At 34.5% G+C, this 72,089-nt stretch overlaps 5 protein-coding genes across 7 annotated transcripts; 2 read left to right on the top strand and 3 right to left on the bottom strand.

Annotated features, from left to right (window-relative positions):
* Positions 1-44,490: 44,490 nt before the first annotated feature.
* On the bottom strand, positions 44,491-48,778 carry aft (cap methyltransferase 2). Of its 2 annotated transcripts, none has more exons than XM_018505880.1 (4): positions 48,566-48,778; positions 46,388-47,988; positions 45,515-46,058; positions 44,491-44,706 (listed from the first exon to the last, which is right to left on the bottom strand). In XM_018505880.1, exons 2-4 carry the CDS (start codon positions 47,852-47,854, stop codon positions 44,609-44,611), a joined length of 2,109 nt encoding a protein of 702 aa, XP_018361382.1. In that variant the 5' UTR covers positions 47,855-47,988; positions 48,566-48,778; the 3' UTR covers positions 44,491-44,608. The 2 variants fall into 2 exon arrangements, with proteins under 2 accessions (XP_018361382.1, XP_018361381.1); XM_018505879.1 differs by having other exon boundaries at positions 48,570-48,778.
* Positions 48,779-49,497: 719 nt separating this feature from the next.
* Positions 49,498-53,696, top strand: AIF (Apoptosis inducing factor). Of its 2 annotated transcripts, XR_001940070.1 has the most exons (13): positions 49,498-49,916; positions 50,576-50,880; positions 50,959-51,016; positions 51,099-51,259; positions 51,323-51,453; positions 51,543-51,718; positions 51,796-51,987; positions 52,056-52,246; positions 52,365-52,617; positions 52,694-52,845; positions 52,919-53,173; positions 53,301-53,442; positions 53,520-53,696. XR_001940070.1 is itself a non-coding variant. In XM_018505887.1 (12 exons), the coding sequence occupies exons 1-12, from the start codon at positions 49,832-49,834 to the stop codon at positions 53,370-53,372; spliced, it is 2,031 nt and encodes a 676-aa protein (XP_018361389.1). In that variant the 5' UTR covers positions 49,498-49,831; the 3' UTR covers positions 53,373-53,696. The 2 variants fall into 2 exon arrangements, 1 of the variants encoding a protein (XP_018361389.1); XM_018505887.1 differs by having other exon boundaries at positions 53,301-53,696.
* Positions 53,697-53,836: 140 nt separating this feature from the next.
* Positions 53,837-58,163, bottom strand: LOC108760092 (protein broad-minded). Its single transcript, XM_018505888.1, has 8 exons — positions 56,497-58,163; positions 56,081-56,418; positions 55,805-56,001; positions 55,333-55,743; positions 54,942-55,261; positions 54,353-54,530; positions 54,064-54,279; positions 53,837-53,988 (listed from the first exon to the last, which is right to left on the bottom strand). Exons 1-8 carry the CDS (start codon positions 58,161-58,163, stop codon positions 53,869-53,871), a joined length of 3,447 nt encoding a protein of 1,148 aa, XP_018361390.1. The 3' UTR covers positions 53,837-53,868.
* Positions 58,164-58,449: 286 nt separating this feature from the next.
* Positions 58,450-62,562, bottom strand: LOC108760090 (TBC domain-containing protein kinase-like protein). The gene is made up of 12 exons (XM_018505886.1): positions 62,028-62,562; positions 61,708-61,957; positions 61,395-61,623; positions 61,038-61,312; positions 60,800-60,946; positions 60,444-60,726; positions 60,179-60,356; positions 59,599-59,805; positions 59,255-59,514; positions 59,070-59,197; positions 58,829-58,991; positions 58,450-58,761 (listed from the first exon to the last, which is right to left on the bottom strand). Exons 1-12 carry the CDS (start codon positions 62,230-62,232, stop codon positions 58,654-58,656), a joined length of 2,433 nt encoding a protein of 810 aa, XP_018361388.1. The 5' UTR covers positions 62,233-62,562; the 3' UTR covers positions 58,450-58,653.
* Positions 62,563-62,645: 83 nt separating this feature from the next.
* Positions 62,646-70,860, top strand: Zir (dedicator of cytokinesis). The gene is made up of 20 exons (XM_018505885.1): positions 62,646-62,869; positions 63,286-63,460; positions 63,565-63,743; positions 63,865-64,006; positions 64,079-64,282; positions 64,343-64,534; positions 64,621-64,845; positions 64,923-65,197; positions 65,267-65,582; positions 65,662-65,967; positions 66,047-66,252; positions 66,326-68,089; positions 68,182-68,309; positions 68,389-68,651; positions 68,724-68,983; positions 69,080-69,514; positions 69,605-69,957; positions 70,037-70,239; positions 70,318-70,637; positions 70,713-70,860. The coding sequence occupies exons 2-20, from the start codon at positions 63,320-63,322 to the stop codon at positions 70,765-70,767; spliced, it is 5,967 nt and encodes a 1,988-aa protein (XP_018361387.1). The 5' UTR covers positions 62,646-62,869; positions 63,286-63,319; the 3' UTR covers positions 70,768-70,860.
* Positions 70,861-72,089: the final 1,229 nt, after the last annotated feature.

Below are 72,089 nucleotides of genomic sequence, written 5' to 3'. Positions count from 1 at the left end.
TTCGCCGAATGAAACTTTGACCGAAATTTCCTTATAATCCGATAAGCTCACATAGTGCAATATCGACGAGTGCAATCGTGATAGTTGAAAATGAAGATAAAAGATCTTCCACAAATTTTAAAAGCCAAAGTGTATTGGTGCTCCACTCTTCTCTCTCTCTCTCTCTCTCGCTCTCTTTCTTAAAATTTATATCTTTTATTTGCTTTTTCTTATCATTTATATACCAAAATAACAGTTTTGCTAACGTATCTACTTAAAAATTTAGTTAAATGCAGATCTAGAAATAATTTAATTGTCTAAATTGGACTATCAAAATAATTATGTAACTATAGCTCAAGCTGGTTGCTCGAATACCAAAATCTTTTGCAGCATTGTTCATTAAATTTTTTAATATTTTAACAAAATCGTTTTTTTGTATATTTTTCTTTAATAAATAGCAACTTATTTATTTTCTCTCCTTTCTCCTTTTTATATCTCTTTCTCAATTACAGATTATCTCTGACATTTCAAAAAGACCATGTCTTAAGATACTAATACGACTTGGCCTATGACATCTTAAGACTATATTTAAGACGATCTTAAATATAAGACTATGAATATCGACTGAATAAGAAAGATTCAAAAGTTGCGAAAGATAATTCTATATAAAAAGCTGATAACAGTTATATGCCTGTTCCGTGTATAAGAATAACTCAACTTACGTAAGAGCACACAAGAGCATGTTTTGTACTCATTGCATGTGACGTACGGCAATAACAACACAGTGACGCAAGTGAAACCAGGAACATTTTTGGATATCACTAATTATCGTTTCCGGATTACATATTCGGCTAAATATTTATCGCATGTAATTATGCAACTAATTAAAATTTCAAACGATACAACCACTGACTAATTAAAGAGTCAGTAACAAGTCAGCAAAGTTCTTGTTTTTTTTTTCTCTCGTCGCCATTCTCGTTTCTTTTTTTATCGTCGAAGATTATAGAGTAAGAGCTACATATAGCACACAAAATGTATAAGCAAGATCTGGATTAATAAACATTTAATATAAAGTTGTCATATCGATTTACATAACACGTTCAGTGATCCGGACGGTCTTATGTTAGCTGTGCTATGCTTATGAATTTTGTGTACTATAACTCTTACTCTAAAATTTTCAACTAATTGTGTAAGTCGTGGACGGGGAAAAAGAAAACGCGAGATGTCTCGATCGAGGTCTCGATAATAATAGTAAATTGGAACTTTGCATAGCATGATGTCATCGCGAAGCACTCGAGAGTATTTAATGAATTTCATTAGAGACGACGATGATTAAACTGGTGAGATTTTACTTGTCTTCGGTGACTTGTCTTCGGTGACTTGTCGTCGTCGTCGTTGTCGCGATAGTGGCTTGTGAATCATTGCACACGTCTATCAAGAAATCGATTCCGCTTCGATGACTCTAAGCACTTTAAGGACGTCCCTCGCGAGAGAAGTTGAAGCCGCTCTTATCCGCAACTTAACTTACTCCTAACATGCATCTTTACGCTCGCAAGCTTCGCTCGAACGATCCCGGACGATGTTCGAATTCCTTCCGAGTTCTTGTTATGTTCGTGTCTTCGTCGACACGCTATTTTTGCACTTTGTTTCTCTTAGCATCGACAACGGATTAATATATTTTCGGAATTGTTATTTCAATTAGTTATTTTATTCAACTAATAACGTTTGACTTATATTATATGTCAGCAGTATTTTTAACCTGTTTATTATTTTATCTGTTTACTATATTACAGGTCATGAAATGTGAAATGGGAATGGAAAGAACGGTTTTGCTAAAGTATTTAAAAATTTGCTAGACAAATTTTTACAAATCTGAACATAACTTTATTAAACCATCAAAATAATGATGTAGGACGCTCAAGCTGGTTACTAAAATATTAAAACTTTTTGCAACATTTCCTATTATTCTCAAGCGTTCTATATAATTATTTTGATAATCCAACAAAATTATTTTTATATCTAGTTAAATGTTTAAATATTTCAGCAAAAATATAAATTAATCGAGCTCTCAATATCAAAAACAAAATTACAAAATCAATATGCAACTACGAGCTGGTACACTTATGTTGGGCAGACTAAAAGGAAATTGAGCACAAGAATAAATGAAAATAAAAGCCAATTACGGAAGAACAGTGGCATTAAATCTGTCATAGCTGAACATGGGTTGCAGTATAATTATGCGATAGATTGGGAGAATATCGCTAGAAAATCGTGCACCTCTATATGTTACTGTATAAAAACAAAAATTATATAAGAAAATAACGTTTTCAAAGAAAATTTTTGTTTATTTTAATTTCAAGGAAAGTTACTTTTTAAAAGTACAAGTTACAGTTATTCGTTTCCGAGTAGAAAAAGTAACAAATTACCGTTACAGTAGTTACCGATTTTTAAAAGTAACTCGTTATAGTTACTTGAGAAACTAACTTTTCGTTACTTGAGAAAGTAACTTTTCATTACTTGAGAAAGTAACTTTTCGTTACTTTTCCATTGCAATTAAAAAATTAACGACTACCAATTACAACGGACGGATGCCTAGGGATTTTCTAATCTCAAGCGCTATGAGTGGCTTGTGTCCAATCGAACCGTGTTCAATCGTGTGCAAAATAACGATAAAATTAACTTTAAAATTTGTTACCGTTACGGTTATAAAAAAAAAGTAACGTAGTTACCAGTAAAGTTACCAAAAAAGTAACTTGTAACTGTAACTTCGTTACAAGTATAACAAATTACTTCTATTCCCTGTTAAATTTATGTATTAAGCTTATAACCCTGTTGATGTTATTAAATTGATTAATTATTAATGATTACATGCGGAAAGAACGATTTTGCTGAAACATGTAAAAATTTAACTAGGTACAGAAATAAAAATAAAATTGTTGGTCCGTCAAAATAATTATGTAGGTAACTCAAGCATGATGAACTATGCAGCAAAAAATTTGGATTCTGGTAACCAGTTTGAATGTCGTGCATATTTAATTATTTTGATTACAAAATTCTTTTCAATGTTGTACGTAGCTAAATTTTTAGACATTTTGACAAACCCGTTTCTTCCGTGTATATCAACAGTAAATTTTATGTAATAGTAATAAAATTTTAATTAAATGGAATATCAGGAATTTTTTATTAAATATCGAACTTTATGTTCTGTAATAATATTAGTCGACAATTTTATTAAATAAGTTATTTTGGTTAATTCGTACGTATCTTTTTATGCTGATTCTAAAAATTAAATTAGGATTTATCCTACGAGAGAGAGAGAGAGAGAGAGAGAGAGTGTTCCAATTTTTTGTAACATCTTTTCCTAAAAATCTATATATTTTGCTAATAACAGCTCGTTATGTGGAGTCTATTTTAAATTAAAACAATTTATTTTTGTTTTAAATCTTTTTAATAAACAAAAATGATGTTAAACTCTATAATTCTTTTTTATGAATTACTTATTAATGTTTAAGTCAAAGAGATAAATAGAGGAATTTTTTAATGCACATATTATTACTCAAAAATTCTATTTTCTTCATAAAACAAATTTAAAAACAGCACAAAAAATAATAAAAGAAAATCCTATCAGATCAGTTTAACATAAAAAAAATGACATTTTGTTGATCAGGGTAATAGTTGTGAGGTAGCCGGGAGAAGAGTAAATCTCGAAGTGTTATCGAGAATTTCAATTTTGTGTGCCTTCAAGCTCATATTTCGATTAACGATTAAGATGAAATTACACTTATCCATACACGGGAGCAAAATTTTGCAGACGCGAAGATACGTTATGAAGTAGCCACTTCTTCGCAAAGATTTTTCTCCTTTGAAATAGTGACGCGTCTTCGCACGCTATCGTCGCGTACTCGGCCCTTCGAAAAAACTCGAACGATGGGCTCGAGGGCCTCCTTTCGCTCCGTCGACTTTGACGATTCGACGCCTCCGACGAAGGGCCTCTCGTGCCAAACGAGGTGTAAGCGTCGAGGGTATTCGCACGAATTATCGAGCGACAGACGACCATCCAGGTGCTACAGGAATTGATTTTCCACCTCTTTCCGTTTTATCCATCTTTTCTACTTCCCATCGGCGATCCCGCACCATCTTCTTCTCCTTCTGCCTCTCATCTCTTTTTCTAGATAGTTAGATTCTATAATTGCGATCTCTATCTCTCTTTTCTATAATTACTTATATCGTCACGTCGATCTCGTACATTTCCACATATTCTCACACGAACAAACATTCCTTGAATTCTCCACGGCAAAATTTGATCGCAATCAACTATAAGTACTTGCGACGTAATGTTTATCAACGTTACCGACACAACATATGTGACGTTGGTCTTTGAGAAAAACTTGGAGAAAAACCGCCGCAGGTAATGAACATTGATGAACGCTTAATGGACGACGTATTAAATAAACCTAAACGAATATCCGGAGCTGCTGTTTTATCAGATATGAAGCTTGTTTTATCAAACGTGTCAACGTCCCCCTTGTTAAGTATCCATCATCTCGCATGGTAGAGGCGCGTTTCACGTGCATTATGACGCGTTATAACTGATGCGGCGCACGGATCGATAATCTCGCACATACAATCACGATTGGTAAACGCGCCGATTGATTGGAGAAGGACGCGTGTAATGCTCGATCCATCGGTGGATCGAAACATCGCCATCGGTCTTGCACCGGTGCAACGGTGGACAGCTGCCAATCGTGGATGTAGCAACTAGCATCCAAGCCCCGGTGGTCGACACGATGACGTCGACACGGCCACGCCGTCATCGAATTCCACTCGAGGAATCACGTGAGAATTCTGTCGCGCGGGAATTCAAGCGCTTCTCCTTTTTTCCTTCTCTCTTTCCCTTCCCGGTTTCGGTTTCCCGACGCTGAATTTCTACCGAGCTTTTCCACCGGCATTCCCGGCATGCTTGGATCGATAGCGCGATCTTGGACTTCTTTGCCCGTGCGATCGTTTATCGGTGTTTGAAAATTCGATCTGCCTGTTTTTTTTTGCTGCTCGTTCCCGTCTTGTACGAATTCCTGATCCAAAGCCACAGCTTCTTCGCAATCCTGAATTATTGGAAGTGAACGCTTTAGCACTTTAACACTTAAGTAAATTGCCTGATGATCGCATTTATCACGTATAATTACAACATATTATATAAACTTAAAACAAGATTTTAATGAACTACACGAAGTTTAACTCATAATGTTAAATTCATAATATCAAATTATATTCAATTTGAATTATTTGTAATAATTTCTATAGACCTGTTCCTACTCAATATGTCATTAATTTAACTAAACAAAGCTCAAGAAATGTATTAAATTTAATATACTAACAATAAGAACCTTATTGAACCGCACATGTGAAAATAATTAATAGGAAATAAAGACTCATAACAATAATATACAAATTCATATGGAATTATTTAAAGCTTTAAAGATCCAGCTTTGACCGTTATGGGCTTTTATTTCCTATTGGTCGTATTAAATTTAATTTATTATTTACTAATTGTAAATGTATACGTTTATATGGACATTGTTTATTTTGAAGTTAAAGCAATTGAATCACAGAAATGGGTTATTGATGTATATTTTTGAAGTTAAAAATAACAAAATATTATTTAATTTATATATAAAGGATTGGATTACCACTGTTCCCTTCATATTTACACTGAAAAAAAAATTGGTTGCTGCAACAATTTAGATAGTAAAATATGGCATAGCATTTTTATATGGCTGCAGCAACCAGTTTTTGATTGTAGTAGGTTTTTAGTTGCGTTAGCCCATCAAAATCATATACTGATATTGCAGATAGGCTAACACAACTAAAAATTTGTTGCTATGCCATATTTTATTATCTAAATTGTTGCAGTAACCAATCTTTTTTTCAATGTAACAATGGAACAAATCTTAAGAAAAATAATTTCAAAGTTTCGATATAACTTTTATCTTCGTGATATATTTAGAAACATTAATTTTGATATATGTATAATATATATAAGGTATATCATGCGTTTTTTTTATTGTAACCATTAAGGACAATTAAATAACTTAACAAAAGTATAGAAAATAGAAAATAGTAGCCATAATGGTCAAAGCTAAATTTTTTAATGTTTAAATAATTCAGTATAAATGACTATATACTATACATACAATACATGTATACATTCATTACTTAATTCTATTTCTTAATTCTATTTCTTTGTTTTCTAATGTACGATCCAATAAGATTCTTATTGTCAATTAAATAAAGTTCAATTTTTAATTAAAATTAATTACTTTTTAATAGCTTTATATATTGTAGTATGAAATATCTTGAAGTATTATTCAACATAAAAATATGTATATTAAAAATTTTTAGTATCTGTTATGCGATGATTCAAATACGAAAGTGATGAATGCATAATCGTGATTGAAATATTAAACGTACATATCATAGACGTATTTTCTTCCAGTTTTCACCATGTCGAACGTCACTACGAATTCGATTCTCCTGTGCGAAATTTATCACTATCGATCGATCTTTTCATGCTGGGAAGAAACGCTATATCATCTGCCTTGTCGGTCACGCAGCTCCGGGCGATTCCTCGCTCTCGGCTAGGTTGGAGAATAGATTCGTGTTTACTTTCTGGAGATCAATTTGCCTCACGGAATATTTTCCACGACTTTCTAAGCATTCCGTAGCCGTCTATATTTGCTGATTACACTGTAGAACAAAATTTTATCTTTTTTTTTTTTGCCACGTTAGTGTGAACAGTCACATCCAATATGTTTTTGCTTGCTGAACATAAATTCGTTGACAAAAGTTGGCTGTGACGGCAAAGAGAGTTACTTTTTTTAATGCCATTTTTCTCAAAATTGTGAAATGATAGCCAACTTTTGTCAAAATATGGCAAAAGTTTTATATAAAAACGGATTTGTGTTTAGCAGGTAAGAATGCATTGGAAATTACTATTTACATTCGTAATGAAAGAAAACGTTAAATGTCGGATACTGTTACATGAAAAAAGAAGCTATTTTTAAATTGCTATATCTCGGAAATAAAAAAATCGAAATAAACGAAAATGCATTTTAAAGATAAAGATTAATACTTTGATGTGGCATTAATAAAATAAAGTAAGAAAAACTTACTGCCGATGCTACAATGTTTTGAAAACTCCCAAAATCATCGTTTTTAGCTTCTTTGATGCCATTTTTTTTCAAAATTGTGTGACGTGTTAGTGAACTTTTGTTACGGATTCATATTCAGAACGTAAAAATACATCGGAAGTGGCTATTCACACACGTGTTGCAAAATGGTGTTCCTTAGTGTTATTTGCCGTTGCTCGCGCAACTGAAAAATGCGAACAATGTAATCGAACTCGTGTGGCTTCAAAACTGTTTCGACCCGCTAAAAATCAACATTTTCCATATCCATCATATTTCTATTTACCTATAGACTACAATACGCCGATACAAATCGGTATGATCGAATCGTGAAGCAATGACATAAATCGGTAAAAATAAAATTTCTATATACATCAATTTTTATATATATAAAATGTATTATTCTTTTGATGTGGTATTATATCTTTTTATCTTTTGACAATTTTCTGCTTTTTTTATTTTGTGAAAATTGATGACGTAGTTATTAGGGTTAAAAGGAGATAATTTGATGCGATAAATGAAAGTTTAACTGCACAATTGCATATAACGGTCCACCAACTCTGATAACTGCGTGTCGTCGATTCAATGGCTTTTATTTCTGGGACATAGAGTAATTCACTGTTTTATACGGTGGCTAAATAATAATATAAAATTAGCAGTGACGTGTTTGCGTTATTTGTTTTTATGAAAGCCGCTATTGAAAATAGAGCATAAATTGTGATTTTCACAGTAAATTACATCGTTTCAAAGCATAACGTGTTACTGAAAGAAAAAGGATTTAATTATGTTTATTGATATCAACTGTAATCCATTAACACAAACTGTGCGCTAATTTACGTCCGCAATGGTTTTGCAGTTTTATATACGTATATATTTTGTATTTTTTTATACTTTTCATTAACCGTTTTCATTTATCTTCCATTCCAATGCATCATCGTCATTAATTTTTCAGATGGATTTATTCATCGTAAAGTTCTTTCATTGTTTAGATTTCAAAATTCACACGCATAAGATTGGGACTCCAAATGGGAATCAGTATGAAAAAAGAAAAAATAAAATTTATAACTTACCAAGATCGACACTGTGGTAATTTTTTTTTGTCTTTTTACAGAATATATCAGTGATAAAAATTGAACACAATCTAAAAAAAGGCAGTCGTCCTCGACACGTAATATTACAAAGTGCGAAACCTTCCCTCATACGAATTCGTAACCGACATCGTTTGCAGGTGAAATCAACGTAATTTGTCACGTCTGCGATATTCGGTTTTATCTAGAAATCCTATAAAGCTTACGCACACGATGTTTTTTTTTTCCTGTAGGATTACCAGCCAAATTTACGTGCTTGTTGCCGTACGAAAACGGTACTGGCAGTGCTGTTGGCTATGTTGCTAGTTTGGCTCGAGACGGTGCGAGTTTTCGTGCAGGCTGAACAACTGAAATTTATTTGACAGAAGATACTTGACGGAAGTATCTGAATAAGCAAACATGGAGTGGATCGTTGTTACCGTAGTACGTACATCGTTGTAAAAATATAATTGCATTGTTTTTAACTATTGCAAAAAGAATATTTTAACGATATGACCTAAATTGCGTCTTACTTGGCTCTCACAATAATGAGCTAGCACAAAATCATAAAGAAAAAATAGCACCTGACATATCACAAAAATTCTGCAGACAACAGCGTAACAATCAGGTCACACAATTTTCAGCAGAGCAGCCAGCAAAATCGTCAACACAGCAGCACGCAAACTATGCTGCAGGAAAAAAGCATTGTGTGCTGTAAGCTTAACGCAATCTCAAATGACTTTGTCAAAATCCTATGAGAGAGAAAGATACATATGTATATTTATATATTTATATATGTGTATACACTCTTCTTGTATATGTATTATTCCGCTTTAACTTGTACTGTCGCGGAAACCTTAATTAGGGGAAACCTAATTATAGAGTGAGACAACATATACTATTCTTTCTCACAGAATTTTGACAAAATTATTTAGGACTCTGTTATAGAGTCTCTAGTCTTACGGGGCAATGATGTATTCGTACATTACTAAAAAATATTTTTAATTATTAAAGTATCATTTTAAAGATCGCGATGTGAATAACACAAATAATTAAGAAATAAAGGCTAAGCGATCAACCTGAATCTTAATGCTAAAAAAAACAATTCCGTATAAATTTATATACCATAATTCCAATCTTGTGAATTGCGCGTGCCGAAATTATTTTCAGTCTTGAAACGTAATCAGAACCAGGGTCATAATATTACGAATTAAATTGACGAGCAATTAATATTGATATATGCTTATAAACTGTAAGTAATTTTATTGCAAAAAATCTTTTTAATTATCTACCACCGAAAATATTATATTTGTTTTAAAAACAAATTCATGTCCTTGTGAAGATGATTTATATTTGATGTTCGTCGAGCGCGCTGTACTGATTTATCCGGGAAATGAAATATTAGTTGCATACGCGGAATGCAAGTATCGATCGTGCGGCATCGTCGCCCGTTTTACGTCTACACTCCTCTAATTAATTCTATCTCGGCGAGACGAAGTGGTTTCTCGTGTTCCCACTGGTTCCCACGCCTGTGTTCCTCGCAACGCGCAAGGGATGTCATCGCGAGGGTGCCATGTGGAAAGCGACGCGGCCAAGTGCGTGCGTTCCGCTCGCGGCATGACGGTCTCATCCGCTTTAACTGCTAATTACCGACGGTCGCAAATGCTCGTTGATTCGAATTCGCGAGTCAATTGCAAGCAAATCTATTGTACGCTAAACCGCAAATTGTCCGGTCCGGCTCACCGATCGACCCAAACGGAGCAGTCGTTCTTGCTTCCTTCGACTTCCATTCTTAACATTTCCAGCAGGCCGCACTACTGCCGAAAAACTTTAATTAGTAGATTCAGATTTAAAGCGCCTGAAAGTTTGAGAGTTTTTGTAAATCATATTTCAAAAGGACAAAAAAAGAAGAAGAGGAGTGGAAGCTTCATTCTTTATTCAGTTTCGAGTGGATTTAACTTTAACGAAATCTTAACTTATAATTTAATTATAACGATATCTAAAGTTAAAAGTTAGGAAGTGAAGGAAAATGACTAATTGAATTTTTGCTGAAAGATATGAAGCTTAAAGTGTTCATAAATAAAAGAAGATAAGGTAAATGTCCCAGTGAATGGACATATACTATGTTTGGACATTTACACAAAACTTTCTATATGTTTATATTATTATTAATCTTAAATGCTTTTATAAATAATCCTTAAATACAACTAAATTATAATATAATAAGAAAGACGTTTGAAAGAGAGAGAGAGAGAGAGAGAGAGAGAGAGAGATGAGAGAGAGAGAGAGAGAGAGAGAGAGATTAATAATAATAAATCTTGTGTAAAAAAATGTCCGGACATAGATACATGTCCAATCACTGCTGGGACGTTTACCTTGAAGGAAATTATTTTTGTGATATCTTATACGCTTACTGCCCAATAATATCTTTACTTACACTTTTATATTCACTTACATATAATTACAACTCACTTATATTATTAATGTATGTGTATAATAATGCATATAAAATTATATTGATTTACGCGCGTGTTTAATATCATGTGTACAATAAAGAACCACCTCAAAATAATTATATATTAAGTACGCAAACTGCCATAAAGCATTATGATTGCGTATAAAGTGGAGAACTGTTTGAAAACTGGTCTTTAATATTTTATAATCGCCGATTATATATGACTCATTCATTTCGTCAATGGTATTCATGTCGCTTTGTTACATAGAAATCTCGATAAAATGGACCGCATGCTCGACGAAACCCATGCGTAAACGCTTGTCATTGAAAAAATTAATGGCTGATAAATTAGCGATTACGTGATCGAATCCCGTACAACAGAGATGTCTAAATTATATTATAAAAATCACAAATATAACTTACAATTGAGCTAATAAGAGCCGACGCGAGCGTAATAAATTTCAACAAAGTAAATTTGTCAATCCATATGATGTGTTGGAATCATCCTTATTTGAACAAATTTATTTTATTGAAATTTATTACGCACCTCCGCTCGCGTCGACTTTTACTAGCCCAATTGTAGGTTATATTTGTGATTTTAATAAGTGAGAGTCTTATGTACACATATTATATATATTTTTTTATATTATAAAGACGGCCTAAAAATATCACAATGTCTGCAGAATATTCGGAATATTACTACTGTGTGAGACAGGATGCGTCGCGTTGAAAGTGAGCTAAAGCAGTTTGACGAGCAGGGTAATAGGACCAGGGCAATATCGGGGAGAAAGTCCCCGTAACTCTTGTGTCGCGAGTAGCTCGTAATCGTTAACACTCGCGCGGTGATTGCGCAAGATCGCTATAAGAGTGCAATGGCAGTTGTACCGATCGTGGAGGTGGATGCAACTTGGGGGGATTGGCCCCCGCCTCGTTCTTTCATCGTCGTTTCTTTCTCGTTGCCCACCTCGAGTGCACCGTGTCAAGGCTATCTGAGGCCGACGACACTGCGCGTTCCACAGTCGTCACGTCCCGATGCTCTTCGATTCTCCACTCGTCCTTCCTTATCATTGACCGGGTAGAGGCAACGAGAGGGAAAGTAGAAGCGCGTTATGCCCATCTGTCAAACTGTCAGATCTCGTTGGACGAACATTTTGAAGCAAAATCTCTGAACATATTTTTTGGAATTTATGAACTTTTATAGATTCTCTCTCTCTCATGCGCAGAATGCTTACAAACTTATGCCTAATTTAAAAAAATTTTAAAGGACAGATAAATAAATAGATAAATCGCTATTTAATGAATCATCTGGGATAATATTAAACATTATAATTATAATTATAACAAACAAAAATCGATAAGTACCAATAGAGAACTCAGATATATCTAGATATATGTATAGAATATGAAAATATATAAAAAAAGAAAATTAAACAAAAATTAACAGCTCTGTCAACGCTATTATGGTATAAAAGATAGCGCCAAGTATATATATATATATATATATATACAAGTTAACATATGCAATTTTTAAAAGCGTGACACCCATTAAACTCCGTCGTTAACTTAAATTACACGCTTGAAAAAAGTTTCGATGCACACTAACTTCTTAACTTTTCATTTACGCCGTAAACTCACGAGACACGAGTAAAAAGATATTGCCTACTCTGGTGGAAAAATATTTTTCTTCGACTGAAAGACGTTATCCGAGAGAGCACAATTTATTTAACTTTTTTTTTTTTAACAAGTCCGTTTCCGAAGTAATGCGGCAGAAAAGCTAAATCCGGTCTCGCTTCGTTGCGCGTTGTTTTTCTCGAACATTACAAAGAGGCTTTTATTCTGTTTGAAAATGCAACCAATCGCTATCTCCTAGTACGATCTTGTCACGGATACGATGCAAAGATTGTTGAATACCGTAAACGAGCGAATTCCCGAGAGGCGCGTGATTTCCGTCCTGAAACAGGATATCTCGCAATCTCTTCCAGAGACTAAATGAGGAAGCAGCTACGAGGAAATGCACTCACGGTCGTTTTAGAGGCAAGAAAGAAACAAAAATGGGAGGTTGCAGGGCGTAAACGAAACGATACAAGTAAAAGCAATGCGGGTTGACCCTTCGTCTTTTGCTTACTCGCGCATACGAGTCGAGATCGTGTTGGCGAACACGAAAAGCAGGATGTGTCGCAAAGTTGCCGTTGTACGTAAAGAAACGACGTGACGGTGGTATAATCACTTGGGAAACCGCAATGACGGAATAATAATGGATAAGCATTTTTGTATAGTATACGTTAATATAATGAATTTAGCGTTATCAAATGTATTCGTTTTTATGCGCGTTAGTAAAGTAAAAAGATTTTTATATCCGAATGCATATACTATGATTTTGTCATAAGACGAACATTATGTAACATGTGGAGTTCATAATAGCGCTGCTGTTATGCATCCATCAAGATATCTGAGATGCAATAAGGATATCTATGACAGTTTATCTCCACATTTGCATGAACATTATGAAATATTGTCCGTGATTGTTAGTTTTTCCTTGCATAGCATAGCGATATGGCGTTTTTTTAAATATAAAATTGATTAAAAAGAAATATCGTAAATCAACATTAATAATGCATTTGAGAGATACAGAAAAACGACAGGTCGAAAAAGCGACCCTTAGTCTATGATTGATATTAATAAGCATTTCAACCACTTTTCAATCAGTCGAAAATTTTGTTTTTATTGGGTGTACTAATCCCTTTTAGAAAATATGTAATTTACAAAAATAATTGACGTCACTAGTTTTATCCTTAATAATAATTAATACCCTGGTTGAAAAATCACTTTTATTTTATTAAAATAATTCGTTACCGCTACTCGTTATTCATTGAAAATGTAACTCGTTACGTAATGAGTAAAGTACAAGCAACTTAAAAAAAACTCGCATGAAATCCGGTTGCAGTAATTAGTCGGCGGTGTGTGATATCATAAATATTTCTCCACTATCCTATATATATCGTTTGGATAAAGTGACCGCGATACGTTTGTATCTCCACTTGACCCCGCCACGTAGAACGTAGTAACAATAATAATAATAATAAAGATAAAAATTTGTCAGTTAGAAAATCTCGGGTAGGAAGCGCGATGGGAAAGGTACTCATTACTCAGCGCTAATGACGGTTAGGTTGATTACAAGCCGCATTCGTGAAGGACGAGTGAAGACGACCACGGTTATTAATGGAAATGATAGTCCTCGCGGCTATATTTCGCACACAACGTTGCAACGTAACGAGGCGTTTGTTTTAGAGAATACTTTCGCTCTGATCGAGAGTGTCCAATTACTTCCATAGTTTTAATTATCGCAAAACTCTCTCTCCGCCCTCCATTTGTATCCTCTTTCGAAGAGACATGTCCGTTCTTTATCATCGGAGACGAATATTGAAAATCCGATCTGTATCGAACATGACATTCGTTTGAGTCACGTTTAATTAACACCCGATAAATTTTAAAATTATATTTTATGCGCTTTAATATGGAGGAACATATTTTCTTGTCGAGCTAATGAAAATATTAAGATACAACCGCACGTTTATATTGCCCGCTCGCAATTTATGCATGAGTGCACTCCCAAAAATCAACGCGCAAATTAAATTAGCATGAAACAGAAGTAATTTTCTCATGTAAAATATGGACGGCTCTTGTACGCGAACGTCGATTTGCACGGCAATCTACGGGAAAGCATTTCTTGCGCAAATGGAGAACAATTTCTGTCTCTCTCTCCCTCTCTCTCTCCCCCTCTCTCTCCCCCCCTCTCTCTCTCTCTCTCTCTCTCTCTCCACTGAGGTGTACGGTAAAACGAAATGACCTGCCGGGCATTGCGATCTAACGCCCAGTAATGCTATTACGTAGCATTTAATGCAGTGTGTTGTGGGTTCTTAAATTGTATACTCACTTGACTTGTAATTCTATACTTCCACACATCTGATTAGATGTAGATTTACTTTAAGCGAACTATGGAAATATCATTACGTCTCAGCGGGAAAGATCTAGTCGATGATAATTAGCTGTGAGAAACGTTAATGCTCCACTATTCCAGCTAAAATCAGACATTGCGATTGTGCAAACATCGAGAGTCTGTCAAAACACTTGATCCCAAACTTGGTTTGAGAATCTTATGAGATGATCTAGGTACTTCATTCGTTCAGTTTGTATACACTTTTATCTATAATTATGCATAAATCGGATGAGATTTACATCAAAAGTAATTAAGTTAATATTAATTTCGTATACAGAAATTATGTTAAATTTAATCTATACATTTTATATGATAAATTAATGTATTAATTTAACATATTAATTTAATAATATATTAGAAAGTAATACAAACATTATGTAAAAATTAATAGTAAAAATATAACACAATTTAGAATCAAATTGTGGAAGCAGATTTCTTCAATAAAATTAACATTTATAATACATCGAGAAAAATGTTTTGATTATACGTGTAACTATTTATTTTGTTGATATGTGACTAATAAAAAATTGTTTACTTTTTAATTAAAAGAACTTATTTGTTTCCAATCAAAGTTTTTGTTAATCACATATTAATAAAATAAATGATTATATTAAAGAAAAATTGCAAATATGAGCCAAGATGTTTTTTGTGTAATAACAATCATATATTATAAAGCATAAATTAATAAAATGAATTATAGACGTTCCAACATCACTATTATAGTATCTTCAGATGTAGAAATAACGAAATTTTAGATTATATAATAAGCGTCACTATCCAATAAAATAAAAATTGTCAGAAATGAAAAAGACATCGTTAAACTGTGACTATTATTTTCGTCTGTCGTATCTCGTCGGATATTCAACTAATAAGGAAATCACTATAATAAAATTGAATAGAAAATATTGGTTTAGTGCTAAATTTCCAAGCAGAAAACATAATAACGTCATTTTGACATTATTTTGACATTATAATGACTTGCTGTTCTGTTAATTTTCTTGTTAATAGGAAAATTAATTAAATTAATGTTTCAAGATTTACTTGAGAACAGATTAACAATGTTCTATACAAATTGATACTAGACGATTTGTATACGTTGAAGTTTAAAATGAGAATGAGAGGTCAAGACAAAAGAGTTGTTTATAAAAAGATACCCTATTAGCATTTTTCACTGGGAGTTCAACACTAGTACATATTGAGTGCAACTTTATTGTTCAACTGTGAAAATCAATTCATATTTTTAGTATTTAATGTTCCATTGATAAAACTGGCGCAAGAAACTTGCACTGAGTTCAACTTTTTCTCCTCCGTCTTTGAAGTCAGTGGAGACCAGCATAGTAAAATTGAGGTTGGGTTCATGCTGAGGTATGATATTACGTTATGATATGATATTACCTTATTTTAATTAATAACAATGACATTGTGTTAGTTTTGATGTTTCTAATAATAGTTATGCAATGACATTTTGACGTTTAAAACTCTTAAAATGTAAAAAATTAATTTAAAAGAATGTTTTAAATAAATAAATGAATCAACATATTGTAAAATAAATAATTTAAGTTTAAACGTAGTTATATATATTTGTAGGTGTTACAAATTGGATGTCTTATGATATGTTCCACTGAACCGCACTATTACTGCACTAGTGCAATTTTCATCGAAATTTAGCACGGCGCTGGTGCTGCACCAGTTTTCTCAATGGAAAACGTTATATGAAGTATGGAAGCATTTATACACAAACAATTAATGTCATTATACAGTGAGTCTAATAAATAGATATTACTTTGTATATTTAAATTATTTCTTTGTTTTTTTATATAAATTGATTCTGAGATAAATGAATATAAATGTTTATACATACCAAACATTTCTCTCAGTGTATGTTACATTAATATGTATATTTATATTTTATTTATTTATCTTAGAGTTTATACGTTTCAAAATTACATTACTATTATGTTGTCCGATCACTTGTTTAAATTGTTATTTTAACACTAAGGAAAGTTATACATATTTAAAAAAGACTATTCAAATAAAACAGTCGCATTATATTAAAGATTTAACAAAAGGATTTTAACAAGTATCAATTTTAACACGAGTACAAAATGTTTTCTTACCGTGTATATTTGCACGTTTAGAGCAATAATTCTCTTATTTCGCTGTATTACAATTTTATATATTTCTTTAATGCCGAATATTTACCCTTAGCATGTCATGTTAACATAAAAATTGCGATTTATGCGCGTGCGATTTCTTTGATATTGGAGGAGAGGAGAGCCCGTTAATCGCCAGAACTTCCTCGCAGGGTTTCTTTGCGAGATGATGCGGCAGGCGCTTCTTTCGTTGCACTCCAAAGAACCGCATGATCGATGACGCTGCACTGCTCTTTGGGAAACTCGCCTTGGAAGAGCAGCGTTCTCATGAAAAAGGCAGTTTCCGCGGACGCGGATAATCGATTCCGCGCACCGTTTTCTACGCGCAATTAACGATTTTCTGTACGACACGTCACAGGCATCCTAGCAACGAGAGATCACGACGTTAAGAAACGATAATAAAACATTCCCGAATTGAGAGAAAAAAATAATTATCGTAATAATAATTTATAGTTATTTTCGATTTTAGCTATATATTTTTTGATAGAACTATAAATATAATTATTACTATTAACACATCGTAGCAATAATAACAATAAAAATAGAGCTCCTAATCGTAATTATTTTACCGTGCAATTATAATTACAAATATTAAACAAGATCACGATGTGAAGAGATGATTATTCATTATTTATAAAATATTCCCGCACTGAGAGAGAAAAAAATGGTTGCAATATTTTATAATTTATATTTTTGTGCCAATTATATATTATTTTAATAGATCTATAATAATTATTATTAACATTGTAACAGTAGGAATAGCAAAAATGGAGTTGCTAATTATTTTACTGTGCAATTATAATCATAAATATCGAACATTCTTTCAGTGCATTACTGAGTAAATGTCAACGTTGCTACAAATGTCAGATTAAAACACACAGATAGAAGCATTGGGAACAAATCATTAATTATCAATAAGAATAAGTATCGACATTTTGTATCCAATTAAAATGCGGATGGAAAAATATTTTGAAATATCATTATTTGTGAAAAAATTTTGATAATTATATAGAAAAGGGTCTTTCCCGAATTTCGACATTTTTCGGTTGCAATAACAATGTTTATTATGATTTAGATAGTGATAATAAACCGGGGGAGGTCAAAAAATATATAATCTTTTTCCCCATACGTACACTTTACAACGTAAAATGAGGGCCACCCAATACTAAAATATGGGTTAGGTTAAGTTATATTTTTTGGGGATAGTGTCGCGTCACGCATACATTTTACAATGCGAAGCGACTTCCACCCTACCTCCCCCCTACTTCGGGGGACTATCCATACGAAACGGGGTTCATCCCACTTCCCTTCCTGTTTAAGGATGGAAGTCGCTTCGTGAGGAAAGTCGAACATACGTAATAAATCACCATAGAAGCTATATTGGAAATAAATAATTTAAAAAATATATAAATTATATATTTTTCGACATCTCACGGTTTATTATTTGTGAATCACTATCTCAGTCAAAATATCAAAATTCGGAAGAGGCCCTCTATTCTATATAATTACTAAAAATTTTCATTATTACTATCCTTTTTCAGTAATTAATTACGCGAACTAGGAATTAAGCCGAACATTGCCGTGACTTGTCGAAACTCGGTTTTGCAACTGCTCCTCTAACAAATTTCTGTCTCGGTAATATCTATACTCGTTCTTCCGGGCGTCGACCTTATAAATTGGAAAGGGTGTCGGTTTAACAGATGATTACGAAACGAGAGTCGCGAGTTGAAACGGGAGAAGACAGCCGAAGGGTGCAACTAAGGAAGACGAGAAGAGGGTCTGAGTGGAGCACTCGCAATTAGCTTTATTAAGGATGAGACCAACACGACAGCGAGCGAAACCTTCAAGTGGAACGGATCGTTTTTCTAGACGAAAGTACCCTTAGATGGTAGAAATGTCAAGGCGTTTGACTGGTTTCAAATACACACGATCAATTTTTATAGCTCGATATAATATCGCACATGTAATCTATATTTTGATTGCATGCAATCTATTTGAGATTACAATCTCGTCTATTCGTGACCATTTGATCCAATTACCTATTTAATTCTCGCGGTTGGAAATAATTATATGAGAAATTAAAATACTATATAATCAGGACACGTATAGTCAGGATTTTACTTTTTATTACGTAAAAATAAAGAAAACCGTCATTTTACTTTTTATTGTGCAAAAATAAAGAAAACCTCTAAAAATGTGATTGAATATTACAAAAAGTTAATCGCGATTGACATGGATACGTACACGTGTATATATAACGATAATGGAAAGTGTGGCAATTTCGGAATCGTAACATGGAGATCGCCTGAGTCATGTTGCGTGAGTAAGATTTATTAAAATGTTTATCCGACGTTAAGGGCGCTCGGAAATTCATTCGTCCCGACACGTCCGGCCTTCCTTCGATCTATCATCTTACGCTAAGAAAATCTTTCCGCGGGCAGGATCACGGCATCTACGCTATTTATCATTGGTCAATGAAGTCTAAATCCCGAAGATAAATATAGACGTGTTCCATAATCTTTCACGGGATACCGCATACATGAGAATCTAAAAGAGAAGCTCATTATCGATTCACTTTAAGATTACTTGAAAACGAAAACTGAACGATATTTGCACGACAGAAGATCCTTTGGGCATTGGAATTTGGGGAAAGGACGGTTTAAATATATTTTTAAACTGTAATGTTCGCTAAAAATATCTAGATATATAATATAGAACCTATCAAAATAAAATTCTTCTATCTTTAAGGAATAAAATACTTTTAAAATTCATTCATGTTACGATTACTAAATTAGAGATATTTATGAACATCTTTCTTAATTTCTTCATAAAAAAATTATTGGCATTTTAAGAGCGGCTCTAAATATGTTTAAAAAAAGAAAAAGACTGAATTTATATTTGCAGCAGGTAATTTTCGATGAACATTCTCACACAGAACCTTTTCAGGTTAAATTATCACATAAAAAATTATTACACAAGTTACATGAATGAAAGCTGAGACTTATAACAAATAAATATGGTATACAAAGAGAACGTATTGAATTCGATGAACAAAGAGCGCGCATTCAGTATGCGGATCTCGTTTATGTCCGTGACTTATGATAACTATATTCGCAACATCGCAATGCGCGGAACGCAGGACGGTCAAAGAATCTTCTTTCATGCGGCAAGGTGCCACCGTTATTATTACACGACGGCGGATCTCCGGCGAGACGTCTCATGAGAATAAATTATTCGCCAACGATAAATAACTGTCTGTGCGGCGAGGAACGTGTATAAATGATGCCGACGTCTTCGGTTACGGTGGCGTACAAGAAGCGTCATTTTTACTGTTTTTTTCATTACCTCATTTTTGCGAGGGTAAACTGCGCTCGCGCGACAACTGTATAGGAATTAATGATATACGAGTCACATTTCCAAGTACTTCTAAAGAGGCACTTTGCGTTAATATTCTATGCTGTAAACATCTTACTCAACAGGCATTTTGCGAGTATTTTCCACATTGCAAAAATGAGCCTGGAGGTATGTCGGCAGAGGAAAATTTTATAATATATCCGCACTTATGTAGAAATAATTCACGAAAAACTTGGATTGTTCTCTCGATAAATAAAGGATCAGGGCGGACCGCTTGGTGAAAAGTACTTCCCCTCGAAAATTCAATCGAGACAATTTTTCGTTTCGTGAGCGTGGACACGCATAAGAGGCACTTTCTAGCGATCTCTTCGCATCGTAAGCATCGAACTGGAGAGGCACTTTGTGGGCATTTTTCGCAATGTGGGGCTTGCGGTGGAGTCGCGGAATCACGGTATCAGCGGGTGCGCATGTACGCACGTTGGGGCTTTCGATCGCGTGCAGAATCCGCGTTACGTTACGGTGAGCCTCCACAAACTCGTCACGCTCAATTTACGCTATCGATCGATTGGCCGGCCGGCCGACCGACCGACCGACCGACCAGCCAGGCGCGTCGTAAAGCAGAGGAGCGATATTCGAGAACGCATCGAGATATTGCGCGCGCTCTGGCTCGGACGGAATGCGCGTTTGTGCACCGCGTATACAACCCTGACGACTTCGAGATCCCGTCGGACTTTGACTCAACTTGGCTGTCGCTCTGTGCAAGGCGCGCGCCATCGCAAAATCGGGAATTCCAGCGCGGTGGAATCTGCCCTTCCGCTTCGGCGAGCTCGCCGAAACTTGAGACTGCTAGCGGACATAAATTTCTTCATTTCGAAACATTTGACTTGACATTCTTGGTCAGTAGAAAACATTAAAAACGTTGAAAAATTTGAGATATTCGATAAAGCATTACAGAAGAATATCTTTATACTTTGACAATCTAATAAATTGCAACGCCATTTCTTTCATGAAATCCATGCAGATTCGTCTTGTACTAGTTACGTCGTCCAAATTTTACTGTAACGATTACAGATTCATACGCGAAACATAGTGCTTTTAAATAACTGAAACGATTTGTCAGATTTTTGCCCGTTTCCGGATGCAAGATAAAATTAATAAAAATAAATGAACTCGTCTTGGCGGGATAGTTTCCGTCTGTAAACGTTTTTGTTATAGCGGAAGCTTTTGAATTTAATACCGATGACGTCACGGATTCAGTTTTCGTCCTAGCGAAATCGGCCAACGAAAAATTGACGGGATACTTTGCAAGGTAAGCCGGAAGCGTAGGACGCTATGATTTACGCGGCGAAACGCGGGTTACAGATCGGATTTGCTTTTTCCCGCGGCGCTCGGATTTGAGTATCGCAGCTCGACGCGGTTGTTACCCTTTACAAAAAGCATTCCCGTCCGTCGATTCAGGAATTTCAATGTAGAATCCGATCTTCCGCCCCAATAAGCGCCGCGGAACGAGATAACTCGATCCGCGCAGAATATCACGGAAAAATTCTATGTTCTCTCTCTCCTGAAGAATATGACGGGCGAGGTGCATTTTTTCTCTGTCGATGCATCAGACACGCGTACAAAATGAATTGGAAAAATGACGTGCTTAATCGGGACTGTCGCGCGGGAGGACACAAGAGGGCACGATGTAGAATAGTTTTCTTTAGAACTCTGTTTCTTTTCTCCCCTTTCCTACCCCTCGGTAAGAGAGATCTCGCTTGAATGCGGCTGTTTATCCTCATTCGATAAATCCTGTTATTTTTTTTTTTTTTTAAAGAGAAAACAGAGCAAGCAAGTCGTACATTTTTAGAATATTGTATTTTTTTAATTTCGAGATTATTACATATCTGTTTCCCCTTTCAAATATTTGGGAAAAATATCATTTTACGAGAATGTGAGTTTTTAGCAAATTGTTCTACTGTTTTAATATCGAAACGTGATTATTCGTCATATGCGTTCGCAAACCTGGTTTTCAACTTAATAATTTTAAGTGCTAATCATTCATGAATCTTCTTTAATTTACATCTCCTAATGACAGGCTGTCAAAGATGTTTACAACATAAAAAATAAAAATCTTGCAGTGAACTTGTATCTGTTTGTTGGATTTTTATTCGTGACGAGAATTGTCTCCGTTTTCATCGAGGGATTTGCTAACGGCAAGTGCTCTGTTTTTAATGCAAGGCAAACCGAGAAAGAGACGTATATAGATTACAACACATAAAAGGGTGGTATATTAACACCCTTTTATGAGAACACGCGTGTTCCGCACCGTAACACGCGAATGCAACCCTTCCAAGAATTACGAAGCGCGTTTCCGTTCTTCCACGCTTGCTTCATCCTGCGATCTTTATTCCGCTTTCTTTGTGCCGTCTCACTCCGTCCTCCCTCATTTCTCCAGCATTCGCGCGATCGTAAGGGAGGGCGCAACCCTCGTTAACACAAAGAAACGCGCTCCTCCTGGCTCCTCCTGTATCCTTAATGGGAACTGACTCAAAGGAACGTAGTAGAAACTTTTATTTCTCCTTTATGTGTGCTCACCATCAAGCTGGCATGGAAGGAAGGAGGAGATAGCTGGTAATAAGTAGAGATATACATGTTTTGTTCGACTTTTTCACGCTGAAGGGTTACTGGAGTGTCGAAAATATAAAAGCGATTAATTCTTTATTGATGATAGCAATGTTAACAGAATATTTTAAGAATTTTTAGATATTCTTGTCAAATTTTTCGTAATAGTTATATTTTATATCATCACGTGCGAAAAAAAACAGTCTTTCTGGAATATCTAAAAATTTAGCTGGATGTAAATCTGAAAATAATTTTTTTAGATCATTAAAATAATTATGTAGGACGTTCAAGCTGGTTGTTAGAATATCAAAATTTTTTACGGTACTGTTCGTTATGAGTTTTCTGTACAAATATTTTGATGGTCCAACAAAATTATTTTTAAATTCGTATCTATAGCTAAATTTTTAGATATTTCATTAAAATTGTTTATTCCGTGAAGACTATAAAATACAATAATAAATGTCGCTCCCTTATTTTAAAGAGACAAAGGAGGATATTAAAAAGAGGCCGATTTCTGCCTAAAAAGGTATAAGTAAAAGAAATAGCGTTTTTTTTTTACAGATTTTGATCTCCTGAATACGATAATATTAATAAAAAGTTCGGGATCGATAAAAAACATTTTGAAAATTAAGCATGAACATAATACATTTAAAGAAATTTCAATATTCTTGTTTACTTTTCAAAATGTTCCCATGTCATGAATTTTTTAATAATTTCATCATATTCAGGAGGTCGAAGTCTATAAAAAGATACTTCCGTTTACTTACATCTTTTTGGGCAGAAGTCGGTCTCTTTTTAACATATTTTAAAAAAGTAATTTTTGAGTTACCATGAACAAATTAAGTAAACATTACTCTACCAATTATAAAAAATGAATAATCTTAACACTTTATAAAAAATTATCACGATTGAAAACAAAATTATTTTAAATATCGTCAAAATTGCTGCAGCTAAAAGGATAATTTTTTAAGTGCTATGAAAAATGTATGTATACGAAAATGACAAAAAAGACAAAAGTAACATTTAATCATGTTAAGAATGTATTTTTTTAAATATTATTTTATTAATCAATTACTTTCTGTCAAGTTGAAAAATAGTTTTTTCCCTTTTCTAGGAAACTTAATTTTTTAAGTTGTGTCACTTTTGAAATAAGGAAACGATATATTCTGTACGATTCGTACAAACCATTAATTTCTTTTGCAAGCGAGGAGCGTGTTTTTCCCGCATTGACATAGCCGTTTTTTAAACAATCTTAGACAAATCTAAGAAGAGTAAAATTATATTTCCAATTAAGAAGTATTCGCTTGTCGCGAAAACCGCGTTCTTATCAGCGCCGAAAGGCAAACAAGGAAGGACGGTGTAAACGACGCAGTGCGCGAGGAGAAAGCCGAAGCCGAGCGTCCGACAGTTTGCGAGTTGCGACTACCCCCTGGCATTTCGCAATACATTTGCTAGCTAGTAAATCTCGCCAGCGTCGTTTTCTGTATTTACCGGCGTCGTAACGACAGTCGGCGATACGAAACAACTAATTATAATCCGAAAAGTTACGCGAGTACGTGCACGGTTTTCAAAACGGCGCACTCTCCGCCGCTTGACGAGAACTTTTCCACTCGACTCTGGCCGCCCCGCGCTTTCCCGGCCCACCCGCTCGATTTTCCCGGGGCATAATTAGAGCTCGGAACGCCGACGCCGACGCCGCTCTGGGACACTCTTTATACGGGCGATATCGACGTGACCGATACGGCTCTCTCTCTCTCTCTTTCTCCTTCTCCCTCTCCTGCCCGCCCTACCTCACCTCCCCCTCCCCCTCTCTCTCCTTCTTTATTCTCAGTTTCTCTCGCTTTCTCCTTTCTCTCGAAGGTGGTTCCACGACCGAATAAAAGGACTTATCAGCGGAAGTTTCAAACCAGAAACGATGCGGTGCAACACGATTAAAAGGGGAAACCCCTGGAAAGCGAGCGAGGCCATGCCGAGTTGCACAAGCAAACTTGCGTTCAAGCAGGATCGAGATCGCGTCCGGAAAGGTGTCTCACTTTTGGCGATAATTAAGCTCCTGCGGCGATTGGTAATAGTAACAGAATCGCGCTACCGCAACGATAATCGCCGCCGGCCAATAATCGTTTCTACGAAAGATCTCGGAGAAACTATCGTACGTTTTACAACAGCAATTGCTCGAGATTGCCGCGGTAATAACGAAATAATGACGTTTGAAAAATTCATTAGGATTTTGAACTCGAATCTAGATTGCTTCGCGATTTGAGATACCTGTATTATATTTCAAGAATCGAACAAACCAAGCCTGTAAGCGTAATTTAAATCTTCGTCGAAACCGTTTAAATATTATACATGGAAAAATACGATTTTGCCGAAGTATCTAATTTAACAAAATAAAAATTTAAAAATAATTTTGTAAACTATCAAAATAACACGCATGAAGAGCACTGCTCCAAACATTTTTGACATTCTATAGCTACCAGCTTAAGTTCTACATAATTATAATATACTGATAGTCCAATAAAATTATTTTTAGACTTGTATTTAGCTAAATTTTTATATATTTCAAACAAACCATTCTTTCGGTATAAAAAATTAATTTTTCTTAATTTGAGCCTACAATTTAAGAAAATTAAATAAATTTTAAGAAATATATATACATATGCTACATAGTGTTAGAATAATTATATAGCAGAGAGAGAGAGAGAGAGAGAGAGAGAGAGAGAGAAGAGAAAATAGTATTATGACTCCTTTTAATATCTCTGTTATTAGGCGAATTCTTGTGATTACTTATGGAATTATTTACTTAGTAGCTCGCCGTAACGTTAATATGCCATTAGTCAGCATTTATATTATAATGCATTTTTATTTTCAAGCATTTCGAAACATTTTTTAAGTACTTTAGCATTTAATTATACACATTTCCTTATTTCTTCTTAAATTTTAGTTTATCATATGAATATATTAGGTGTTAAACTTAATTCCTGCCGTTTTTCGTCTCCAAAATTGATTTGTTTCGAAGGGAAGATAAATGAATACCTTAATCAAAGTAATTTCCTCCATTTTCTACTTTATTACTAATTAATAATACTTTATCAATAATACTTTGATTAAGGTATTTCCCTTCGAAACAAATCAATTTTGGAGACAAAAAACGGCAGGAATTAAGTTTAACACTTAATATTTAAGTGAATATATTTAAATAATTTATTATTTAACATTTTATTTGGCTGCATGCACATCTCGAGTTATACAAAGTTAAACAATAGCATGGCATTTTGCTAATGTGGTTCTCTAAGCATATTGATTGCTGACCTCTGTATTTTCAAGCTTTCATATTAAAATAATTATTCCATAAATCGGTTGTAGCTCTACCGTTAATTAATAGTTTTTATATTTTATAGTATATATATTATTACTAGGTATCTAGTACTATATATATAAGTTTTTAGTACTGAGCAGCCCATTATGGAAGAAGTTATGTATATGTATAGTGAGTGCAAAAAGTATTTTTACAGAGAAAATATTTTTTAAAAAAACTTTATTTTTGAAAAGTAAATATTATCCAGCGAGAAATGAGTCATCAAATTGATGTCGAATCGATATCGATACAATGATTTCAACACCAATTTGACGTCGATTCGACATTTAATTAACGATCATTTTTTGCTGGGTAATTAATTTATTCATAAAGAATAAAATAAACTGTATGTTTCTTAAAATTATAGATACCAAAAAAACGTGAATTAATTATAGAAAATATAGGAGAAACCGGAGCTCGTTAGCATAAGAAGCAAATTGGCATTGTGTTCCGTTTATGTATTTATAATAAAGGAAACAACAGAAAAGTTAATGCAAAATATTTCTTTTACAACATAGATACTTCTCTTTAAATTTCATTTAAATCAAACAAATATTACAATAGAAAAAGAAAAAAGTCTGATTTAAAAGCGGGCAAGTAATTTTTGAGCATTTCATAATTTCGTATTAATATCCTTCGGCTTGAGAAAGCAAATCTAAACGATGTATCATTAGTTAAAAGGAAAGTGTTTGTTAGTATACAATACGTTATTTTGAGTAACAATAGTAATTTCTTATAATAAAAGAATTAAAATCAGACGTGTGCAGGGATGGGGTACGTTGATTCATATAAGAAAAGGTTAGGTTACTCGTATCGCACGCGTGAGCATTCAATTATAATTTAACTCCAACAAAATGCTTTATATTTAATATTTCTATATTAAAATAAGGTAGAATCAAAATAATTTACACTCGTTCTTCTATAACAACATTTTGCTATTTGATCATTACAAAATAACTTTGAAAAATACAATTGTTACTAAGAAGAACGTATATACTACCTAATTTTTATTTTTATTACTCTTTTTTATTACGTTTTTGTTAATTTAATGTAGAGTTTATTATAGAGGCAATTTATACTGATATGTACCAATTACTCCACGTATCGGGGCAAGTTAACTACAATGTAGCATGTCCGTATTTTATTTATTACCAAGAAACCATACAGTGTATAGAATTATTACTGGTATATGAAAATGTAGAGAAAGGTTCTCTCTACCATATTGAAATATTTTAATCATAATTAATTGTTTAAAAATTCTAATACCGAAATTATGAAAACTGTGCCAACGAAACCCGATCTCCCCTGTCATCTGGAAAATAAGCAAAAATTAAAAATTGTATTGTTCGGATGCTCAAAAAGTATTCGTACAGTCGAGAAAAGTTTTTAAAATCAGGAATGCATGCGAAACTCGTTTGTTTATGTTAGAACAGAATATATTCATCATTGTATAAAATTACTAATTAATATTTATTTTCTACACAAGTAAGACTTTTTTTATAAAAAATTTCTGAGTACGACTATTTTTTGCTCATTGTACATACATTTCTATACTACAATATTTTACTTTTTTGTTAATTATTTTGGTAATTTTTTTAACCACATTATATTTAGGAAACAAAATTAATTTTTTAAGTTTATTTTTGTGAAAGTCACTGTGTGTCTTCACAAGAGACACACATTATACGATGTGACACAGTGCATTATTACATCCTTGTTGTTAGCCAATATTAAACAAGGATGAGATGATCACTGTGTTGTACTGAATCACTTGTTAGAAGTCACCCCATATTCTTGTTTCTCTTCGAATTATTATACAGTGTATCTCGCAACATTTTTATAAATAGTGTTCTAAGTAATAAATGTTTCGTAACTTTGAATCTAGAATTGATTGAACAACATTGTGACAAATGTAATCGTTAAGTTTTAAACTTAAATATTGATTATTAACCAAGTTATTGTATAAGACGTAAATGGGGTGCCATAATATCATTTTCTCCTCTAATAAAAATGTTATTAGTGATAATTGAGTATGTAAATCTCAGCCAAATCATCTATCTCTGTTAAACTTTTACGGAAGAAAGGAAACAAGGGATTCCACTTCAATCGTATATATATCCACATTTGTCTCGCATTATATACTTGACGCGATATAAATAATCAATGGCGCGGGAAGCAATTAATTATCGCCTCTTCATGACGCTGGTGTATTCCCGGCGGTGTGGCCGATCAGTTGGAACAACCAACTGATATTATTTGTGAAACTCCCGCCCGTACCGTCTATCACCGAGAGATATTCGCGTATATTCGCGCCGTACCGGCGCAACTCGCGGTTTTAATCGCGGCCGAAGTTACATGTCCGTTACAAGCTACACGACCCGGCGAGTTCGTGGACGAACTTCGAAATTCGCGAAAATTGGATCCGCTTGGAGCTCACGTTCGTCGAGTCGCCGACGATTTCTCGTCACGCCAGTTCGATTTTGGATTGAAGCGGAGACGCTCGAGAGGCAAAGTCTGGCAAACCGTAATTTGCAACGAAGCGGCGCCATTTCAAGTAGGGCAAATACAGTATAAATAAAACTATATCGTTGGATTGCAAAAGTTAAATATGCAGCACGTGTAATAACCGAATGTTTGCATAATGGCAAAGTGAGTTGGGACACTGCAAGCTCGAATTGAAAATATCGGAAACTATTCGCAGGAAATTGCATTTATTTCACATATTTCGGAGCCGCGCGCTCTCCAATCTTCTCACTCATGCGTGATGTATTTTATATACGGAAAAATATATTTGACAAATAAGTGATTGAGAGATAGAATTTCGTCCCGCTATTGTCCTCAGACGTGGCTATTTTACCCAATTCCGTCCATGGAATTCAAATCCATTTGTAAAAATCTACACGCGAACTGAAGAATGGTTTTGTTCGGTTGTTGTGGTTCTCGGATACTCGGAGCGGTTAGCAGTCGAATTCTTTTCATCTCAGCGAGGGTGTTGAAAAAAAGTGGAGAGCGAAGGTATAGTAGGCAAGCACGAGCGCGATAAGAGCGGAAGAAGCACGGGGTGCAGTCCTCTCAACGTCGTCATCGTCGTCGTCGTCGTCGTCGTCTTCGTCGTCCTCGTCGTTGTGGCGAATGATGGCGAATGGGGGAGCGAACCGGTCGCTAGCGAGAAGGGGATGAAAAGTTCGAAATAAAACGATAACGAGCACACCGCACGCGGCAGCGAGCTTGCTAGCAGAAGCCGTCTGCTTATTACGTCACGCTGAACGTAGTTACTAATTAGTTACATTCAAAGCGCCGCGCGAGCGAGGACGACTACTGGGAGGAACTCACTACCTCCCCCCGGATGAATTTGTTTTCCCGTCGCGGAAGGGAAAGAGAGGAAGAGAAACACGCGGCAGAAGGGAGAATGGGAAAGGTATGTTTTACGTGCAGGAGCGAGAAAGACGGATGCAACGAGCGACACGACGGACGAGGAAAAAAGAGGGTATAGTGGAAGGAACGCTGGAAAAAGAGAGGCGGTTGGGCGGTCGGGGGTTGGCTCGCGGGGGTGGTTGGAGGCCGGAGCAAACGAGCCGTTCTTCACCCCCGTAGGTAGGTGGGTAGTTGAACGCGGTCTCCCGCGCGCGTCTCCTCTCTGTCTCTCGCACTTCCGGTCTCCATCATCTCTTTTTCTTCCCTCCTCTCAATCCTCTCATTTCTCTCATTCCTTCTCTTTCTTCCTTTCTCTCTCTTTCTCGGTCTATGTCTCGCACCTTTCCTCTTTGGTTGTTCTCTCTCGCTTCTATCCTGTTCCGCGCACGACTCTCACAACCCTTTTATTTCGCGATCTCGTTTCCGCGGCAGCGTTCCTTTTTTTTTCCCTTTCCGACCTATATGCTCGCCTTCCCCTTCCGCCCCCTATTGCCAAGCTCGCCTCTATTTCGCCGCCCTTTACGCGCGCGCTTTTCCGGCTTCTCCTGCGCTCCGTTCCGACCGCCTGCGTATCCACCGCGAAATCGATCGACCGAAACGTGTTCCGGAGTGGCCGGAACGAACGAGAATGCAACAGAAGGGAATGGGGTGGCATATGAGATCCGGACGATTTAAAGGAACGCCGCAAGAAAGGGATGCAACGGCTACCCGTTGCATAGCGATCCCGTTAAGCTCGTCAGTTTTTTCTAAATTCCCCTTCCGACACCATGTTTCTGTTCTTGTTTGCCCGATGCATTTTCGTATCCTCTGAACAGATTCGAAAGTAATCTAACGCAAACATCTATTTGTGATTATTGCCGTTTTATTCAACCGGCTCTTTCTTGCCTTTACTATATTCGATTCCATTCTAATTTATCTTATTTTATCTTTTAGAATTCATTTCGTAACGCCTGTTTTTACTGTACAGTCCCTTTCTGTTTTATGAAATTTTTTATATGTTACGATAAAATTTATATTTTCCTCCCGTTCGATTTATGCATATTTCGTGCTGGTATTTACAGCTGGCTGATCGCTAGGTATACACTTTGCTATTAATATACTCACGCATATTCACTTTTGTATTTTTCATATTAGCTGTCTATTAATATGTGCATGTAATTATTATTCATTTGCCTCGAGGGTATACTGTCGCAGGGCAAAATAAAATTACCAATCTGTTTAACTTGACTCTGCGATTCCGAAGGGGCTTTGGCCAGACGCTCAAGGGCCACGGCTGCATCGACGTTATTAATGACAACGGCGGTATCGGGCATCTCGTTAAGAGTCTAGAAGCGCCTGTATCGTGCAGAAATGACCAGTTTAGAAGTAACGGCGACTACACGCAGCTACCAGTTCAGAACACCTGTATTAACGCCCGCGAAATCGGATTATGTCGTGACCTACAGCATCCCCTGTCTACTAACTTCTACATTAGCCTCCCTTCGAGCAAATTGCATTTATCCTTGCAACGTAGGGGTCGCCGATCGGCTCTCTCGTCCTTTCTCTTTCCGCGTGGTACCAAGAGTACTCCACGGCGGGAAATTGCTAATTCGCGAGTCGCGTAAATAACGCCACGGCGAAAATTTACGTTTTCTTCGTTACCGATAATAATAATTAGGGATATTTAATACATGGACGCCTAAATTTCTCGCCATTGCTGAACATTCAATTATTAACGCAAGAGATCAATGTTTTATAGGTTAAATATAGGTATCGCATCGAGTACGCGCGCGCGCGCGCGATTTTTATCGCGGAAATATCGGCGATGCGAGTTCCCTAAGTACCGGTAATACCGTCAAGATAGAAAACGTGGAGAACGCTTAATGCATCCAAGAAGGAAGATTGCGTGGCTTCTGAAGTTAACGACGACGTCGCTCTACTGTTGGTGTTCCCGTCTGTGCGCGATCGATAATTTCAATAAGGAGAAAAGAGTCGCCGCGTGATTGAGAAGCAAGCTAAATAAAAGTCAGACGAAGAGACGGAAGTAAGTGGTTGCGCGAGCACTCAGACTGCTTTCTGATCGAGTGTGCTTTTCCAGATGAGAAACTGCATTTTAGAAACGACAAGCCAATGTCATATGTATTTAACTAATTATCCACAAGAATAAATTTGCAATCGGAAATTTGTAATCGTTTAAATTTGATACGTTCTGAAATAGAATCGAAAGCTGAAAGCTTTTTCATAAAAAAGAAGAAAATGATTATAATCATGGGCGTATTTAAACTACCCCCCTCCCTCCGAAATGTTTTATTCATTATTTCATTTTAAGAGGGTCTTGTTAGCGCACATCTTGGTAGAATGTGCGCTAACGAGGGTGGACATATCCACTCACATCGGCCTAATAATTTTTCACTGCTTTACTAATGAAAATATTTTATTTTGAATTGGCCAATTAGCAATGTACTCTATCAAAATTTCTCTTTCATTTTTAATTGTAAAAAACACACGACTTTACTTTTGACTTTGTGTGAGTTTTTTGCTGTTACATAAAATATTTTTTTCTTTTCATTGTAAGACCATATAAGTAATTTTTAATACTTCTGTTAGTTCGAGCATACAATAACAATATTAAAGAATTAAACATTTTGCTTGTAGTAACTGCATTGTTTTACAAAAATAAATAAAAATTACATGATGTATAAAATGTAATATTTTTCCTCTTCAAAATGAGGTACGAGGACATATTAAAAATCGTAAAAATATCCAAATGAAATTCATTAATGTTAAAAATTATTGTAAATCACAATAACAAAATTAGTGCAGTGACGTTCTTTTCAGTACAATAGCAAAATCCTTTTTTTTTTTGGTTATCATTCCGATTGGTGCACGATACATTCCTGGGTTAGTAGAAACCCTCCTCCCCGAAAAAAATTCCACGCCCATGATCATAATACAAGGATCTGATGATTTTCAAAATGAAATATAAGTTAAATATTAATTACTTATTATATAATAGGGAATGGAATGCCACTTGAGTATATCTCAATATATTTGAATAATGACTGTGTTCAGCAGACAAAGCAGCTCAGTGAGCGCTCAATTATTCTTTATTAGTTTCTACACTTAAGCCGGCATTCATAATTCTTCATAATTAATCTATTCTTATTACAAGACTCTTAAGCAATGTATTAAGACGCTAATACGGCTCTGTGATTGGTTTATGATACCTCAAGTCTGTAATTAAAACGATCTTGAATATAAGAACTGACTATGAATACTGGCCTTCCAGCAAAGAACTAACTAAGAAAAATACTAATCATATATTAATCCTCTGTAATCACAATTTTACTCCTTTTATCTGCAAATTAGGTCTTCTTTATTCAATTCAAATTTTTTATTGTTCTAGGCTCCCAAAAAATGTGGAGAAGTCCAATTATTTTTCAATATCTCTATTATATTACCAAACAGTTTTTAATTCTCTCTCAAGTGTTACAAATTTTATTTTTTATATAATATCCTTATTTAATAAAAATTGAAAATTGATGAAAGGAGAGGTGAAGTTTTTAAATGTTTTTTTTTCATTAATTTGTGAGTAAATTTCACTTTTGCTAAAAACCCAGATTGTATTAGACAATTAAACGAAGAGTTAGACGAAAAAACTCACTGAGCTACTTTGTCTGCTGAACGTAGTTATTATTCAAATATATTCATGATCATATATATTCAAATGGCATTCTATTTCCTATCGTTAGATATCTATGATAAGAAATTAATATTTAATGTATAGCTCATATTATTTTATTTTGGGAATCATCAAATTCTCGTGGTCCAGTCTGTATAATGATATCTATATCTTACAGCATAAATAAATTCACTGCAATGATAATTCAGCGACATAAATTATACTTAAAGCAACCACGCAATCGGAAATATGGTAATGACAATTTGATGGTCAAATAGAAAGTACATTGAAGGTTGTGGTTAATGTTGAAGTGTCAGGGATCTCTTCCTACTCGTCCTGTAACAGCTGTAGTGGATTCTTTCGCAATGGTACCGCCACGTGTATTCGTGAAGTGACAGGTGTAATCGCGTTTACTGCAACGTTCAAGGCTTTCGATCGGGCCATGGATATTACGCATCGCCGAGCGGGTATGAATCAAAGGATCGTCTTTCGAAATCGATTCCATTACACCGTCCGAAGGACACACTACGAAAATGGCATGTTCCTTTCGAAATGAATCTCACGCGCAATGAGATAATCCCCGGTGCCGTTATACGCTTCTCGTTCTCTCGCATCCAATAATAATATCTAATTTATAAACATTGCCGCAATCTATAATCATGGAAATTTATGATTAATTAGGGTTACATTCCATTAATGTGTAAAACATTTTTTGTTTTTTTTTTCTTTCATTTTATCACGCGTTTCATAAGCATGGATGCATACACGATATTTATTGCATTTGTCGCACGTACGGTCGCGCTATGTACATTTTATTTATCAGATCAGTGTATGTAAAGGTGGGAAACAACGGTTAATATTAATATCTGTTTCACTGTATCAGTTAAGTGGTCAAACGGTTAGAATCATGCATATTGATTCTTAATGCAATAAATTTCCGGGAAAGTGAACGGTTTAATTTGTTTGTTTAATTGAAACATTTTATGAGATTTGTTTTATATTGGTACATATACGATAGCGTTTGGAACGCTATGCGGAGCCTGCCGTGTTTCTGAATTTGGATCCCACGTTTGTTTTCCAAATTTTTTTTCCGAAACACATATTAAAGTCAATCTTAGTACATTCATCAAGTTCCTTGCCGTCCTGTATTTTAATAAAATATGATTTTAATAAAATATTAATTGTGAATTTATATATTGCAGATATATTATTATTGTTAAATAATGATACCACAATAGATATAGATAAATTAAATAATAAAATTAAAGTTTCAATTATACATATTGTGAATTAATAATTAGACAATTTTATTCGATATTTTTATTTACTCGGAGTACTCTTTTTCGCTATATTTTATATGACTGATATGTGCTGAATGTTATTTTTAAATGCAAATATAACTTTGCGAATGACGTATTTGCCTATAAATACGGTAGAATAATAACAGATGTGTAATCCGGAACGAATGCATTTTGGATATTACTGGAAATTCGTTCTGTGTAAGCTACACTTTTGCAGATATTATTATACAATATATTTTCAAGTCCAGTATCAAAATGAAGTGTTATTTATTCAAAATTGTGGTTATATATGGATATAAAACTTAGCTTGATGAAAAGCTGTGAGCTATTATTATACATATTTTGTTCCAATAATTTGAGATCACGCGATGAAATATTGAAATACATCATTTAAAGGGATACAACAATTAAATACGAAATTTACGTTAGCAAGATGTTACTACAAGCAGACATATGCACAGGTATTTTTTCTTTAAATAATAAACGTTAGTTAAAGAAAAAATACCTGCGTATTATGTACGCTTGTTATAGTAACATGCCAAATGACGGATGTTCTTATGCGGAAAATCATTTTCAATAAGTGGGCAGCAGAATTATTCGTCAGAAACCAGAAGGGAGAAAGATGCAAGAAGTTAGAAGAGGATATGAATAAGTCCAATTTTTAATAAAAACCGCGTTGCGTGGAAAGCATGCGACGCAGTAGCCACGTTTGTTTCTAAAGAATCCTTCAAACCGCAGAGTTATCCAGTTACGCCCCAGGGAATAAGGGAGAAAAATCCTAATAATCGCTGGTTGAAAAATATCACCAGCGAACTCCCTCGGCCGTTTAATTGCGCGCCAAAGTACAAAGCATATTGGTTTCCCGGTCGTATTTTCCCACTTTTCTTTCCATCAACTACCCGTCCCTCTCTCTCTATCACATCTTTTGTCGAGATATATAGTACATAAGTCTGTGATTTATCTTACATAAAATAAAAAAAGAATTGACAATTTTTATTAATACAAAGTATTATAATAGTCAATAATTAAATACATAAATATCATAATTTTATATATACATTTATACAAAAACTTAATAAAGAAAGAAGAATTGATTCATTAATACAAAATATTTTGATAGTTAATAATTCAATGTATATTATATATATATGTAGTTAATAATTATATTTATATATATATAATTATTATTATTATTAATCGATCTATTGTACATCTGAATTACTTACATAGGGAAGACCGGGGCCGGTTGTCACAGTTTTTTATTACCTAGTGATTTTTATTGTAAAAAAAAGTGAATACCTGATTTTGATATATTATATACGTTACCCTAACAACACAGACCTCCAGGGGACGTCCTGAGGACGTCCAAAGGACGTCCGTATGTCCTTTGAACATCCTAAGGACATCCTCAGGATGTATCCCGGATAAAGTGTGTTATTAGAATGGATTAAAATGGATTTTTATGAGTAACGCCATTTTTATGTTAAGGTTCAGAACTTTCCAAACAGCCCTCTTATTTTATCGAAAACTAACTGTTTTATGTATTGCATATTTTATTTACTGATAAAAACATGATCTTTTTAGACGATTAAGGACCGGTTGTTCTACCTTTCGGTAAATTTTACTCGTTAGGTAAGTAACAAGATTATCCAATCGCGTGGATTGCTAGATTTATCTAATGAGTAAAATTGATCGAAAAGTGGAACAACCGGCCTAAGAAGTAAAAACTCGTTATTCATATATTTCTACATAAAATCAGCTAAAATAAATTCTACAAGTACGGAAATAAAATTCTTGCAACTTTTTCTTTGTAAATTAAGAAGTTTAAATAAGTGGTTATGTTATTGATAATATTATATTGTTTTATATGTTCGTAGTTGCTTAAATCAGTTATTTATATTTTTTCTTTCTTATTTTTTTCATGATACGATTTTAAATATAAAATCGGAATGCAACATTAGCCGACACACCTATCTGTAAGATAGGCTATAAGCTTTATAGTGTTGCGTTGTAATGTTAATAAGTCCTATCAAAGCTAAACGCAATCGTGAATTTATTTAAAACCCTAAAAAGAAGAAACTTTTGCGTTTTGTAAAACAGAACAAAACATGCATGTAAATCAACAAAAAAACATTTTATATTAAAGTGAAAAAATTTTAGAAAATCTTATACAATATATTCATTTGTAATTTGTCTCATAGGATCAAGTTGTACCCATTGGGACATTTGTTCAGAATGAAAAGAACTACAACATATCCAAAAATTAGCCAAATCCGCAGAAAGACATTTTCCCACAAGATTGGTGCGAGTGCATCATATGACCTTGAAAAAGGGGTCAAGGTTAAATCTACGTTTACCTGGTGGTTACTCTACCCAAACGTGATAACTTCAGATCGGGTTATTTTCTACCGTAATGCATTGCTGAGTAGGTGGTTGGCGAATTAGTTGAATTTTGCTAAGCTTACTGTGAAATCGGCCGCCATCTTGGATACGCCATTTTGAATTCAGAAAAAAGCTAGACGGCTTTTGAAAGTAGATGTCACAAGCTTTAATTTGAGCTGTTGCAGACCTCATTTTTTTCAAAACTGTTCTGGGCAGGGAGGAGGTCCGCTTCACGGAGAATGCCTCATATATATGACAATTAAAGAAAAAGAATAGAAAAATTTTTATTTATCTTACGAAGGTTAATTATTGCAAAATTGCAAATAATAATATTATTATAAAAACTACTATATTATCTAATAGAAGACACTTTCTAGTTTGTATTTATGTCTTAAAAGTTTTATTTTTGGTTTTTGTTTATGAAATATTGTCCAAAAAACAAAGTGATGTGTCGGTATCAATGATTTTTTTCTAATAAGAACACCTAATAAAGATGTTAATTTGATACGAATATTCACTAATTCTTTATTAGCGTGCAAAAAAATTTGTTTTTTCACTCGTAATGATTTACATATTATGGATTGTATGGAAATGTTCATTATTCGCAAACAATGCGTGACACGGTAACAACGTGCGTCGAATAATCCAGCGTTAAACGTAAAATCAAATATTTGTCACGCGAAAATTTCATGCTCAGCGTCGTCCAATTAGAAGTTGCTGCTCCCATACAGCATAAATCAATCTAGCGATATTATGACATTGTAAAATTCGAGCAATATTGCTCGAACATGAATCTAATTTATTTGTAATATACACGGTGCATTCAAAAAATTTCGGGACTGAATTTTTTTGGACGTACTAATAGTACGTACTAATAGGATATTAATGAAACTTATGGTAATGTTGCTCCATCAATTAAGACATGTGAATATTGGTTTACACGATACAAAAAATATAGATGGTATAGCTTACATATTTTGTAACGTTTTGTATTAAAATTCTAAATCCGCTGAAAATTAGATTTATTGTCAAAGCTGCTCTCTCTAGGCCTATACCGATTGATTGCGCTGGGATCGGTCGAAAACTAACTTATAGAAACTTTGCATGTAAAAAATATTTTTGATATTTATAAAAATGTATATTCAATAAAAAATAAATGCTTTTTTACCTTGATCAATATTATTTTTATAATAAGCGACACTTTTTTTTATAGTGCATATTTTTTAGAAGACACTTGCCTAAGAATACGCATTTTTATCTTCTTATAAGTTAATAAAATTTTCTGCAAAAATGAGTGTTTGTATCAAATTGATATTTGACAAACTTTTAGTTCAAACTATGAAAAATAGCTTAAGCAGCATTTTACTGTTCAAACTCGAGTTCTTGTACAAGTTATACAGCGTAAAAGAAAAAGTGTGTATTCTTATCCTACATATGCAATCTTATCCTACATATGTATATAAAATTATATAATTATTTATATAATTATATACACTTATCTGTAAAAAAATAGATTATTTATGTGCAAAATTTAGCACAATTTTTAACGAAGCCTATACAGCACAGAGCATTTCAGTAATACTGCAATAACGTTGCAATGTCACTACAATATTACTAGAATGCTCTGTGCTGTAGGCTTTGACATGCCATTTGCGGTACTCCTGCCTCTTTTTATAATGTTGGCCGATTGTAACGCTTATTATATTGTGTTATGAAGTTTTCAAGATTAATTAATATCAAATTATATACATTCTTTCACGCGTATACATAGCATTTATGAAAATACTTGTGCAGATTAATGTGTTGCTTATGAAGTAATTGCGCGTTTTGAATCCGTTGTTATATGCAACGAGGATTATCGTATCAGTAATCGAACTAATATCTATTAATAAAAATTTGCCAAGATAATTTTTTGTATATGGTCTTAAAAGTCTTACAAAATAATATTTGGTTTTTAATACTGTAAAGTTTACAAAATCAGCAAGTTATTTTAATGACTGCATTCAACAGGAAAAATAGCTTTGCAACTGTTGTAAAATTTAATTTGACTCATCTTGTTCTTAGTTCCTTATTGGATCTAAACGTATAAGGCTCAGTTTCACAACTCACGGTTAACCATGAGTTCTGAAACTGGACTTAAACCAATAAACGTAGCATAGGACTGTTGAGTCAATGATCTTATACAAATTAATAAAAAATAGCATCTTTTTGTCGCATGATCATTGGTCTAGCGGTCTTGTGCTATGCTTGTACAGTTTATGTCATTTTGTGTGTGGTAGCCCTTACAACTGTTGTAAAGCTGTTTCTGCTGAACGTAGTCAATATTACATTAAAATGATTGAAACAGGAAAACAGAAAAATTATAGATACATATATCCATTTTTAATGTGTAAATACTAGAATTGATTTTGTGTGTGATTGTATAAAAAAATATATGTACATTGTTTATTTTTTAATTAGTTTCATCGAAAAATTTTTAATTATTGATAGTAGCTATTATTTTTGGCATACACAGCATCTCTGTTGCAATATGTGTTACAATGTTCCCTTTTAATCGATTTTTTACATAAGAATTCTAACTATAGACTTCATCATCTAATAACATTTTGAAATGTCTGCAAATTGTTTATCTTCGTAATTTATTAATACGCCCATAAAATGAAATCGTTGAACGTTTCTTCTGAAATCATGCATTGATTACATTTTTTAATATAGAATTTTGAATATATAAATATAAATATTTTTAACTGTTCTCAATATCTATAAAAAAGTTACAAATAATTTACATTATATTGCAATCGATATATTTTTTACAATTAATTATTTTATTAATATCTAACTATTGAGTGATAGGCGATCAAGTGTCTCAATAGTTTGAAATTCATTTTCCAATTTTTCGTGTCGCGAGAATAGTTTATCAATAACGTACACCGGACGTAGTTTGTAGTTTATATTAGCTGTTGTTCGCACGCATATTTCGAATACGTAAATACCGTCAACTATAAATCGCGCGTTGCGTGCAGATGAAGAAAATATTTATGCGATCTATTAAAACAAATACAAACCGATATGCATCGAGTACTGCCGCGGCGCCATAGCGCGAATAGCGAGCAAATAAATTCTCATACTGTCGAAAAACAAAACGTACCCGGTCTTCGAAGCACAATCGATTGTGTTGCATGCGCGCTTATACATACATATAGCGACGTAAACTCTCGCCTATTTTCAATTTGGTTTATGCAATAATTATGTTAATCCTTTTTGCATCATATATACGTTTACTTTCGATCTGATTTAACCGCGTAATAGATTTTAATGGATTAATTCGCTTTATACGTCATCGATGCTCATAATCAGTGATACATCTCTCGAAATCGATTACCGCATAACGCTTCTACTGCATTAGAGATTAAGTAATCATCCTAATCGCAATATCAAGATCAAAGACTCGTCCGCATTATTATATATCCGCTGAATAAAAAATTAAACTAAATAAAAAATGGAATACTATATTCATGGCATATTCTTATATACACGTTGTTTATCTTTATACACTGTGGGGTATAAGCATACAGAATAAAAGCAGGTAATGTGAAAGGGCTACTAATATAGAATAGGGACTTATTTTTTATAAAGAAAGCACTGCGTTCTAGTTGCAATCATTAGAAGTTATTATAATTGTTACCAAACGTGTCACAACAAACAGCGAACTCGATAAGGTAACATTTTTTCAGTATAAGTATTTATTTATTTTTATTGTTCCTGAAAATGTTACAGCAGAGTCCATATTCATAGACATATAGTCTATATTACCTAGACTAAGCGTTGAAGAGAGTAGAGGAAGAAATTCACATAGAAAAAGAATAAAAGGATACACATCCTTTCTCATTCTCTCATTCTCTTTGCGCGCGAATGGGAGAGAACTGTGAGATTGAGTTCTTTTCTACGTAAGCTTTACTATCCTTTTCAAATAACTGCGGACGATGTCCGGAACTGTGGTCTCTAAATAGGTACTGTGACTATATTTCCCACAACATCGGAAATAAAGTCTCAGGAAAATAATACGACTAATCAGTTATTTAAGTTTATCGCGTTCATATATAACGCGCTAATCTGATTGGTCATATTACATTTCGAAATTTCATTTCCCGAAATTCCGACTATCATGTGGCAAGCATCCTATTTTTAAACTAAAAGTTTCGACAATAGTGATATCTTCAATTCAATTTCTAACATTAATATTCTGTCTCACTCAAACGCAGACTACGTTTATATGGCCAACTTAATTGGGTTTGATAACATCCCTAGTTAAAAATCAATCACAGCCATCCCATTCTTTAGAGGAATAGCTATGATTGGTCAGTTTCATAATTACAGATGTTATTAAACCTGATTAAGGGTGTCGTGCAAACGTGGCCACATACGTCTTATTTAATACACTGCAGCGCCATCTCTTGTAAGATCCTTTACTTATTACACGTAATACTATTCATTTTTACCGATCTGTACCACTATTTAAGTTTATAAAAAATAAAACATTATTTTAAAGGCTAGGACGCTCATACGGAATACAGAGAGATTCGGATTCGACTTCCGGACGAGGTAATACTTTTCGTAATTTTAATAACAGTGTATCAACGTATTAACATCTTTATAATATGATGCCTGATTGAACACCAAATTATTAAAATTGCTTGTCAATTTAATTCGCGATTACTAAAGTTTAATTGCGTTTATAATCCGGAAAAACAATTCGGCGCGCAGTCAAAAAAGATTATAAATATGGTATATGTATATACAGGGTGTCCCGACCTTTTACGCCAATCACTTTTGTGTAGATACAGCAGACTAAACTGAGTCGAAAAGTCCTCTACCATTTTCGAATTTTTGCAATACTTAACAAGATATTAATTACTAAAAATTGCAAAATATTGGTCTTGAATAATATTTTACTCAAGTACTATCAACTTTCCAGAAAAATTGCAAGAGACAAAAATTATTTATTTTCTTCTCATAAAGTTCTGAGAATTTTTTCAGAATTTAAAAAAAATTTTTTATTACCGTATTTTCTCATCATCTTTTTTTTTCCTGTATTAAAATTGGCATGTCACGTTTTTTTGAAGCCTGTTTTCAAAGGGATGTTGGAGTACTCCGATTTCGATGTGGCTTCGTATTTGGGGATTTTAGGGATCGATCGTTCCGAAATCGTGATAAAAATTTCGAAATTCAAAATGGTTGAACAAAATGGCGGTCGGAAAAGTTACGGAGATCTAAAAGATTTACGTTTATGGTGGAATTTGGTATTAGAAGGTTTATGGGGACGCTCGTTCCGAAACCGTGTTTTAAATTTGGAAATTCAAAATGGTTAAAATAATATGGCGGATGGTAATGTCACAGAAATCTAAAAGGTTCTTCAATTTTGGTGGAAATTGATAGGAAGGTAGGGTTGTATTTAGGGAAATGTTGGTGGAGGTACTATGGAGAGAGGGGAAGGGGAACGAGAGTATGAAGGAAATGAAAGGAAGAATAAGGGAAGTTTTGGGAAGTCACGTCCGCCTAGCTGGCCCCCGCCCTTACACAAATTTTAATGAAAAAATTATGGAATAATGCGCTATTTATGCGCTACCCCTATCCGTAAAAAGAAATATTTGCGCTCATTCCGTTTAGCTAAAAAAAATTTTTCGTGGGAGGCTGAGTAGGCAGTCAGCCCCCCAACCATTAAAATCAACCGATTTGTAAAATTAAATACGTAGGAATAATGCGCTATTTATGCGCTACTATTTCCAGGCATTTCTCGTTTTTGCGCTGCAAAACTCAAGGCATTTCTCTCTTGGAGCGAACAGTCATATTCGCCCCTAAGTTACGTCTACATACGTGGCCCTCCCACTTACCCAAATCTTAATGTAAAACATATGGAATAATGCGCTATTTATGCGCTACACATATCTGTAAAAAAAAATTTTTGTGGGGGGCTGAATAGGCAGTCAGCCCGCCCGTCCGAAAAAAACAACCAATTTGTAAAACTAAATACACAGGATTTATGCGCTATTTATGCGCTACTATTTACAGGCATTTCTGGTTTTTGCGCTGCAAAACTTAAGGCACTTCTCTCTTGGAGCGAACAGTCATATTCACCCATAAGTCACGTCTGTCTAGCTGGCACCCCAGTTACACAAATCTTAACGAAAAAATTATGGAATAATGCGCTATATATGCGCTATCTATATCCGTAAAAAACAAGATTTGCGTTCATTACGTTTAGCTAAAAAAAATTTTTTTGTGGGGGGACTGAGTATGCAGTCAGTCAACCCACCCACACGTTAAAAACAACCGATTTGGAAAATTAAATACACAGGATTTATGAGCTATTTATGCGCCACCTATATCCGTAAAGAACAATGTTTGCGCTCATTCCGTTTAGTTAAAAAAAAAAATTTTTCTGGGGGGACTGAGTATATGCAGTCATTCTGCCCACCGACCCGTTAAAAACAACCGATTTGGAAAATTAAATACACAGGATTTATACGCTATTTATGCGCTGCCTATATCTGTAAAGAACAATTTTTGCGCTCATTCCGTTTAGCTAAAAAAAAATTTTTTCTGGAGGGACTGAGTATGCAGTCAGTCAGTCCACCCACTCGTTAAAAACAACCGATTTGGAAAATTAAATACACAGGATTTATGTGCTATTTATGCGCTACTTATATCCGCAAAAAAAAAATTTTTGCGCTCATTCCGTTCGAATGCGAGCATTCGTGAGAAAACTATGAGCAAACGAATGCAGAAAAAAATATTTGATCTTTTAATATTGGGGGGCTAGTGTGAAGTTGACCCCGCAAAAAAAAAAAATTTAAATTTATTGGCAAATATAAGTGATTGGCAAAAAAGGTCGGGACACCTTGTATATGTACATACAGGGTGCTCCGTAAGTTTTAGCCAATCGCTTTTGTATAGATTGAGCGGACTAAACTGAGTTGAAAAATCCTCTACCATTTTGCAAATTTTATAATAGTTAACAAGATATTAATTACTAAAAATTGCCAAATATTTGTCTTGAATAATTTTTTACTTAAATATTATCAACTTTACAAAAAAACTGCAAGAAACAAAAAAAATCATTTATTTTCTTCTCATAAAACTGTAAAAATTTGTTCGAAATTTTTTATTAACTTTTTAGTACTGCATTTTCTTATTTTTACCATCATGGAGAAAATACGGTATTAAAAAATTCTGAAAAAGTTTTGAGAACTTTATGAGAAGAAAATAAATTATTCAGTAAATAATACGATTAAATTATTGCCGCCTAAAATTATTAGGAAATAAAATTTAAACTAAAGCAGAATTGATATCATGATTGATTATGACAAACAAAAATATAGAGAAGAGAAATTAAAATTATATAAAAATAAAAGTAAAATATACGGTTCTTTTTTTGAACAAAAAACTTTTATAATCTCTAATAATTACAGCACGAATAATTACCATTTTCGTTTTATTATATACTACTTTCTCATATAGTCTATTTCCTATTTATGATTTTATTTACAGTACCTATTTTACAAAATCTTGTTTATACATGTATTATCTACAACAGACAATATTTACAGATTCACATTTATTGTGCACGCTTGTAATTTATGAACGTACATATAATTATTTATAATTGTACACACAATCATATTACTATATAAGTTCCACACTGCTATAGCTTTTTATCAAGCATCATATTGATAACGTGACGAGTGTATCGTTCGATCATCAGATGATTAAGTAGCATCATCATAGGGAACTTGTTGGATTCTAGAAAAAAAATGTTTTGTCAAAGATCTACTAAAAATAAGATAATAGGTGCATTTTTTTATGCGAATGACAATATTCTTTGTACAAGACCGAAATGACTTTCCGTTGACAAAAGAATTTGATCCTTATCGAATTACAGAGTTATAGATACTATGAGACTAATGTCCGTATTCATAATTAGACTTAGGGCATAGCGGAATAAGCATATGAAATCGGACCTCGCATCAATCGAGCTCAAATTAATGTCATTAATTGGAACTCTTGAGATATAAAACTTCCCCCGAAAATCAACCTTGAATTGCATTTTTTTGGGAGTTATAGAGGGGGAAAGCGAAATAAGGAAAGTGATTTTTCTCGAAAACGATTGAACTGAATTTATTGAAAAACATATATGTTGTAAACATTGTTTACGTAAGTTTAAGAAAATTTTTTGCAATTTTTGTGATTCAAAAAAAGCTGTTAAAAAATTTTCGAATACTTTATAAATTTTTTTTTTTTTAATACCACTTCTATATTTTTACAAGAACATCTTTAAATTGTATAATTTAACATATATTTTTTTCAAATCCTAATATACGTATATATATCAATCTCTTAAAAGGAATTGTGTGTATATCAAATGCAAATAAAGAAAAAAAATTACTTTAATTTTTAATAAGAAATATTCTTTTGTGTTGATCAAAATATACCTATTACCAAATATTTCGTATACAATTTAATGAGGATATAATTTTGCAAAATATGTTATCAAAATGGATAAAAACAATATCTTTTTTTTCTCATGTACATGCATATTCATAAATCTTACCATATAAAACTGTTATGGGTATTATCGACCAAACTGCCATATTTTGTTTATATGCATTATGTGATGCGACCAGAATTTCATCTAAATATTCCAATACTTTCTCATTCCGCCGATAGTTCTCCAATTTAAGTCGATAGCCTTCATTATCATGAATCTCAACAATAATCTTATTAAAGGAATTTCCTAAAAGATATAGAAGACCAATATTTAACTGCGTTAACAAAGAATAACCGATTAAAACAAGTGTTTTCTCGGATTCGAGCTTCTCTAATCGATCATAAATTTCGGTAATTATCCAATGACTGTCGTAATTTTGAACGAATTGGAAGCTTAATATCTCATAGCTTGGATCAATTTGTTGTACGAATTCTGTCGTAATTTCTGCTGGTGGAAAGCTGACGGTGGTGTGCATATCTTGCATTACGTCATCAATTTTGTCCAATATTTGCGTAATTTTCGAGTCGCAAAAGTGTGAACTACATATTTTGTTAAACAACTTTCCCGTTTGTATCTCTAAAGCTTCTGGTAATGCCTGTAGATGCCACTACAAATGTAAAATAACCATGTTGTAAATGATGTATTTTCATGATTTTTTTTCTCAGATGTATGTACACACATCTGACAATAAATAAAAAATTTTTTTTGTAATCGCAGTAATATACAAACTTCTGTGAATAGATTACTTCGTAAAGCATTACTATAAATTAAAATATTTTATTAATCTTTTTTTAACTTTAATTTGTCAATCTCGAATACAATAGAATTTTACAAAAATCAAAATTTCTTAAATTGTAAAAGCTACATGATATACTCGTATATGCTTTTTATAACTTATAAAGATATTCTAGAAACATAATTAAAAAATTTGCTTACAACGTAAAATTTTTCTGACGGCCATTCAATCTCTTTCATGTTATTCCATACTTGCAACAAACGCTCTTGCGGATCTAAGTCTTGACTCTTGCAACGATCATTGTACGAATCAATGTGCAATTTTTTATTCATAAATTGATTGTTTTTTTCAATTATCTCCTGACCGACTATTTTGTCCGTAGGATCTATTTTTCTTAATCTGTAGTCTTTGAGATATTTGATACTGATCATTCGTTTGACAAATGAAGTAGAAAAATGATTATAAAAGTTATCTCTCTTGTGAAACGTTCTTATGTTATCCTCTATGATCCTGCACTGATGGAACTTGAAAAATTTGCAGCATTGCTCAATCCTCCGTAAAAAACCATCCGGAATATCCCGTAGATTAAACATCGCATTCACAGGTGGCACATTGCCGTAATAATATTTAAGTGTACATAAATATGGTGCTATGTAATCTTTGCCCTTGAAATTCATACAAACAACATACATTTCTGAGTTTCCTCCTTTGCTGCTTGCTGGTTTTGTTACGCTGACCTGTTGGAAGGCGCAAGACAATAGATACATCAGACATACAGACTGGTGCTCAAACAGAGTGAAGAGCTTCAGCAAGAAATTACCACCTTTTTGCAGAAGATGCAAGCAGGCCACCGTTTCACACAAGTGCAATTGTGCCACAGCGCTCTCCTGCTCTCCAGGCATGTTCATACAGTCTATACTGCCATCCGCAGTAACCAGCAGAATCCGTCCCTTGCCATCTAGGGATTCGGATTTCTTCATCAGTGTATCCAAGTTTTTCAGATCCATAATATCACCTGTGTTGTCAGCACCAAAGCACCAATGTTTCAGAGTGTGTCTAATAAATCTATCGTCTGCGACCATCCTATCGTACGAATTTCCTTCACAGTAAGGATTTAAAGTGGTGGCTAGCCAATTCCACTGAACATCAGATGCATTTGTCTTCAGCCAGTGATTCAGAGCAGTTACGAACGCACCTGGCGCTTCGCAAAGATGAACGGACTTGAAATTTTTACCGTCCACTTCATGGTAAATTTCATTTAACGGCACCAGAGAAAAATTGCTAGCAATTTCATAGAACTTGCACCAGGCTTGAGTCACAAGTTCTGCCTGTATATTTTCTCTTACTGTGGGTATAATTTCGCCTGCTTCATTCATCCGATTTGTGTGCTGCTGCCATTTACTGAGATTAAAATTGTTCAGACGACCTTTTACCTCATTCAGATCTCTTTTTATCTTTTGCAATTTGTTCAACCGCCATGGTGGTTGTGTAAACATAGACCCTACTTCGGGTAATACATACATTTGTGTATCTTGTTGCACATTCGAGATAGCAAAATGTTTTTCGAACAATATTGAAATATTAGATGACAGATCAGTATTCTTATCATACTTGTCTTGCAATGTTTGTGATTGTTTTAAAGAAAACATTTTTTCTTTCTTCTCCATCTTTGCGTAAATAAACTAATTTAAACTGTAACTACAAATCACTTTTATTTTGTATGCACAATGGTTGTAGTTTTTAAAATTCACTCGACAAAATTTTCTAATTAGTTATTCCTCCTTCTTATCTTACGTCATACCTAAAATGAAAGTTGTAGTTCTACATCAAAATACATACTATATCTTGTTACATAATTATAGGATCTTACTAGAGCACGATTATGATTGCTTTCTAGCAAGAGAAACAGATGACAGTATAGTAGTCAATTATTACATTCTTGTTATTTGTTAATATTAAAAAAAAAATGAAATGGTCTCTTGCTGGAAAGGATCACAAAAAACGTATTTTGTTAAAATATCTTATTGCTATAATTTACAAACTGATTCGCATACAAATAGTTTGTAGATAGAATTATATAAAATTTATGTGACAGAATGACTCTATGATAAAAATATAATATTTATAAAGCTAAGATAAAAATAAATTGTAATAATATAATAATAAATTCATAAAACGTGTAATGTGATATTAAGATTAATAATATGACATAAATGTTAGAATAAGCTATTATATTCTAATAACATATATTTCTCTCAGCTATTCCATTTGCAGTCTCAATTCTTAAAATGAAAGAATATAAGCTTATTTCGTTTGCATTTTTTATATTTTGTCTCTTTTCTTCTGCTTGCTTTCTTCAAAAAAATTCAAAATAGCACGTACCTTGATTACAGGAATGCATCGAGTGAGAAACAAAAAAAATTGTGTATCTTGCATTTCGAATCTTGCAAAGATCTTGCATTGCAATAAGTAATAATACGTATATGTAATGGCTATAACCTATAACTTGAAACAACAGATCTGACAAATTCCTATTCAGTAACTTTTTAACGACGGTACACTATCGTTGCATAGGTTTTATAAAGGCGTTAAAAAAGCTGCGCAATTACAATATAATGATATCGACATTTAAGAGTTATAAAATACAGAAACCAAAGAATTCCGTTTCAATAGAATTCTAACAGCGGCGCGTTTTCTCTTGGCTACACTATCGCCCACCAGTGCTGACCAGTGCAACACTTGAACACCTGACAGTACGAGGTCTGTTCGCGTTGCATGAAATCCCCAAATATTTTTGTACTTAAAATGAGATAGATATATATTTGGCTTTGAAAAAAGAGAAAGCGAAGATGCCGAGTGCAAAAAAGTGCGAGCAACGCGAATTGCTGTATTTATCAATGCCTCGCATTGTATTTAGGGCTATAAAGATAAAATGGACGCATTCAGCGGACTCAACTGTTGAGTCTGCTGAATGCAACCAATTGCTGGATTCACACTGCATCCGATGTGCGTCGTCCGACTCTCTGCAACCAATCAGAAAACAGGATTCCGATGATACGAAGCAAAATCCATCGGAATCCTGTTTTCTGATTGGTTGCAGAGAGTCGTACGACGAACATCGGATGCAGTGTGAATCCAGCAAATTGATACATGGGGACACTCGAATGATATTTCCGAACGCAGCCCGGGTTGACATAGTCGAGTTTTGGAACGCACTTCTAGAATCTAGACGCACCTCCGAAACGGCGCGCATGCGCTAAAAAAGGCAAAAGGCGGTCCCGCTAGTAATTTGCACCGGTTCGTCGTGTGTTCGGTGTATATACGCGCCCATCGCGACAAAGCGGTATCAAAAATTCACGTGTTTTGCCCATCAGTCATCACTCATCGCTAATCATTCCAGTCGCTACAAGTAGAGGGTCGTTTTTTCGCGATTTGGTGCGACTTTGAGAAAGGAAGGAGGTGAGAATCCAGGTAATGGCGTGTCGCGCAGCGGGCATCCTTCCGGCGAGCATCCTTCCGGTCCAGGGTAAAAGCGGCGGCAACAGCCAGCGGCTGATCGGACTGATTGCTGCACACAGTAGCAGCTGAGTGGAAAACACGGCGAACGCCCACCATATTGCATAAAGACAACCGGCCTGGCGAAGATGTTCGTCTGCGGTAGAATCGTCGGCCAATTGCCCGCCAGGCTCACACATGTGAATCACCTGTATCGATCTGTAAAATACGCCGGTGAGTGTTAGCTATCTCAGCGAATTCTCTCCTTTTCTGCCCTTTTCTTGTTCTTATTCATGCCTCGGGATATTGATTTGAAAGAACGTTCTTGTTTCCCGCTTGTTTTACGTTTTTTCGTCATTTTCTTTTTTTTCTGCACAATATTCTCTACTCCGGTTGCGTAACCTTCCAAGCGATAATTGTACGGTTTGGATCAATGGGACTGTGTTTACAGTCTCTCTCTTCCATGTGGCTTATCTGCTCTGAAATAGGCAGCGAATAACCTAACCTGAAGACACTTTCTTTTAGTTTTGTAAAGTTGTATTATGTTACATTATTAATAATTTGAAATGTAAAGATATTTTCGTGTCTTTTGAGAAAATTATAATAAATGTTTTTTTTGATAAATCCCTTTTTTTTCATTTTATTAACTTCAAAATATAATACATTTTATGTATCTAGTATTGCATCATTCATATTACTGTGCTATTTTTTACTAGTAAAGTGATGTTATCTTTTTGAATCAAAGATAACTTTTTACTGACTAAAAGTAGCTGGCTGAACAGTAATATGAATAATGCAGTAAAACGTTACATATAAAATAGATTATCAAGGATTTTTTGAGAATACTCCCTTGTTTATAATACCTATTGATAACTTACAAAAATACATTACAGGAGTTGTAAATATTAGTAACTTACGCCACAATAGCGATGCAAGCAATAAAAAGCCACATAAGCCATCGGGTACCACTGTCAAACCAGAGGAATGTGTGTCTGAATCTAAATATCTCCAGTCACAAAAAACAATTCCTGTCTGTGAAACTGGAGCGCCTTGTCCCGCACCGCAAGAAAAATGTAAACCAAACAACAAACAGATTCAACTGAACGAAAAAGGCTCAGGTTTTAGAAAAAATGGAAAATATCAATTTAGCTATTGGCACTTAGTTGCTGTTTTAATTGTGACAGGAGTTGCATACAAGGTATTACAATGTATGACAATTTTTATTTGGTTAAGAACGCTGATTAATTCAATTTTTTTATTGTAACGTTTTTAACAGATATCTTCATCTTTTTTGAAAGATGACAAAACAGATCAACAGAAAAGTCAAAGTAAACGTAAGTTACATAAAAAATTGTATGTTGGAATAATAGAAATATTAAAAATATTACTATTTACATATACTATTTGTGCTTTTAGAAAAAAAAGAAGGGAGAAGGCATTTGAGATCTAAAAACAAAGTAAAAGTTCCAGCAGATTCCAAATTAATCCCCAAAGAAGTTCCTTATCTATTGATAGGTGGAGGAACGGCTGCATTTTCAGCATTTAGATCAATTAAATCTAGAGATCCCAAAGCTAAGGTATGGAGTATATTAATAGATTTGCTTTTTTTTTTATTTTTGTACATAAGAATTTTCTTCCAGGTTTTAGTTATAGCACAAGAGGAAGAATTTCCATATATGAGGCCACCATTATCTAAAGAACTTTGGTATAATACAGATAGAGATACAACTGCACAATTACGTTTTAACCAATGGAATGGAACTCAGAGAAGGTAAATTTTGTCAGTTTAAACATACGATGAATAATGTCCTTACAATTATCTTTTTACTTACATACAGAATATTTATATTTATTTTATAGTATATTCTATGAGCCACGAGAATTTTACTCAAATGTTACTAATCTTACCGAATCAGATAAGGGTGGAGTTGCTGTAGCCATGGGTTGGAAAGTAACAAAAATTGATGTTATAAATAAAATTGTGACTCTCGAAAATGATTATGAAATAAATTACAATAAATGCCTCATTGCAACTGGTAAATTCTGTTCAAAAATGTTATCAGACAAAATAAAAATTTAAAATTAAATTTTCTATATGTAATTGTATTCGCAGGCACATCGCCTAAACATCTACCGATATTCGAATCCGCCGAGGATGGTATAAAAGATAAGGTTATAACGTTCAGAACAAAAGATAATTTTCTCGATTTGGAAGAAAATGTTTCTAATCCTAAATGCAAGAATGTTGTCGTTATCGGTGGTGGATTTCTTGGTTCGGAACTCGCTTGCGCACTTGCTAGGAGTTGTAAGTTTTTTATTCACTATTAAAATATTTGTTAATAATTTGTAATGAAAAAATGTGTTTTATTGTAGATAAATCTAAAAATATTTTCCAAATTTATAAAGAAAAATTTATAATGGCACAAGTATTACCAGAATATTTGAGTGAATGGACCACGAAAAAAGCTGAAGCAGAAGGTGTGCGCACCATGTCTAACACAGAAGTTCAAGATTATAAATACAAAAATGGTCGATTATCCCTTGTCCTCACTGGTGGTCAGACTGTATGTTGATATATTCAAGAGCTCACGTAATTTTATATATAATTATATAACTTTCTATGTAATTAGTTAAGTACTTCGTTTTATATTGAAATTTTTTATCTTTTTGTGTGGTAAAAAGATTGATGCTGATCAAGTGATAGTAGCGGTAGGTGTTCAACCAAATACAGATTTGGCAACAACTTCCAATTTAGAGACAGATCCTAAAATAGGAGGATTCCTCGTTAACGCTGAATTAGAGGCAAGAAGCAATCTTTGGGTTGCTGGAGACGCCGCATGTTTCTATGACGTTAAACTTGGTAGAAGAAGAGTCGAACATCATGATCATGCAGTTACCTCTGGAAGATTAGCAGGTGAAAATATGACCGGCGCAGGTAATTCAACAAATTCAGAGATATCTCTAAAATAATGCATTTACGAAAATATGGACTCATAAATTTCTCTTTACAGGTAAACCTTATCTGCATCAATCGATGTTTTGGTCAGATTTGGGACCTGATGTAGGATATGAAGCGATAGGTATTGTAGATTCATCTTTGCCAACTGTTGGAGTTTTTGCAAAAACGACAGGAGCAAATGCGATGCCGGTTAATCTTAACGATGTAAGTAATCCTTACAGTGAATATATGATATATTTAATTATAAAAGTATTTCTCTGGACTATTTTTTTCTTAGGAACAAAAAATAAATTCTGAAGTCTCGCAATCTAATGAAAAATCGGAGTCATCGATATCACAAATTGTACAAAATAATAATATAGAAGATAACGCAGAAGAAAAAAAGAAAAAAGTGCGTGAAGATAAAGTAAAGTCAGAGCAATCTATGAAATACAAAGATTTTGAGAAGGGCGTTGTTTTCTATCTGCGAGATGATGTTGTAGTAGGAATAGTTCTGTGGAATATCTTCAATCGAATGTCGCTTGCCAGACAGGTAAATTTAACAGCATTAATCTGTTTTTGTATTTGTTATAATTCCTTTCAAATATTCCTGATTTATTCGTATACAATCAATATAACATTATATAATTTAAATAGAAATAATTTTTATATTGTTTCAGGTTCTTACAGGAAACACGAAGTATGACGATTTAAATGAAGTAGCAAAACTTTTCGCAATCCATGAAGATTGATTGTTTAATTAACAAATAAAAGAGTGAATGACAATATTGAGAGATTATTGTATCGTATATGTGTAAAAAGGTATCTAATTTCTATGTTTGAGGTATTATCATTGGAAAATCTGCAAGCGATAACTCGTATATCGTTGGATTTCGCAGGTATGCGAATTACACGAGTACCAGAGTCAATGTTATGTTGTATACATGAAGATTTCTAAATACAATCTATACACAAAATGTTCTCATATATGTGCAAAGTGTACGTACATCCATTAATAGCTAATGAAAACTGAAAGCGCTTATAGGAAATAACAGGAACTATTAATTACGATAATTAATTGTTATTTGTTATATACATACATTTTACTGGTGTTTAATTATTTCATGTTAAGAATCCTTAAGATATTTTCTTTTGCATGAATGTGTAATTTGTTTTTTCAACAATGTTGAATGGTACGCATCTTTTTTTCGTGTTTTTTAAATTAATAAGTTCGTGAGATATATATGTTTATATTTCATCTTCCGAATTTAAATTTTTAGTCATTGCTGGTAAAATCCGATTTCTATATCGTTGACCTAAATTATCCATATACGTAATATAATTATGACAGCGATACTCGTCCAATACCTGTGTAAAAATGCATTTAGCAAGTTATTTAATGATATTAACAGAAAATAACTCTAGTACATTTCATGTATATACCATGCACTCCGGCCACATTTTTTTGTTCGTTAAATCCTGCAGCAGCTCTTCCTGGCAGAATTGCAAGAGTGATACAGAATAATACACCATATAATCGGATGGGTACAAAATACATATTGCAACAAAATGAACGATTTCGCTCCATGGAAGGATTCCCCAGAAGCATTGCGACAACATTCTATTGAATATCATCCACCAATTGACACCGAAGACATCCTTTTCGTTTCAATCAAAAAAATCAAAACATTATATTTTTAGGTAACTAAATATTTTAAATTACAAAATTTACCTTTAATCCATATTTAATATTTGGAAGCTCGATGTTAACCATAGTTTCTAAAACTTGCATAAAAGTAAACTGCGAACTAGTGCCTTCGTTATTTTTTTCATCGATGACTTTGCCCAATTTCGGCCAGAGAAGCAATGTTGATGGAAATTGAATTACTTGCATGATAAAAGTCTTGCATCTATAATCAATTGCTAATTAGCATATTTGATAATATATTGATATAATAGCATATTATCTGGTCAATGATGAAAAGAAAATATTGAGACGGGTTGATGATAATAAAGAAACATTGACCCGGTGAGAACTAAGTTTTCAATCTGAGACCTGCCTATGATGATATATGATTTGCTTGAGTTAATCGCTATTGATAGCTTTGAAATTCTTGTTTAATCAATTTTTTTTTGTGATTAAAATATCGCAAAAAATATTGATTGAACAAGAACTATGCCACTATACGTGACCATACCGGAAGTTAAACAAAGTTGTCAAAGAATTAATTCGCGGTCAGCTGAGGCTCAAATTTTTTATGCTGATTTACTTCCTCCAATAATAAATGAAATATTTGAAGATAATATGTCGAGTTACATACTTATCCACATCTCCATCACAGATAATAAACACTGTTGCCAAGAACCAATCAAAACCCTCGAATCTGTTCGGTTTACTGTATTGTATAAATATGTAGGCAGAATGAATGAATTGCTTCAAATTCTTCTGACTATCGTTATTGTTCTTTAAAATCTCTCGTTGTTCAGCGTAATTCAAAACAATATTAATAGCATGTATATCTTCCGGAAGCCAATAATCTGTATCGTATGTTATATTCTCCTGCCATTCAAACTGCTCTACCCATTCCGCAGTTGGAATAGCTTTGTGCATTTGATTTAACAAATTCGTCATCATGGAATTCTAAAATAAAAATTATTTTTCTAATTTCTGTTATTATAAATAGAGTATTACATTTATCTTTGTGAAATTACCTTAATTGGACATCGCGAGGCTTTATGAGCCGCTCTAACTTGTGAAACCCAACTGATATCTAGCAATCCGGGCCTTTCCTCCTGCAGCATATCATTCAGCTCTGAATCGCATTCCATTTCTCGGTAATCCATCATATCTGCGTATATTCGGGGAGGTGGAAACTCCGAAAAAAGCTCATATTCCTCAAATGGTATCACATACTGTTTTCTTTTATATGTCATGTAATATGATTTTAATAAAATATCATGTCGTACGAAACTGCATTCATCAATTATGTATTCTTTTCGCAGTTCTGGCTTATCACCATCATCAATATCGTCCTCTGTCTTATAATATGTTTCATCGTCGCTTTGTTCTTTGCGAACTTCAAGGAAAATTGTGTTACCTTTCTGAATATCTAATAGCGCTTCCTAAAAAATTGTATTATTAAATACAAGTATATACAGCTGCTGTTTCATCGTATATAATTACCTGGAAATTTAACAAATTTGATAAATAAGCACAAACGTCTAGATTCCAAATTACAGTATTCAACGATAGAAGAGCTAAATAATGATAAATTGAATCCTCGTCTACTGCAGCCTGCAGTAATTCAAACAAATTTGAAGGATAATCCTTTTCCTCGTCATTATCTGATTCGCTATCATTGACCATAAACGCAGCAAAACCTGTTAATGGATGTATATATCCATCAATCATGTGTTAAGAATATGTATAATAAAAAATATAAATGGTTAAGTTTCGTACAATTAAAATTAAGGGAAAATAATGTGAGAATATGTAGAAATTCGTCAATATTTTCTCTGTCCCAAGGATCATGAAAAAATCTGGGATCCTTTGCGTTTGTACAGGTTTGCGACAACAAAGTTGACAGAACATGGGATCCGAGATTTGCGAGCACATTGTAGCCCAGATCAAAATAACCAGCTGATGAAATGAAGCTGACTATGTCAGTAGAACTCCAGATTACTCTTAAAGGAGCGATTAATCCTCGAATCAATTCTTCGAATACTAACTTCTCATTGACGAGCGCTTGCAATCCGAGTGGTATTGATACCATTTTTAATAAAACTTTTTTGACAGCACTGTAATAGAATTTTAGAAATTATATATGATTGCAATCTTAGATTTTCAGAAATAAAATCTATTTTCCTGTAAATTACCTATCGAATTGTTGAACTTTATTTTCATTTTCAACACTGCATTTGTTTATTCTTTTGTAAAAGTTAGCAACGGCTGGATAGAACTGCGTCTCAATCTGTTCTTGCGCGGCCTCGTAAACGTCATAAATATCGAATAATTTTTCTATTAGATTAAACGAACTTAGGATACATTTTATATCCATTATAGAAAACGGCTGTTTCAATGAATTCGACATACATTGCATTATGATTGCAACTGGGCACTTTGAGGTATTTTCAGAATTTGTTGAATGCTTTTTACAATTTGTAGTCAAAAATGCCGGACCATCTACCGTATCTATCATATGAGAAATAATGTTTAATGTATGTGGCCAAATCTTTATATTGTTTTCAGAAAGAGATGCCAAGCGACATAATGTGGCATGGTAAAAGTCAATGTTGTATAGAACATCCGAAACATCGAGCATATTTTGAAGAGCGTTACAGGAAGTATTGTATACTCCACTCGGAGCGTCTGCTGCTAACTTATTTAAAGAGTTCAATAATTCTATTAAGAAATCAGCCACATCAAATGGCGTTTTTAATGAACTCTCCGCGAGCAACTTTCTACCCGCCTCATAGCTGCAGAGCTGCGAGACAAAGGTCAAACAATGCAGATAAGTTGCGGTTTCTATTGTATTGCCAGGGATACATAGCTCATTATTTTCATCCATGATAGAGATGGACAAGGAACAAGGTGTTTCTGCCACACCGCTCTTAACGCATTCAATAACATTTTGCAAAAACGCTGGAGACTTTGCTAGAATAGTGATGAAAGTTCTCCTGATAGAGAGACTATGGAGCCACCTTTTGCTCCATTTGGCCTGCGGCTCTAATACCGAGATAATATTTAGCATATTTAAAGTTTTAGGTTGCAACAAGTTGCCAAAGCTATGTGTACTGAGAAATACTATAAATTGCTCTATAACTTCTTCCACAGTCTTGTCGCTGTGTCTAGTATTTTTCAACATTTCCTCTTGATAGCGAACTATCAGATGCATTATGTAAAATAGTTTCTCATGCAGGAAAAATTTGAAATTAATTCCAGAGATTAGAGTGGGCAGAGTCTCGCGCAATTTCTGCGAATGATATTGCGCATTGAATGCGTTCAATAAATTGCTGTAAGTATGGTTTAATTGCGAGCAATTCAGTAACCTTGCATGTACCTGCATGCTGGCATCGAATATAGCTCTGCTATCATCTGTGAGACCATCCAGCAACGTCTTTTGAAAAACATCCCACTGAGAACAATTATTTATGTTGGATAATTCGATCTTTAATAAAATTTCATAGCCAGCCAATCTCACATGGACTGGCTTGTCACGACTAATTTTGTCGATAATACAGTTGTATTCTTCCGTATTCCCTTGCGGAGAAGTCCAGTCGTCTACTGCGATATCGCTGGCGAAGGAATGTGACGATTGCGATTGCGATGCCGCGGATGAAGGTTTTACCACCACATATTGCTCGGCGATTACCTTCTTCATAGAATTCAACAAAGCAGTCATATCCTTCGAATGTGAGAGCTTGTAGGCGATATCGCTGGGCACTTGCTCCTTGTCTAAAGCGCTTTGTATAATTTTTCCGAACTCCTTCTTTAGGCATTTTCTTAGCCATTTGTGAAGATCCGGTGGTACACTTTTATCCATACTTGTTTACCTAAGTTAATATTATACGAGTAAAAATCAATATATGAGCTAATCAAAAAGTGTGCAACAAAAGGCACATGTCTAAGCTTTAGTGTTCACAACTTTGACATTCGTTGTCATAGCAACCGGAGTGTACACATACGAAGCATATATGGCATATCATTTGTGAATAATCGAGTCACGCGATACAATAAAATTTTTTATAACAAAATTGTACAAGATCGTTATACAGATTTACAGATATCGTATATCAATTGTACTATATAGAGTACTATGTAGAGCTGGGATTTAGTTGCACATTTCGGCCGATTTTCAGCTTAGTTCCTGCCCTTTACTTCACCAACTTGCGCGCAGCCTAAATGCTGATCGGTCTTAGACAAGGGGCAGGAACCAAGCTGAAAATCGGCCAAAATGTGCAACTAAATTCCAGCACTGGTATAGAGAATACATTTGAGTATTATATGTATAGTAACTCAATTACGTAATTCAATTAACGTGCAGGTACTATAATATTCGGAGACTTGGAGCGTAACGCATTAATTCCGCCTTGCAGAGAACAGACTCCTATGACACTGCATTTTACCAGAAATTCTGCAAACTATATTATAAAATATATTACAATTAAATCTCTCTTCACAATTTCCTTTTATACATGATTTACTTGCCAGTGCATTGTTTTGATTGTGTGGCCCAATAATCACAACGACATTGCTTTTATTATCTGTCAACGGTTTTGCATGCGGTCCGAGTGTGTCGATGTGAGTTTGAGATAATTGCACACTTGTAAATGGAATGTTAATACTACCGAGAACAGCACCCCTCTCGAATCTGTTAAAAACAGATTAGTTTAGAAAATAAATTTTTTCAACAGAATTTTGTTATTACAATTTGAAAACGAATACTTACTGTATATTACTACGTACATCAACCACTATAACTTTACTCGGTGAATTGTTGTAAAGATTTAAAAAGTCTTCCACACTTATTCTTGGCATCTTTTCGGTTCCCGCTTCAGGTTCAATCCAGTTTGCATCCTACGAATTAATTAGAATTTTATAATATGCAAATAATCAATTACAACAATACTGTACCTTTGCTGTATTGTACTGGTGTTTTCTGTATGTAATACTAGCGGGTGTGTTTTGATACATTGTCATGGAATCTTTAACGCATAATTCTATATCAATTTCGGGTAAATCAGAGAACAAGAGAATACACTCATTGAAACCTGACATTAATAAGGAATCTCGCAGTTGCTTCAATATCGCTAATCCAACTAAGAGAGGAAACGACGAGTCTCCCAGCAATAGTTTATCCCATAGATGCAATATTTTATGCAATGGAAATACGTCTAAAACATTAGTCATTTTTTAATTTTTATATCAACAATTAATAATATGACGTATTGAAAAAGCATATCAATAGCAAAACTTACGTGAAAACATTGTTAAGAACCATGGTATGGCGAAAAGTTCCGGTACAAAATTTATGGACTTTAGATGATTCGCTAATTGAGGATCATGGAACGCAATAATTTGGGAAAATTTGCCCAAATATTCCTGTATTACCGCTGAGTTATCTTTCAAAAAGAACTTGTGGAGATACTTCGGTATAAAGGTTGACAGACACGCAAAAGCTCGAGCTAAAACCAATTGCGCGATACATTAATTCATAACAGGAAAACATATTTTTTATGACTAAAAAAATATATGGATCCTATTAAAGTTTTTTGTTATTACATATATAGTTTTAAGTTTTAAAATTTTCAACTGTAAAAAATTATTATTATTATTATTCAATTATGTATAAAAAATTGTTATTACATAGTTTTAGAAGTCTAAAAATTTTCAACTATAAAAAATTGTAACCAATAAAATCATGAAAAATAAGATGTGGAATATAAAAATTATTCCAAATCATTACACTATTTAAAAATTAAAAAAATGTCTCAGGGTCACCAGGATTTTATATTCCGGTTACAGATAAAGATACAAAAATATGTTGGATAGTCATACCTTCATTATTAAAATTTAGATAAAGAAACGGAGCTGTCAGCGAATCGAGCCCTTGCCAATAGACATAATGTGGATTATTCCTGACCCACGCTTTTAGCAATCTTTGCAATCGCTCGTGTCCAGCACCAGATGACAGTAATTCACTATATTGATGGCATCTCGGTATGTCTACTTCTATCTGAAATTATTATAGATCTATCTGAAATCAAATTATTAGCAAAATGCATTTACATGTCGAGTACCATATTATATAGCAATTATATACCTGCCGATCAGTATGAGTGGGCGTTTCCTTATCAATCATGTCATAACGCTTCTGTATATCGCCGGTGATACCAAGCAAGGCCGCCCATACGGCACCTCTAACTGGAGGCGGTATATCTTTATGTGCTTCCTCGATAATTGCCTCCTGAGTAAGCGGATAAGCCTGTAAAAGTCTGTCGAATAGAACAAGTCTATAAAACTGATATTCTGTATCACGCTCCCTTATGATTAATGGCAACTGAGATGCGGCATTCGTCAGATCTTCTTGTCCCTGAACTCGCATTCTGTAATGTAAAATTTTTATAACAATTCGTAATATTAAAATAGATACAGGATGAGAGATAAAAGTGAACTGACTGGTTTGTTAACCAAGGATAGTTTGCTATGTATGGGATATGAGCTAAACGCTGGCGAAGAGTCTCCATAGGAACTTTTACGACTCTTACATCGAGTAGACTAGCAGTGTCTCTCTGGCCAAACATTTGACCAAGTAATATGACTAAACTGAAACAAAAATTTCAAATATTTGATATAATCGCATTGAACAATGTAATTATATGAATGATTATTTTATACATATATATTTGAAAATTACTTTGGAATAGATAAGATAGGTGGTCTTGATCTAATGAGACTCTGCTTTTTTAGATCTACAGTAATATCTCCACCGGCCAATTGCCATAGATAGTATAACTCATCCATTTTTCTAACAATAACATTCTTATAGAGATTTTCTTCCTTTTCTTGTGTATTTCTTATTAAATGTTCCGCAAATATCGGCAACTCCAGTAAATCCTCTGGAGTTTTACGCTTAGTAGGATGAATTTGCAGACACGAATCTACAAATTCCTTTAGCTCTCTTGGTAACTTCTGTATGATACAAAGATGTAATGTTATAAGATATAACATTATAATGTAAACAGATTATAATACATAATAGATAAATCTGTACTTCATAAGTGTGGAAACAATTGTTTTCTCTGGCAAGACGTTCAAATATGCCAGTATCACACAATATTAAGCTCAGAACTCTCCTCAAACACTGGGATAATTTTATACCAGGCCAGATAGGTTGTCCTAATAGTTGCTCCGCTATAATCATTCCCAGAGACCAAGAGTCTATTTTAACACCACTCGGACTAGGATTTAGAAATACCTCTGGTGCCGTGTATTTTGGAGAACTGAGAAAAGAAAATTTATTTATAATTTTATAACAAACATATATATATATATATATTAGTAAAAAGAAATATTTGAAAAAATACCCAATTGGGAAAGATACATTCTTTCCTCCATCTGTCATGTAATATAATCCGTAGTTGTATAATTGGACATCACCATTTTTCTTAATCAATATATTATCTGGACTCAAGTGTCTATGTACGAGATCTAGTTCATTCATGCGTCGTAATGCTAAGAGACTCTGAAAGGATATCTTGACGATTTCTTCTGTACTTAAATCATGCCTAGTGCTCAATGCATTTCCACTGTACTCCATAACAACCACAATCCTCTCTACAAATATACAAAAATAATTTATACAGTCTCAGTGGAAAACAAACTTATTTGCATTGTCAAAACTCACCATGTTTGCTTCTAATTATGTCAAGATAGGGAGAGAGATGAGGATGGTAGATGGTCTTTAGAAATTGCGCCTTCCCATAGATAGTTATGGAATTTGGAGTGAGTGGTAGACCGTTGCTGCCGCACACTTCCACTGGGTGGCTTTGCGCGAAAAAAGTCATGCCACCCAAACATCGCTCCTCATTCTCCAATAGTGCAGGACACATGGCGTTTGTGGAATTCCATAAATCTCTCTCAGATTATACGAACGGACTCCGCCGTTTGGATTCGAATTTCCTATCACACATCATTATTGTCGTTTTCTGCATTTCTTATGACATGCCCGATGTCCGGTTATTATCGTTTACAACAGCTGTTATTCAACCACAGACTCTTATGAGTAGATTGCCGATTTCGCCTCTACGTTTGAAGACAGTACTGGACAGCGCCATATTTGTGTTCATTCACTCTCACATGTACAAATCACACAGATAATCAGGGAGCATTTAACTTATCGCAATTTATGGGTGCCTTCCATTTACAAGTGACTGAAGTGACACAAGTCGACAAAAGTCTCCCTGACAGTCCTGGCACTACAATTGACAATACAAGTGTAGGCAGTGCAGTGCGATCAGTGCAGTGTAGAATAGTGCAAAAGTCGCCTAAAATCTGGTAACCCTTCCGATCACTCCAATCAGTTTTTAAGTTTTAATTAGTCTGACAGTTCTAAGAAGCGTCAGTGAAGGATTCACGTCAAATACAAACGCGTCAAGGTTTGAGGAAATATTGAAGGACAGCGAATTCTTGTTGGCAATTTTGATTACTCACAGCCAACTCGTTCTCGATGAATTTGGATTAACATAAGTAATTGTTCGATGTAGGTAATAAATACACATTCTTGTCGCGATATCTTATTACTCACACTTGTTTTTGACACGATTATAATTTCTGCTCCATTTCCAACCTACTCTCACAACTTATAAATATCAATCATTATTTTTCAATTTTACCGTTTTTAGATTTGTTATAATATTTTGTTGTTATAATTAAAAGCACGCATTATTTATGAATAAAATAATAATTGTGTGTGTGTGTGTGTATATATATATATTAAAATAATGCAAGTTTAAAGATACTATATGTTGCTTTATTGAAAAAAAATCAAATTTGCATTCCATAAAGGAAAAAAATACATTACAATTATTAATTTGAATTTAATGGTTAAAATCATTTGTAGTATTTTATCAAAATATATTTATTCATATAATCTTTTTTTGTAGAATCTTGTCAGATTATTTCATTGGGACATTTATAATGTCTTCAGTCCAGCGTGCATTTGCTCACAAATTAAGCAAACAACATGCTGCTGATGTAAGGCGGCAAATTGCTACTTCTACTTCCTATTCCCGTGATTTATCCAAAAGTGGTAGCAGTATATCAGGATTTTCTTCTACAGTAAGCGTGCAGTTTTCTTTGGAAAAACTAAATCATGAAAATATTATAATTAATTTTGAAATAAATTATTTAATCATTAAGTAAAATATTTAACCATTATGTAGATGTCGTTGTGCGAGGTATTAGAACCACTTGATTATGAAGAATTCTTAGGACAACACCAGTCAGTGCTAGACCGTGATCCTTTAAAACCAATACTAGATTTTCCTCCAGGAGATGTTGAATTAAGAGTTGTAAAGAGGAAAATTCGAACAGAGGAGCCAGTAGTGCCACACGAATCAATGTAAGGACAAATAATATTGAAGCGTTATCAATTATTATATATTATTTAAAATTTGTGTATATAGTAAATGTATAATGAATGTGATAAAATCTATTTTTTATTTTAATTATTTGGCTTTCAGAGATACTGTGTCACCTTATGTGAAAAGATGCATTGAAAGTTTTACTTCAGACTGGATCGTAATACATCGCAAATATAAAGGGAGAATTTCACCTATTGCCAGAGACAGATTACTTCAGGATACACCTAGACAAGATTTTGAGGTATCTAGTGTTGGAGATAATTAATTTGTATGTGATGTGAGCAGGAATATAAAAGTAATTGATCTCAATTAGGTAGATCAAGAAGATGCAAATGGCTGTGTATCACCGAACGAGGAGGATGATTTGTCCAATTCCGGAGATACTCCAAGAGGATCTTGGGCAAGTTTGGATTTACGACATTCACAACATGATCCTCTTCTGCCGACTTTATTAGATCGCGTCTGCCTTGAAACAATCGATCAAATGAACGAACAAAAAAGACTGGAAGATCGACAGGTACAGAATTGTAAAGTGGCAAGCCCTTGTAGGTTTTTTGATTAAATATTTATTTTTCAGGAAGCCTTATTTCCTCTTTATGCTCCTCCAACTTCTCCTGATGATGAATGGCAAGAAATTAATGCTGCTCCAGAACCTACAGAGCCTTTTGCTCATAAAATTCTCGTGAAATGTCTACAATTAAAATTAGAACTAGAAGTGGAGCCAATATTCGCGAGTCTTGCATTGTATGATGCCAGAGAAAAGAAAAAAGTACAACATCTTTTTTATGATTAAAATTATAACTTCAAGAACACATAATGCTAATTACAAATTGTTAATTACACATTGTTGTTCAGGTATCGGAGAATTTCTACGTCGATATGAATTCAGAAGGATTAAAAAGAATGCTTGGAGGACACATTGCTTATAGCGATGCAAGTACTTTAGCCAGAAGCTGTGTTTTGAGCATCAGCAAACCTAGTCCTGATTTGTTTCTTGTCGTACGGCTAGAGAAAGTATTGCAAGGTGATATATCGGAGTGTGCCGAACCATATTTACGTGAAGATAAAAATAAAGATAAAGTAAGAAAATAAGAAGAGATAGTACCGATTCAAAATAACAATTTTTGTATATATTATTGTTTTATTTTTTTCCGTAGGTTAGAGCTGCCGCTGCCGCTGCATGTGAACGCCTTGGTCGTTATAGAATGCCTCTCGCATGGACTGCAATTCATCTGTCTGGTGTAATTGGTGGTGGTGGTGACACGGACAGCACTGGCAGCGCTGGATCCTTAGACAGAAAATCGGGAGGTCTGGAACAGTGGCGAAAGAAAGTGGAACCGCCGACGCGACGAGGTTCGCTAGAAAGACGGAGTTCGGACAAAAGACGCAGTTGGTCACCAGACGATTTTGCCAATTGTCTCGATAACTTTAGGTTTGTATAATATTCCATTTTTCTACAATGAGCTTTTATGACCAAAGTAACATCTTGATATTCTTACAGGCCCATTACTTTAACAGTTTCGAGCTTTTTCAAGCAGGAAAGCGAACGACTTCGCGATGAAGATCTTTATAAACTTTTGGTTGAATTACGAAGACCTGGATCTAACTTGAAACGATTAAAATGCTTACCAGGGATATTGAAATTGGATCTTAGTCCTAGACCCGAAGAGCTGCCAAGGTGTCTCGATCCTGACCTTAGAAGATTAGTTCCATATCCAGATGAAAAGAGTCGACCTGTTAAGGAGATACTCGAGTTTCCGAGCGAAGTTGTTTCGCCAGATTTAACATATCGCAATCTCCTTTATCTTTATCCCAAGGTGTGTATCAAATAAAATTGTACGACGAATTATTTTTTATTAATTACACGATATTAGAATTATATTCTATTGTTCGTAGGAAGCAAACTTTAGTTCTAGAACTGGCTCAGCTCGCAATATTGCTGTAAGAATTCAGCTTATGGGAGGTGAGCAAGAAGCCGACGCGCTTACAGCTATTTTTGGTAGATCTTCATGTCCCGAGATGACGCATGAGTACTTCACTTCCGTGTCATATCACAACAAGAATCCAAACTTTTATGATGAAATCAAGATAAGGCTACCCGCGGATTTAAGTGCAAAGCATCACTTATTGTTCACTTTTTATCACATTAGTTGTCAGAAAAAAGTAGAACAACCAAACGTCGAAACAGCAGTCGCATATACAGTAAATTTCAATCAATAATTAATAAAACTAATAGATCAATAATTTGATTGATGTATTGAATATATAAAACTATTTGTAGTGGCTACCACTTTTAAGAGATGGTCATCTTCAATCAGGCGAATTCAGTTTGCCTGCTATGCTGGATCCACCACCCGCAAATTATTCCTATATTGCTCCTGATGTTCTTTTACCAGGCACTCGGTGGGTAGATGCTCATCGAGGAGTCTTCACTGTCATATTGGAGCCCGTTTCCAGCGTTCATCCGCAAGACAAATATATCGACAGGTAACAATACATTGTCTCTTGTAAAGTGAATTAAAGAAATGTAATAATTTTCAACATAATTTCCATATTACAGATTTTTATCGTTGTGTGGATTTTTGGAAACCGGTCAAGTTCCACCTCGTATAGGCGAAGCGGGCATGGAATCAGAATTAAAATCGGCACTCCTCGAATTAGCGCGCGCCTCGCATTCTGCTTTGGTACGATCCCTTCCTCAATTACTGGATCAATTACTGTGTCTTCTGATACGACCGCCAACCTTACCGTCTCAATCATTGAACGTCGCTGCTACCATTTTTGAGGCTTTAGGACTGCTTGTGCGAAATATCACTAATCTACCGGACGGTCAACTGGACGCACATGGAAGACATGCCCTTTTGGCCACTTACATAGCGTATCAATGCTCTCTACCAAACATGACTCACATCGGGAGCGTTGCACGAGCACAGAGCAATCCCGATTTACCTTTGGAAGATCTGGAAATGGAGATCCACTCACGAGGGTTGGACAGAACTGCATCGATGCGGCAGGAATCTCCCTCAATCAACAGTCATCCAACCAGAAGACTTCTACATGAGGAACTTGCTTTGCACTGGGTTGTGTCCACCGGTCAAGCACGCGAGCTGGCGATAACTCATTCCTGGTTCTTCTTAGAGTTGATAATGCGTTCCATGGTCGTGACGCTGTCCGAAATGGGTTCTTTAGAGGCATTGCGAAAACTGAGATTTTCACCACAGTTTTGTGACGACGTCGCTACACTCACCGCCGCGTTAACATCCGAGGTGATATCTCGTTGCGGCAAGGAGATCCGCGTGGCATCCAATTTAATATCGAGTCTTGGCAATTTTTTGTCTGACCTGTTATCTGTAATGGACAGAGGATTCGTATTGTCACTCGTTCGAGCCGCTTGTTGTTCGCTTTCGGATGCGTCGATGCATATTCCTGATTCGGCGGCATTGTTCGCTCTGAAACTCGATCTCGTGAGAACGGTATGCTCGCACGAGCACTACGTAGCACTGAATCTTCCCTTTGGCACTGGCTACACATCAGGATCCGCCCCGGCATCACCCAGTCCATCAACCGGCAGCTCAGGCAGTCTGATATCCACTCTCGTGCCCGGGGATAGAGCTCGCTTTTCAGAACTCAGTCAAGAATTCAGGCAGCAGCATTTTCTGGTCGGCATCGTTCTGTCCGATCTGGCAAACACTTTGGAGATACCAAATCCGATGCTACAGAATAAAGCTATTGGAACTGTTCGACATCTTATGAGTTGCCATGACGCTGATCCACGATATTCCGATCCTGCAGCGAAGGCCAGAGTCGCTGCGCTATATTTACCATTACTTAATATTTTGATGGATGCCTTACCCCAGCTTTATCATTGGGACTCCAAAGATAAAAGCGTCTATCCGGATGAATCCGGATCAATCATGCAATCGGTAGCATTGGCCATTGCAGGCGGAGTATCGGCGGATACTGCGGGTAATCAATGCCGCGTATCCTTGAGTTCCGAAGCTACTCGACATTTATTAATGTGTGCCTTATGGGTGCTCAAGGGATTGGAGCAAACTGCTCTAGCACAATGGTGCTCCGAACTCAGTGCAAGACGCATATTGAGCTTGCTGCAAGTATTGAATATAGCCACTGCAGCATTTGAGTACAAAGGCAAGAAAGCACTTAAAAGATTACCACCTCAAGCAACGGCCACTAGTGATATTAGATCACGATTGGAAGACGTGATTCTCGGTCAGGGAAGTGCTAGGAGCGAAATGATGCTGCGAAGAAAGGAAAGAGTAACCGGAGATAAATTGAGATGGCGCAAAGATCAAATGCCTTACAGGTATAAATATTATTTAAATTATAATTATAAATTAATATATATTTATATATAATTATGAAATTATAATTATATAAATATATTGATTCTTCAAGATCTTGCGAACAACCGGAGGGAAGAGCTGTGGAACAAGATGCCCATATAGAAGGAGCCTTAGCGGCTGAGGCTTCTCTTGTCGTATTAGATACTTTAGAATCTGTAGTTCAAGCTGATGGCGGTGGAGGTATTCACAAATTTTTTATTTCATTATAATTACTTATATATGACAAGGAAAGATAAATTACATGTTCGAAATTATGTAGGTGCAGTTGTTGGTGCGGTATTGAAAGTATTATTAAGAGCTCTGGCTAGAAACCAAAGTACATTGGTTCTTCAGCACATGTTCAATACACAGCGAGCTCTAGTCTTCAAGTATCATAGTGCATTGTTCGATGAGGAAAGCGAGCGCTGTGGGGATTTGTGTTTAACACTGCTCACTCGGTGCAGCTCGCCTTTAAGCGCTATTAGAAGTCACGCAGCTGCGAGTTTGTATTTACTGATGCGACAAAATTTCGAAATTGGAAATGTAAGCTGTCATGAGATATCATATTGTATTAGTAGTCTATGAAGCATTATTTTAATCTTATATTTTTCACAGAATTTTGCGCGCGTTAAGATGCAAGTCACAACATCGTTATCCGCTCTTGTTGGGAGAGGAAGGGCTCCTAGCGAAGGAGCATTACGTAGAGCCTTGAAAACGGTGCTAGTGTACGCCGAGAGAGATACAGAGCTTGCAGACACGAGTTTTCCCGAACAAGTGAAGGATCTATTATTCAATCTTCATATGATTCTCTCTGATACTGTTAAGATGAAGGAATTCCAAGAGGATCCTGAAATGCTCTTGGATCTAATGTATAGGTAAGATTTTTTAATCTTTATTAATGACAATAATTTAATTTGTATTTTAAAGCATAACGAACTTTAAACTAAGGGATATATCTAAATTTTGTTTAGAATCGCCAAGGGTTATCAAGGATCACCTGATCTTCGTCTGACTTGGCTCGCAAACATGGCACAGCAGCATATGGAAAGGAAAAATCACACAGAAGCAGCAATGTGTTTAGTGCATAGTGCCGCTCTAGTAGCAGAATATCTTCATCTGTTAGAACCTGGTGGCGGTGGTCGGCCCGTAGGAGCCGTCGCTTTGAATGCCGTAACACCAAATGCTTTAGAAGAAAGCGCTGTCGGCGATGACGTATTAGCTAGAAGAGAAGAAGGACTTTGCTTAGGCCCTGATTTTTCAGAAAGCGGATTGGCAGGTTTATTAGAGCACGCGGCTAGCTCTTTTCATGCAGCTGGAATGTACGAAGCTATTCCTGACGTCTATAGGGTATTGCTACCTATAGCGGAAGCTGCACACGACTACAAAAAATTAGCTAATATTCACGGGTAAGAAAATTTAAATTATTTAATATGATAGGGAGAGAATATCTTTATACTTCAAATTTACATGATACTTTTTGGGGATTTTTTTTTTAGTAAACTTCACGAGGCATATACGCGTGTGGAACAATTGGCTGGCAAACGTGTCTTCGGAACATACTTTAGAGTTGGCTTCTATGGCGCTAGATTCGGTGATCTCGCCGGCGAAGAATTTGTTTACAAAGAGCCCACCTTGACGAAACTTCCGGAGATATTCTCGAGACTCGAGAACTTTTATGCCGAAAGATTCGGCGCGGATAATATAGTCATAATAAAGGATTCAAATCCTGTGGATCCTAGCAAGCTGGAACCAGATAAAGCTTATGTACAGATCACTTATGTAGAACCATATTTTGAAGCACACGAGCTTAGACACAGACCAACAGTTTTCCATCGAAATTTCAATATAAGTGAGTATTGATTAAGACAAAATTTATTTTGTTGTTACAAATAATTTTAGAATTATTTTTATGATGGCTTTGTTTTTAGAACGATTTGTTTATGCGACACCTTTTACTCCTGGTGGCAAAGCACACGGCGAGTTACGCGAACAATGCAAACGGAAGACTATATTAACGGTGGCGACGCATTTCCCGTATTTGAAAACCAGAATTCGAGTCGTAGCTCGAAAACAGATAGTCCTAAGTCCCATTGAAGTAGCAATTGAAGACATACAGAAGAAGACTGCCGAGGTATCGATTGCTCCTTCACGCTTTATTCTTAATTTTGTAATATACATGTAATACATTTTTTGTATATATCTTAATTAGGTGGCCGCTGCGACCGTTCAAGAACCACCCGATGCAAAGATGTTGCAAATGGTCCTTCAAGGTTGCATTGGGACGACGGTCAATCAAGGACCTGCTGAAGTAGCGGTCGTATTTCTTTCCGGTTTGCGCGAACAAAATGCGCAACCGAGCAGACTGCAACACAAGCTTCGTTTGTGTTTCAAAGATTTCCAAAAAAAATGTCTCGATGCTTTGCGGCGTAACAAGAATTTGATTGGTCCCGATCAGCGGGATTATCAGCGGGAACTGGAGAGAAATTATCAAAGATTAACTGAGAGATTGGCACCTCTCATTGCTTGGAGGTAAGAAATTTAATTAGAGACACGTTTTTTTTAAAGAGTTTTCCATGTTAAAAAAATTTGTGCTGCCACATATAGCGGACCATCTTTAATTAATCAGCAAGCTGTACCATCGACTCCTCCACGCTGGTAAGGAAATGAAACACTGCCATAGAAGCTTACCAAAGACTATTGTATCCAATTATTGCAATTGTCATTTAGCATATAGCAAATTCTGCTTATAATCACTATTGTGAAAAATATCGTATGTTGAATCCTTGCTTTATAATTGAAAAATTATTCCAAATTATTTGTAAAGTAAATATCTATTTAGCCAGAAGATTAGTTATTATGAGTTATATTATTTATTTTAAATTCGATAAAATTTCGACGCGCAATTTAAGATGACTACAAATATGGTACATATGTACATATATAATATATGTAAATTTACATTGAATTATTCAAGCATCAAAGATCCATCTTTAACCGTTATGAACCTTTAATTCGTACACTGTTAGAAATGTAACAACGAGCTTACTTTACATATAAATAAAGCTCGTGGTTATGGACGAAATTAAAAGTAATGAATAATTTAACTAAAAATTAAGTTACAATAGTTACTTAAATGTAATGAAGGTGTACATTAAATTTATGAACAATACATTAAATTTCATGTACATGTACACAAATATACTTTTTAGTTATAAATACATTAAATTTAATGTAATATCATGAAATTAAGTTCAAATTATAACTTAAAAAGTACATAAAATTTCATGAAATTTTTAACAGTATATGTCTTATTGGTTGTGTTCTCACATGTACGATCTAATAAAATTCTTATTGTTTATATTATTTATATTATGAGTTTTTATATACATATTATGAATTATTAAATAAATTGTATTTTGTTTATAAATAAGAATAGGATAAGAATACCATTATAAAATTGCCAGATATCCGAATTTGTTAATACTAAAAACTGAAACGGTTTTATAAAACAAGGATTCAATGTAATTTTTTTTATTACAGGGATTCAGATCAACGTATTTCGATCCGGATAACGGTCCGAGGCTAAATCCAACTTTTGTTTTTCGTCCTTTACCGTAACAGTTACTGGGACCGATTTCGATCCTTTTCGATCTTTTTCGATCTCGGTTTTTGGTAATTACACACTTGTAACGGTTATCTCTTATCATTAAAAAGAACCAAAATCAAAAGGGTAGCCTCGGACCATAACCGTAACCGGTTTTTCATTCCGAAATATAATTTCGATTCAAATCCCTGCTTTTTTTACAATTGAAATTTTATACTCATGAGTACTTAAGTATTATAATACATTGTGACCGTCACATAAATTTAAATATGGTCGGGCAACTGTATTTAGAATTTGTATTTTTTTATAATTGATAAACGTATTTGTATATATCAAGTAGTTTTGACCTATTTAATATTTTTGTACATTTTCTGTTT

Source organism: Trachymyrmex cornetzi, unplaced genomic scaffold (assembly GCF_001594075.2).
Source record: "Trachymyrmex cornetzi isolate Tcor2-1 unplaced genomic scaffold, Tcor1.1 scaffold218, whole genome shotgun sequence".
NCBI lineage: Eukaryota > Metazoa > Arthropoda > Insecta > Hymenoptera > Formicidae > Trachymyrmex > Trachymyrmex cornetzi.
Note: the sequence above shows the minus strand (reverse complement) of the source record. Positions and strands in the feature narration are given on the sequence as shown.

What these genes read in the sequence shown, in the direction of transcription:
- AIF (XM_018505887.1), top strand. Translation starts at nt 49,832, where the DNA reads ATGTTCGTCTGCGGTAGAATCGTCGGCCAATTGCCCGCCAGGCTCACA. An exon ending in TGACAGGAGTTGCATACAAG is followed by an intron (nt 50,881 to 50,958) that starts GTATTACAATGT and finishes CGTTTTTAACAG; the next exon opens with ATATCTTCATCTTTTTTGAA. An exon ending in TTGCGCACTTGCTAGGAGTT is followed by an intron (nt 51,988 to 52,055) that starts GTAAGTTTTTTA and finishes GTTTTATTGTAG; the next exon opens with ATAAATCTAAAAATATTTTC.
- LOC108760092 (XM_018505888.1), bottom strand. Translation starts at nt 58,163, where the DNA reads ATGGATAAAAGTGTACCACCGGATCTTCACAAATGGCTAAGAAAATGC. An exon ending in AAAGTTCAACAATTCGATAG is followed by an intron (nt 56,419 to 56,496) that starts GTAATTTACAGG and finishes ATTCTATTACAG; the next exon opens with TGCTGTCAAAAAAGTTTTAT. An exon ending in AAATGTGGCCGGAGTGCATG is followed by an intron (nt 53,989 to 54,063) that starts GTATATACATGA and finishes ATTTTTACACAG; the next exon opens with GTATTGGACGAGTATCGCTG.
- LOC108760090 (XM_018505886.1), bottom strand. Translation starts at nt 62,232, where the DNA reads ATGTGTCCTGCACTATTGGAGAATGAGGAGCGATGTTTGGGTGGCATG. An exon ending in CCACTCATACTGATCGGCAG is followed by an intron (nt 60,357 to 60,443) that starts GTATATAATTGC and finishes TAATAATTTCAG; the next exon opens with ATAGAAGTAGACATACCGAG. An exon ending in ACAATCAAAACAATGCACTG is followed by an intron (nt 58,762 to 58,828) that starts GCAAGTAAATCA and finishes TTTATAATATAG; the next exon opens with TTTGCAGAATTTCTGGTAAA.
- aft (XM_018505880.1), bottom strand. Translation starts at nt 47,854, where the DNA reads ATGGAGAAGAAAGAAAAAATGTTTTCTTTAAAACAATCACAAACATTG. An exon ending in CGTCAGAAAAATTTTACGTT is followed by an intron (nt 46,059 to 46,387) that starts GTAAGCAAATTT and finishes TTACATTTGTAG; the next exon opens with TGGCATCTACAGGCATTACC. An exon ending in ACCCATAACAGTTTTATATG is followed by an intron (nt 44,707 to 45,514) that starts GTAAGATTTATG and finishes TTTTTTTTCTAG; the next exon opens with AATCCAACAAGTTCCCTATG.
- Zir (XM_018505885.1), top strand. Translation starts at nt 63,320, where the DNA reads ATGTCTTCAGTCCAGCGTGCATTTGCTCACAAATTAAGCAAACAACAT. An exon ending in CACCTAGACAAGATTTTGAG is followed by an intron (nt 64,007 to 64,078) that starts GTATCTAGTGTT and finishes GATCTCAATTAG; the next exon opens with GTAGATCAAGAAGATGCAAA. An exon ending in TCCTTTATCTTTATCCCAAG is followed by an intron (nt 65,583 to 65,661) that starts GTGTGTATCAAA and finishes TATTGTTCGTAG; the next exon opens with GAAGCAAACTTTAGTTCTAG.